Source organism: Hyposmocoma kahamanoa, unplaced genomic scaffold (genome assembly GCF_003589595.1).
Source record: "Hyposmocoma kahamanoa isolate Upper Pololo Valley unplaced genomic scaffold, ASM358959v1 129, whole genome shotgun sequence".
NCBI classification, from domain to species: domain Eukaryota; kingdom Metazoa; phylum Arthropoda; class Insecta; order Lepidoptera; family Cosmopterigidae; genus Hyposmocoma; species Hyposmocoma kahamanoa.
Window position 1 is genome coordinate 308,396 of NW_020653460.1, and position 72,089 is coordinate 380,484.

General features: G+C 37.2%; 2 protein-coding genes across 4 annotated transcripts; one reads left to right on the forward strand and one right to left on the reverse strand.

The window, feature by feature from the left end:
- The first annotated feature begins 3,318 nt into the window (after positions 1-3,318).
- On the forward strand, positions 3,319-5,292 carry LOC113240299. The gene is made up of 2 exons (XM_026477567.1): positions 3,319-3,677; positions 3,822-5,292. Exon 2 carries the CDS (start codon positions 3,822-3,824, stop codon positions 5,259-5,261), a length of 1,440 nt encoding a protein of 479 aa, XP_026333352.1. The 5' UTR covers positions 3,319-3,677; the 3' UTR covers positions 5,262-5,292.
- A 17,645-nt stretch (positions 5,293-22,937) lies between these two features.
- LOC113240298 lies at positions 22,938-43,662 on the reverse strand. Of its 3 annotated transcripts, XR_003311247.1 has the most exons (6): positions 43,552-43,662; positions 33,130-33,309; positions 31,337-31,508; positions 28,832-28,946; positions 25,187-25,301; positions 23,047-23,116 (listed from the first exon to the last, which is right to left on the reverse strand). XR_003311247.1 is itself a non-coding variant. In XM_026477565.1 (5 exons), exons 1-4 carry the CDS (start codon positions 43,639-43,641, stop codon positions 28,843-28,845), a joined length of 546 nt encoding a protein of 181 aa, XP_026333350.1. In that variant the 5' UTR covers positions 43,642-43,656; the 3' UTR covers positions 22,938-23,116; positions 28,832-28,842. The 3 variants fall into 3 exon arrangements, 2 of the variants coding, with proteins under 2 accessions (XP_026333350.1, XP_026333351.1); XM_026477565.1 differs by lacking the exon at positions 25,187-25,301 and having other exon boundaries at positions 22,938-23,116; positions 43,552-43,656; XM_026477566.1 differs by lacking the exons at positions 23,047-23,116; positions 25,187-25,301 and adding an exon at positions 27,990-28,091 and having other exon boundaries at positions 43,552-43,656.
- Between the last annotated feature and the right edge of the window lie 28,427 nt (positions 43,663-72,089).

Below are 72,089 nucleotides of genomic sequence, written 5' to 3' on the forward strand. Positions count from 1 at the left end.
ATAAATTATTATATAATAATAATAATTTCATAAAGCATAAAATCCAGTCATGTCCACCGGTGGCGCATCCCGCCGCCTAACAAATGTTTTGGTTGATGGGGCGATGATGTACCACCGGTGGCCATGTGAAAATCTTTCTCGCCGGTATAAATTTGGTCATTTTGATACCGGTCTGAACGTGTTAAGTTTATTGAATAACATGATATTTTACTACCATGATATTATGGTAGTTTATGTAACTGTTACATAATAAAAGACAGTAAAATACGAGCGAATATAAAAACATCTCACGAGTGTTTTAATGCCTAATTATGTACAGTTATATACACTGCTTTATCTACACACATATTATAAGCTCTCTGTGATGTGTTCAAGAATAGCATGTTACGACTGGCGAAATGGTGATAAATAAAAACTTTTCTCACGCATGTCACACAACCGTAGTTTTTATTTTTCATTCATAGACAAACTAGAATCGGGCCCCAACTATCATATCGTTCGATATCAAGTAACGTATGAAGTTGTCAGAAATTGTTTTCTATAGACATTTCATTTCGAATAAAACTTCATCTCGACTGATATTAGAATTGAGGTCCAATCAAATTGTTTTGTTTTTCAGAGATGTTCGAAATTTGAATTGTAATAATAAAATCGAATTCGATGTTAAATTCCTTTGATCCGGCTGGACTAGAACCAGCAACCTCTGGCTGGTGGCTGACGCTCTCCCTACTGAGCTACGGAACGAAACAACACCCTTACAAATTTTTCTATGTTTTTGGTTTTAACGATTTTTTGCCGTAACGTCATCTGTGAGAAACCCTAAGCAGGATTTCTCAATCGTCACCATCCGCTGTGGTCTTTTGACTTGGACCATCGAAAAATAACCCGATAATATAATTCTCAAACCGGTTGAATAATTCACTAATGAGTCTCAGCTTAATGATAATTAACCGTTTCCTGTAATTCGTGCGCCATCTTTCGTAGCCATTTCTTTGTTACAAATAATTAGTGATCGCTAAGGGGTGAGAGATACCATTTCGAAATTGTAATTCGCTTTGAAATTTAATTAAAATTCGTTAACGTATTGGGTACTCTATTTAATTTCGTAGAATTTGTAAGACGTTGTAAAGTATGTAAGTTTCCAGTCGTTATTCTCAGGGGAATCTTAAATAAGTAATTTTGGTAATGTGACTTATAATCCACTTGCAGGAAAAAAAAAACTTTGAATGAAATTTTAAATTATTTATACAAAGATCGAACACTCAGAAAAAAAAACTTCGATCCGGATGGATTCGAACCGACGTCTTCTAGCATACCGTGGCAGATGCTATATCAACTAAGCCACGGAACGAACCAGCGGACCTCACGAATTTTTCTATGTGCTTGTTGTAGTGTCTTTGTATTTGGTTTTTCAACCACCTTTTAGTCGTAGCGCCATCTATGACAAATCTATGAAAGTTTTATCATCCAGTTAGATACCGCTATTTCTTGTATTTTAAATTTTCGTTGAATTGATATTTAATTATTTTTGTGAAATTACTCCACTAGTTTGTTATAATTATAAATACAAAGACCGAACACTCACAAAAAATTCCTTCGATCCGGCCGGATTCGAACCGACGCCGACGTCTTCTAGAATATCGTGCCAGACCCGATCTGCCGGTCGGTTCGATCCGTCGAAGGAATTTTTTCTTAATAATTATAACAAACTAGTGGAGTAATTTCACAAAAATAATTGAATATCAATGCAACAAAAATTTGAAATTTTAAATGTCAATCTTTGTTTTTGTTTTTTAACGACTTTCTTGCCAGCGCCAGCTGTGAGAAATTGATGAAAGGTTTTCTTCACTCAGCCTGGTACTTTCACGGCTACTAGCGGCTGACTGAAGATGTCACTTTTATAATGATAATATTAATTTTATTGAATATAATGTTTTACAACCAGGCTTACTGCACTAGTTTGTTATAAATTAAGGCGTTTCCCTGAACAAATTACCTTGAGCATTCGGGCCCGACTTACTGCACTAAAATTTTACTCTCGCCATCTAGCAAATGACGCAAGCAGCACCAAGCAACCGATCATACGGGGGACATGGGCGGAGCTTATTTTATAGGAGTCCGATTTCTAATAACATCGAAAATAGTTTTTTAACCCGTTAGATGGATCACAAATTCAAGATTTTTAAAGTCGAAATTATTGTTCTGTGAGAATTTTAGATTCTGCAGGGATGTCAAAAATAAGAGATTCAGGGTCGTATTCTAGAACTCTACTCAATGCTCAAGTCAGGATTTGAGTATGGTTTAAAGCACTTGATATCATACTCAAGTCCCTGCCATTAGGGTCGTATTTCCAGTGCTTGTGTTGCCAGTGCAATCCTGACTTGAGCATTGAATGGAGTTCTAGAATACGACACTCAGATTTCAAGATAATGAATCAATCGAACACAAAGAATGGTGCAGCTGCAAAAAAAAATCGGTAAAAACCAGAAACAAAGATTTTGCTACACTGTTCTCAGGTTTTCGCGATAAGTGCATTTATTTATATTTAATTAATATTAGTCAGCCGTGGCCATGCAAATTGTGAAGTGCCTAAAATATCGATTTACTTGGAAAAACTACCACCTGACCTATTTCTGCCGCCAAGCAGTAATGTCAGCATCACTGTATTCCGGTCTTGAAGGGTAAGGGTGCTGGTGAAATTACAGACACATGGGACTTGTCAACTTACGTCTCAATGTGACGGGCATAGTGACAGTCTCTCAGACCTTAGTGATTTAGCGTGCACGAGCTGTTCGTCCCTTTGAGACTCCAATATTTTTTCGAAGCTAGCGTGTTCTCCTGTTTATCTCTTTCTCCATACAGTAACTAAAAGTCACCAAACGTCATAGGCAAATGTACTCACTCACATGCTCTATTTTAGCATCGTGTACTAAGATGTTATATTGCTCTCAGTTAGTGAGTACCTTTGTCAAAGTCAAACTCAAACAATGATTAATTGTAAAATTTTTGCACTTGAAAACGTAATTTTTTAAGCTACTGCTAGATCACTACGCTGACCTCCCTGAGAAGAACGAGCACGAAACTCTAGGGATTGATCTTTTCAAATAAACTTAAATGCTATAGAATACATTTTTAATCATATTTGTGTGGAATCTAGACTCACGTTGTTAATTATGACTTTTCAATTAAAATACTTTTAAAGTAAGTTTTAAATTTAGGAAATGGTAAACTCAATATATGCTCCGGAATCTTATTGTAAAAACGTATACAGCTCCCCATAAAATAATCGTTTATTTTACTTAACACGTTGATGGACAGAACGCCCTCTGGCGATCACCCGGTCAAAAATGATATGACAGAACGCCTGTGGACGTTCGATTTTTCCTATGCATATAGCCAGAACGCCCAACGGCGATCAATTTTGCATTCAAGTTTATGAAAGTCCATGTTTTAGTGTCACGGTATATGCAATTCAAACCGTCCTACTGTCACCGCGTAGTTTCAAAATTATCTTCCGAAGAAAGGTCCGTCACCCACACAATGACATTTTTAAAACTATTCCTTTCACGCACACTACGCCCGTGGGCGTCGTGTTTGTATACAAATTGACGAGTAGTGTGCAGCGTGCAGGCGCCGCGAAACGTCACGGATTTTGTTTCGCGCCCGGATTCTAAAAGGTAAATTAGTGTTTGTTTTTCGAAATTTTAATTGTTTTTTATTCGTAAATCACTAGACAATGTATAGTGGCATACGTAATTATACTGTAACTTTCTATTTTATATATTTATACACATTTTATTTGCTTTGAATTATTGTTGTAGATGGCGAAAAGAAATACCTACGAAGAACAACAAAAACGACTTCAAGACTTGTTCGATGAAGCTTCTACACCTGAGTCCAGTCAAGATCCATATGCTGATGATGGGGAGTATGGTTCTGATCTTGACTATCAACCCAGTGACTTGGAATCATCAAGTTCCGAGGATGCAACGAGCCGCCCAAAATCAAGGCGTGTACAGAGAACTGCATCTATACGCTCTGGTGAGTCAGCTTCATCGTCGTCATCTTCGACTTGTGATCAAGTTGATGACCTTACTTCCTGTTGTTCTGATACCGAGGAAGGTAGAAATGTTTCAAATTCTATATATCAAATAAAAACACCCGCTGTCTCACCATCTAATATCAGTAGGGTTGAGTCTTTAGGTGTCGAACAACACTCACATGTGGCTCAGGACCAAAATGATAATATTGAAGCAAGCCTAAACTACATTTCATTCGAGAGACCGGCGTCTGTGTCTCTGAAATGTGATGAGCATATAAATGAGGAACAATGCTCAAATATATTCCAAAATAGTTCTAGTGCTAATGAAAATAATATTGAAGGTATTTCCAATCCCGATGCCTCGGAAATTCAAATGCATGTTTCTCAGTTAGTCAATGACTCTAGAAATGTCGAAGTACAACCAAATGTGACGCAAAATACTACAACTAACCGACACTCAGCCAGTTGCATTCCTAGAAGAGAAGAAGTACCTCTCCCAGAAGCACCATGGTCAACTACAGTTACTACTGTACCTGATTTCAATTTTGACAGATCAAAATGCGGGATAACAGTGAATATTGATAACAAGGATAATGTTTTGGATTTTTTCCATCTTGTTTTTCCTCAAAATTTCGTCGAATATCTTGTAAACTGCACTAACGCTTATGGGAATGCTTTATGTAATACTGACAGACCCCATACGAGACACAGTCGCAAAGCAGTGTATCGTGAAACCAATTCTGAAGAAATTATAAAATTCCTTGGTCTCAGTCTTCTCAAAGGTAACATAAAGACACCGAATCAAAGAAGTCTATTTTCACTTTCCGATGTCCTTTATTATCATCCCATTTTCAACTATGTAATGTCTGGAAGAAGGTATGAGCAAATTTTACGATGTCTATGTGCATCCGAATTGAATGCTCAAGGCGAAAATAAGATATTGAAGTTTATTGATATGCTGACACTGAACTTTAGAGAAGTCTATAACCCCAGTGAAGAATTATCATTGGATGAATCTCTTCTTTTGTTTCGGGGCCGTTTACACTTTCGTCAGTACATAAAATCCAAAAAAGCACGCTATGGCATAAAATTTTACGAACTTACAACACACGATGGTTATGTGTGTAACATTAAAATGTATTCAGGAAAAGAAGCGACAGAACAGAATGAATCTGAGTCCAAGACTCCAGTACTGATGATAGAAACCATAAGGAATTGAGGGAAAGTCTTAAAAAATACAGCAAATATGTAGCGCTTTTAATATTTTTAGAAATAAGTAAATCATTTGCATTCAACTGTATTATTTAGTAAAGTGAAACTGATGAAGGTTTTTTTTGTTAAAGTTATTCAGACTGATTATTTAGGAGTTTTTGTAATCATTTTCCACACTAAGTATGAGACTGATTAGAACAATGTGTTACGTTGATTTTTTTAGAATTGCTATGTTGTAAGTTATGGGTACTTGAAATACTTGTTTTGATAAATGTGCCATTTACAAGATAAATATGATCTCTGGACAGATGTGATGCTGGTAGTAATTAAATAACATTGTTTTCTTAATAAATCTGTTTGTAAGAATTCATTTGTTTTTATTAATATCATTGGTACATAAAATACTTAACTACTATAGGTTTGTATGAGTTATACATAGATTTTTACGAAACAAATGTGACAGTGAAGATGTATATACGTTGACGTCGACAGCCGTTCTGCCGTATAATATACATGAAAATACAAGCCAAGCGACACTACGCCCTACGACGTATACGCCTAAATCCGTTCTGTCACTTTACTTATTCTACAATACATACTAGATGACAGTACGCCCTACGACGTATACGCCTATATCCGTTCTGTCATAACATCATTATTTTCAATCAAATGTAGTGACACTACGCCTGTAGGCAATGTATGAAAATTCGTAGTGATATATATAACACAGTCGATCAGTAATGTGGTAGTGTCCATCAACGTGTTAAACGAAAACGTGGTACCATGAGTTTGGACTTAGTTCTAAGGTTAATATTATGTATATTTTCTTTCTTAACGAAATTGTGTATATTTTTTAATTTTTATATTTTTATTTGTTATATTTGTGTTAGGTGAATTCACTTGCAGTCCCAACCTTTGACTCTCTCGTGATAATTCGCTCACCATGGCTTCCAAGTATTTATGCATTATCGGCGAACACTACTATATCGTCCGCGAAACGAAGGTGGCTCTGGTACTCTCCATTTAGCTTAACTCCTGTTTTCCCACTGTAAACATTTGAAAATCGACTCTAGCACAGCTGAAAAGATTTTTGGTGAAATGGGGCCTGGAAATTCTCGCTCTAGCTAGACGTATTTTGGCTCCGCATTTGGAGTATATATCGCGAATTATAGCTATGTAGGTCTGGTTAATGCCTTGTTGTTCTAGAGTTTCCCATATTGCTTCATGAAATTAAGAGTCAAACGCTTTTTTATAGTCTATAAAGCGCATATACAATGGTTTTCCGAATTCATTACACTTCTCTGGTAATTTTTTTTTCTGCCAATTCATGTGCTCAGAACCAGAAGGCCGACAAAGTCAGATTGAGGGACAGATGTCTTGTGTCAATGCGTGTACACATTTTTCCCGTCCTCTAAGGTACAAAATCATTTAATTTTCTAACATTTCTTGACATATAAAACGTTTTTTTCACTACCATCGAGTATATAACCAGAAATAGAGACGAAATGTAATTTAATTTGTATGAAAACTATACTGCCATATCATTACTGTGACAACTGCGCTCCGATTGGCCAGCCCGTAATATTTAATTACCGATGAAATTTGATTGTTACATGTTTTGCTGTTTTTCTCCACACCACCGAATGGAACAGCACGTCATTGTTAGATATATTATCTTTATTACAATAAATACAGAATATTTTTGGAATATACGGAGACGTACACACAGGTCAGTTGTTGGCGTTGCCTATTTTTTAGAGTTGATATTTATAAGTGATGTATCACTGATGAGTTAATAATAATAACGCACACACTCGACATAGCCCCGCACTAGGGAAACCCTGTGTCGCGGGTGCCATGGACACACAAATAGACAATTACAAATTACACCCAAACTCACGAGACAAATAAATGTAGGCCATACAAATATTTCTCCCGGCCCGGGAATCGAACCTGGGACCTCTGCATGGCAGTCCGGCATGGTAACCGTTCGGCCACGGAGGCAGTTAAGTACCAGGAATGTATGGCCCTTATTTCGTCTCTATTTCTGGTTATATTCTCGATGTTCGCTACACTATGAAGTCTGTCTGGTGCAAACAGCAATATTGTATTGAAACAGAATGCGACGTAAGTAATTGTACACAGCCAATACCCAGTGGTACCCTGAGGGTTGCAAGCAGTAAGTCTCCAGGGTTGTCAAAACTGGAGTTTAAATACCTTGGCCGTTTCATGGCTGATAACCTTGTGAACCATTTGGATATTGAAAGAGTAAGAAAAACACTGGTAATAAGATGTAACACATTGGTCTAGCGATTTGTAGATTAGATGCGTACATTTCCTTGCTTCCTGGCTGCGCGGAGTATATAGTTATTTTTAACGTAATCCATTACGCTTGTCTTCCATTGGGGTAGACGGAAATAACACATTTTTATTTGATTTACTTCTTGATAAACCAGAAAAAGTATGGCCTACAAACAATCCCACGTTCAATTAAAGCAACCCCTTCATAAAGTTAGCAAAAAACAAAGAAACAAAAGGGGCGTTTTCTATTCTGTTTACGACCTGCTATAAAACTGATACCCTTTAAAATCGCCTTTTGTCGTGCTCTTAGAAAAAGGGCAAAAAATATTTGAAGAAAAATCTTAAGTAAAAGTGCGTTGGGACAATTTTCTACAAGAATGGTCCTTGATGTGTCCTCTTTTAGCGCAAAACAACGACTATTTACAGCATCCAACTACGTAAAGGAAGAAGACCGCAAAATGTAAATACATTAAAAAAAAAAAAATAAATTACACATAAACTTAACTCAGGGGCTGAAGTTTCCTTTTAGACTTGACAGGGTTTGTGTTAGGAAACACCGCTCTGTCTGTTGTACCCCGAAGGTATGAGAGTGTGCAGGAATTACAAACTGAACTTAGACATATTATCGAGTTCTTAGGTTTTCGCGATTGTTATACATAGGATATGAAACTATTTTTCCGGATTTAAATCGCGTATATTTGTTTTTTCAAACAAACCGACGTTTCGGGTCCTTTACAGGTTCCATCCCATTTACAGTCAACCGTGACCATGGGACCTTTGAGGAGATTTGGTAGTGGAACTCTGAGTTGATGGCATAGCGGTGACAACCGCTATTTGTGCAAAGCGCAACGGGAAGCGAGCGTGCCTACAGCTCCGGTACCTATCTAGAAAATAGGAAGGCCACTGTTTGTGCACCCGGTGCGGCTCACCCGAGGCACTAGCCTCTCGAAGAACCGGATGAAGTCAAGTGACAGAGGTCTGTGACAACCCTGTACACTGGCTAATCTGGGGTCAGAACCTGAACTTAGAAGGTTCATGTACGCACACAGGTTATAGTGTCCTTCTCGTATAGGTACCCTCAGGGTCGGTAGGGAGGGTCACTATAATCAAAATTAACGCAGAAAAATATGGGGTTGGTCTGGGCTGGTAAGAGTTTCCGCTGATCGACTTTCTAGATACAGATACGACTTGATTAGATATACAGTAGCGAATAGTCAACCTCCTACCACAACTGCGATTACTACCACGACAACTGCTCGGAGACGATATGAGAGCATTAAATCCATGTTTAGGTTCGATATTTTCTGAGCTGATAGAGGAGCTAGAACGTGACAGAGAAGAGTCACTATCACTTTCTGTCTCCTGTTCTCAATGTTCAAGGTCAGATTCACCTAACTCCGATTTGTCAACGCTTCCGATGATTTGTGCAACCAAATCGCATGTTAACGTCCCTAAAAACAAAAAAAAAATAAGTAAAAAAAAACTAATCTAGTCATTTCCATCCTGACAAGCACGATCGTGTTTTATGACTTTATGACTGAATAAAAACCAAAATTTCTAACAATTCACTGTTTGATTATTTTTTTATGTAAAATATAACATATACTTAATAAGAAAATACAGCATTAGGTCAGAAAACACGAAATGATGAAATTTAAAAAATCTTGTTTTTCGACCTGCCGTCCGACACGGCGTGTACCACACTTGTCGCTCTCGGCACAGGTGTGTAACCCTAGAACACGGCCGCGCTGCTTTAACAGCGAATATTGATCGAATGCACAAACGATCGGTGTAGATCCGACGTGGTGGAACTTACGTCTTTAAATTCTTTACCGGTTCTCGAACCAGAATCCCTGACCCCGACAGACTGTGTCATTGCCGGGGAATATCGCTTCCTGTTAAAAAATTCAATGTGTCTTTTATGATATGAGAGAGGCGAGATCTCTAAATTAGATAACCAGATAATCACAACGTCTCAACCAAGGGTATTGCTTGTTTTTTTTTCTTATAATAACAAGTGACGGGGCGAACAAGTCGTGCGCCTGATGGTAAGCTACACGCCTGTTCATAACAGTTGCAGTGCCACTCAGAGCTTCACTGCGCCCATCACCCTGAGACGTAAGTTGACTTTCATACTAATATTTTTTCCAAGTTGAACGCACGATCGTATCATTCTGTGCTGTATTATGATTGAGGCTTTCGACTAGTATAGTAAAATTACAGGTTTTTTTTCTTCACATTTGGCGAGTTCGATTCCCGGTTCAGACAGGCGATTATTTAAAAATCTTTGAATGCAGTTGGAATTGTTTTTAAAATGAAGTCTTGTTTTTTCTATATATGGTATTTAAGGTACTGTGCATAAGTGTGGCATAGCCGTGAGACGCACTGTATAGATAGGTACCATTTGCTCCTAACTTGAATATTGATTTCTAATAGACTTAGGGTCGTATTCTAGAACTCTACTCAATGCTCAAGTCAGGATTGCACTGGAAACACAAGCACTGGAAATACGACCCTAATGGCAAGTACTTGAGTATGATTTTCAGTGTTCACTGCAATACTCAAGTCCCGACTTGAGCATTGAGTAGAGTTCTGGAATACGACCCTTACAGTGCCGAGACGCTGTGATGGCCGTTTTGACAGATTACAATAGTGAGGTCAAATCTCTATTCATTACCGAAAAAATATAGTGAAATGTGAGTCACATCTATAAGTTTTTAGATTTATAACTAAATACAAATAATACTAACAATAGTTACAAAGCAAAGGGTGGCTGATTAAAAAGTTTTAATAAAACGAAAATAAAAATGTTTACTTAATATAACGTTAATTCGAAACTGCTTTGTTTAGCATTGGTGACGATCGTATTAAATTTCATTTTTTTAAATTTTGAATTTCGAAAAACAAATGCCGAGTTGTGTCGTATAAAATTATACATTCCATAAATTATACTGCACGTCAGTATTTACAACAATGTGCAGCAATTAGCTCCTTCAACGTAGTTATGAATTAATACGAAACTTGATGCGCGGACAAACGTCAAAACGGCCACGGTACTTAGTGTTAAAACTACCATAACTTTACTTTTCTACAAATAGATTGAACTATGTGTTATATGTAGTGTATTACATTACAAATATTACATTATGCCATGCATAGCAACACGTATATCATAATTATATTAGTCTATTTAATTTTAAAACCCAACCTTGTTGCGTTGTTAGATTTATATAAGTACCTCTATATTTAGGTCAACCCTACGTGTTAAAGCTTGGTTTCATAAGACGTCAGTTTTATAAGACGACTAGCTTGCTATTATACAATTGTCATTGCATATCTCGTATTCAAGGAAAAATAAAAATAACAATTGTGTTATAATATTTATATACACACATACAACTGTTTATTTATTTAATTCCTGTAACAATTGTTCAATTTCGTCATATTTAACGGCAGTTATTGGTGACGTCGCTAAGTTCTGGGCTACAATAGTACAGTGTATACCATCGTCAATACGACAAGAAGAAGGTGATAGAAATTACGTTGATTTATAGAGACATGCTCATTGTTCGGTATTACGGTAGTGCTCTTGTTAGGAAGCTGGAACATTACGGAGTAAGTGGCAAGGCGTTGGAACTTGTCTCGTCATACCTAACGGTAGAATTCCGAAAGTAGACATAAATGGAGTGACTTCTTTGGGTTCTCCGGTAAAAATGGGTGTTCCGCAGGGCTCAATACTTGGACCTTTCTTATTCCTCATTTATATTAATGATCTACCATTCTCTGTTAAGGACCTTTGCCAAATAGTATTGTTTGCTGACGACACATCCTTGATTTTGAAAACAGATAGACATGACGTTAACTAGGTAAATATTAGCGATACCCTTTCAAAGGTAGTTTATTGGTTTAATGTTAACAATTTATTGCTCAATGCCAAGAAGACAAAGTGTGTAAAATTTGAATTACGTAACGTAAAATCGACAAGCCCAACCATAGAAATAAATGAAGAAAAGTTAGGCCTTGTTAATAAAGCTGTCTTTTTGGAAGTGACCTTAAATTGTAAACTTCAATGGTTTCCACATATACCTTCCTTGGCCAGCAGATTAAGCTCTGCTGCATACGCAGTCCGTAGAATACATGAGCTTACCGATGTTGCTGCTGCTAGCCTAGTTTACTTTAGTTACTGCTACAGTATAATGTCCCACGGGATTCTCATGTGGGGTAAAGCGGCAGATATACAAACGATATCTGTGTTACAAAAACGAGCGATTCGTTCTGTGTACCGTTTAGGTTCTCGGGTTTCTCGCAGAGAAAAGTTTATGGAGACAGATATTATGACTGTGGCATCTCAGTACATTCACTCAAATATTTTATATCCTCGTAAAAATATACATAATTTCATTAAAAACTAAGGCCAAACTCATGGTACCACGATTACGGTTAACTAAGGTAAACTATTCTTTTATGGGAAACTGCATACGTTTTTACAATAAGATTCCGGAGCATATATTGAGATTACCATTTCCTAAGCTTAAAACTTACATTAAAAGTATTTTATTTGTAAACTAATTGTAAATTGTAGACTAAGTGATAAGGATGTATGGAAAGACAACATGAGTCTAGATTCCACACAATATGATTCAAAATATATTCTATAGCATATAAGTATAGTAAGAAGCTATCCATTATATCAACCTTAGAACTAAGTCCAAACTCATGGTACCACGATTTCGTTTAACTAAGGTAAACTATTCTAAGGGAAACTGTATACGTTTTTACAATAAAATGGAATAAATGTATATTTGTTCTTGACTTTGACTGTGTATCCAGAATATAAGTAGGTAATAAAATAAATAAATACCTATTCCTTTGTGTTGAGATAATAAATAGTTATTGTTAATGTCTGAGATGTATCTACATAAAATTCAGCTTTAAACTTAAGTACATTAAGCTAGTAAGCAAAGTTTCTATAACCGTGATCCTTAATTAATGATGATGCTGGGTTCACAATGGCACCTGCAAGTTGTACAACTTTGGTGACTCAACTTCGGTCCCTTCAGAGGGCCCTGTACCACGATCCTGCGCATTTCTAATTTTGTAAGGCTTTTTGACCTTTCTAAGCTAATGAATAATTTTAAAATAATTTAAATATCGTAGGTATTGAAACTGCTCCACTATTGGGAACAAGATTAACTTACCAGTGGGCTTTAGGTACTCAAAGGGATATATTCCACAAATCCTCAATAGAGGGTCTGTTACATATTTTTTCCCACAAATCCGTACTGTGTATCTAATATTATACCTATGTTTTTGAGGGCTTGTAGCAATACAAAGTTTTATTTTCTGGGACAGGTCTGCTTTCTCAGCATATGAGGTGTAGGCGTACTAAGAACGGATTTTTCGAAATTCAACCCCTAAGAGGGTTAAAAAGAATTGTATGAAAAATCGTACTCCTTGAATTTACAAAGATGAAACTTAGTATAAACATTATATAATGCAAATGGTGAAATACTAATATGACACTTTTTCAAAACTACCTAAATATATATACTATAACCTAAATATATATAATATATATACTGTACTAAATAGCGGTGAAATGGAGTATTAAAACTTGTGTGGGAAATTTTTAACTCGTGGTGCTATTTGTTTCAAACTTGGTTTGGATAATTTAAATATAAAATAAATATATATGTAAAAATTTGACGCGAGCAAGTTACCAGCTAGTTGCTGCATAAAAAAATATGAACTACCCAAGTAAATTGCGCTATCCGCCCACTTTACGATGTGGAATGAAATTGTACCACAATAACCTATACATATAATGACTAAACGTTTTAAAAGCAAATCTTTCTCCGAGCAATTTTAGTAACAGCAGAGCTCCTTGTGAAAGAGTACGATGGGCGTCCGTTTGTGCTACATTCTACGTTTTATTTTTTGTTAAAAGAAGTGCGTATTCGTGTGTAACTCTGGTACTTTTGCCTCGAAATGGAGATGACATTTAGTTTATAATCTCAGTACAGAGTACTAAAAAAACCGACCTGAAAAGTACGTGGAATTACGTCTATTTGCTAAGTTTTATTGAAATATCCACTAGTTCGCTACTATTCAGGACTTGACACTGGAGATAATAAAAATCGGTTCTCACTACTCAAAGTATATCGAGAGAAAAACGCATTGAATTGGAAAAATAGCAAAATCAACCATTAAAGTAATTGCTCCTAAATTAAAGTTAGGCGCTATTTACAAAAATGAATCTTCATGCGTGAACAGCCACCCTTCGAGGTGGATGATTTTCTTCAAATGAAATGGGACCACTATGGAAGTACCCCCTTTCCAACAAAAAAAGAATCATGAAAATCGGTTCACAAATACCGGAGTTATCGCGTAACATACATACAAAAAAAGAACATAGTCGAATTGAGAACCTCCTCCTTTTTTGAAATCGGTTAAAAATGAGCATCTCAGGCAGCACAGCAATAGTCGTAACGCCTAGGTTTGAATCATAATTTAGCGACTTTCTTACCTGTCACAACAGAGTGTGATTTCTTCCCATATATACGTCTTCTAACTTTGTTCTACTTTAGTAGCTGTAGAGCTTCTTTGAGAAAGAGTTCGTCCAGGGAAGTACTGCCGCCTTACCTATTTCTGCCGCCAAGTAGTAGGTAATGTGAGCATTGCTGTAAGGGTGCTAGTGAAATTACAGGCACATGGGACTTGTCAACTTATGTCTCAGGGTGGCGGACGCAGTCAGCACATCAGATCAAAGCTCTGAGTGGCACTGCATCTGTCATGTGCTCGAGTTGTTCATCCCATCACTTGATATCATAAAAAAACAAAATGATAAATATTCCAAACGGTACTACTTACTATCAATTAGTTTATTAATAACTAGATATAGCGTTGGTGGTGAATACCAAGGCCTTACCCCGAATACAAGCCCTGAGTTTGTCAGGGCTACCCAAACTAGTTTAAATTGGCAGCCGCCCGCGGCGTGCTTATTGAATTTAACAACACACGCAACTTGGCCGGGTTATTAATTAACCTATTAATTATTAGCTTATAATTTACGTTATGTACTGCTAGGGTACCATAGATCTTGCCTTCAATGTTGAGCGTGTGCGTGAGTTATTATTCTACGGCAAACCGTAGAAGGGAAAATATCTAACCCTGGAGATTTGTGGAATATAACAAAAATGGTATACATATAGTTTACCAGCCACTGGAACATCGACGATCTCAAAGTTATTTACCATGCACAGTTAATTATCACAAAAAATGTCAAATTTTTGTGCCGCTACTGCGATGCCCTTGGAGTAGGGAGACCACATTTAAGTATCACAATTAAAGGATCATATTTAGTAATCGTAAACGTGTTGTATATCATATACAGAATGTTATTTAACCTAAGCATACCAACCAACCAGTTAATGTGGATTCTAATATTGTAGTAGCAGTAGAGCTAAAAAGTGACAAGCAGTAATGTCAGCATTACTGTGTTCCGGTTTTATAAGAGTAAGGGGGCTGGTGAAATTACAGGCACTTGGCAACTTACGTCTCAGGGTGACGGGCGTAGTGGGGCGGTGCCCCTCAGCTCTTTTCGATTTAAAGCTCTGAGTGGCACTGCAACTGTTATGGACGGGCATGTAGCTTGCCATCACTTGTCCGTCCCGTCACTTGATATTTATTATTAAAAAAAATATATATATAAAGACTAAACCTCGGTCGGTTAATTCCGCCTATTAACATCGCATGACAACCCAGAGCTGTCACGTGGCAGCGCTGGACATTGTAAGGTGGGAACATTTCAAACTTAATTTAATTTTGTTATGGTTGAAAACTAAAAATAAAATGAACGAACTTGAAATGACTTAGTCAAGTTAATATTGTATAAAATATTGAATACGCTGCCAAGTACGTCGCGGCCGTTAGTGATCGTTTTCAGCGCCGGCAATGGACGTACTGTTTTAGGCAAGATGATAATGTCGTTGACGGTAATTCATTAGTTTGTTATTGAGGAATTTTGAAAACATGACTTGTTAGATATGTAGTGATGGATTGGTTCCTTTCGGCGGTCTAGGACCACAATTAGAAGTGACAACATCTTCAAATAACCACTTCTACAAAAGACCACTTCCTGAAATTACCATTTCTTTAAATGCTACTTCTACAAAAGATCACTTCTTAAAATAACTACTTCTTGCATTGACCACTTTTACAATTCAATATGCTTCGGCTTCGGATTAGGAACTTTAACACAAGTTTGACGATGAACCTTTAAGTATATAAATTAGATATTATACATCGCCCTGGAGGGTAACGTCCCTTCGTCCATCGCAAATGGATTTCGCAACCATTTTACAAAATCAGGCAAATAAAACATTTCAAATAAGTTTTTACTTAATACAACTATTTATAGGTGGAAGAAGAAAAATGATTTAGTACACGTTCGTCATATTCCAGTCTCGTCAGAAATAGTTTTTTTCGTAATTTCAGTTCAAGTTCGTCAGGAATGACGAATGTTGACAACCAATAACGACACTTTCGTCAAATTCCGCTTTTATCATTATGGATTTAGTACTGTAGTCTAGGCTCTACTCTATGAGTAGAACTACTGGCTGAGTGAATATAGTTTTGTATTTAGAATGTGTTTGAAAAATTGAAATAGAATAGAACATCTTGAGAGTTCAAGATGTAACCTAAAAGTGGAAATATGTAAAAAGTACAGTAAATATCGAGTTACGAAGTTAATCCCCGTTTATATTTATTAAAGTACCTCTCGCTACGCAACACGAGCTACGTCCAAGCTTACAGTACACATCCGTCAGATTCCTCTTTCGTCGGATCTTTCTTTTTTCCGTATAGGTCAGAAATTTATCTCCTTAATATATAATATTTCTTTTATAATAAGTTACTGGCCACTTAAAATTATTAATTTTTATTTATAATTAAAGTGAAGTGGTCCTTACAATGCCATTTCCTGATTTTCTTTCACTGTTATCACATCTCAAAAGCTTCTAATCTTTCCCTATCTCTTGTTGTCAGTGCCCATGTTTCACATAGGACATAGTTGGATGGAAAAGAAAACAAATGAGGAAATATTGAGAATGGTAAACGAAAAGAGAACGATCTTGGATACTAGAGAGAATAGACGCGGGAAAATGATTGGACATTTGATACGACACGACAGCTTCTTTAAGACCATTTTGGAAGGAAAAATCGAAGGAAAAAGGGGAAGAGGTCCATCTAAGCGCAGCTATATAGACCAATTAAAGGAAAAGGCCAGTGTCGGGTCATATAAGGAGGTCAACGAGCTAGCTTATAGGAGAGATCATTGGAAGAAGCTTCACCGACAAGAGTATAACTCTTAAGTTAGATGATGATGAAATAGAAACTGGTAATTTGAGATACACCCGCCATTCTGGCTGGATGTGTACTAAATCGTCAATATGGCGGGTGTACCTTTAATATTGATATAACTTTGTTCTGATTAGGTACAATTTTTTTAAACATAGCTACTAAATAGAACAAAAATAGTACTAAATTTTGATACCAATTTTGTCAGGATTCGTTAGGATACCTTTCTGGCTCTCACAAAAAAGAACTGACAAATTATGACAAAAGCGGAATTTGACGAAAGTGTTCATAAAAAAACTATTTCTGACGAAAGCGGCATCTGACGGACTGACGGAATGTGTACTAAATCAGAAAAATGGCTACTTGTTAAAGTGAAAGTCTGACATTTTGGTGACAGCATAATTTAAAAAACAATAAAATGACAATGACGACGATTAATGGCTTTACTCATTGACTTACATTTATATGGACGTCGGGTCCGCGCTAAAAAGTGTCCGAACTTATAGGGCGTTAAAATCGTATACAGAGTGTCATTCACGCTTTAGTCTTCGTTTGTTCGACTGACAGCGAAGCAAGCAAAATTAGACTGTATTGCGATTACATTACAATTTAAATTCAACGTTTTAGCTATTTCATATTCCTTTACATGTCACTACGTTTAAATAGGTTGACTTGGGACATTTTTTTCGTGGTTTTTGCATTAGACCCGTCGTCCATTTATTTGTAAGTCAATGGCTTTACTTGTATAATATAATATTATCTTTTTAAGGAATTAAACTGTATTGTGGAAATGTTTCCTGCATCAACGTCATACACGAGTTGCGTAATTTTATTATTCCACGAAATCAGACGATTACGCCTGTTTTTCTTTGGTACTTAGATCAAAATAACTTTTCATTATCTTATAATCTTGATGACGCGCTTTCCTTTTTCCTTTAAAAACAAATTGAAAAAAAAAGGAGTTTTTTCTCGAATCTTGCGTTTATACGATGATGCCATCGCGCGACGGGATTTGTTGTGCGATGGCGTTCCGAAGCGCAACTTAGAATGTTACTTATCGGAATACATTGTTTGATGATATATTTTATGAATGTTCCATTACGAATGTTCTTGTGTAATTTCAGTTTCATAAATTATGACATTCCATGCCTCTTGAATGAATTTTGAGGGTAATAATGGCAAATAAGATACCATCCGCACCATTTTTCTATCATTTTTGACACTTTAATGGTGCAATTGTTTGCTTTATGCCAAATTGCTGTATTACAATGGTAGAAGCATCCAGTTGTCTCACAACTTGACAAAACCATTTTGACAACGTTCATAACTGCAGTTACAAAATCACTCTTCTAAAATATTTACTGATAACTTATTTTTATTAGTTCGAAAAATCGTATATGCGTTTTACTTTTGTTAGGAAGAAGGCCAAATATAACAGGAACAACATTTGAAATGAAAACATTTCAATTGGATCCAACGTCAACGTGCAGTGAATAAAATTGCTTGAACTGTTCAGGTACGCAGAAAAAGGTGCCATCTCCAAGATACTGTACGATACTCTCTTCATGATTCGTCAAAAATATTTGGGCTGTTGTGGAACTAAATAAAATTATTTTCTCCGTAGTTCCATCTTCGCACACAACAAAATCCTTCCCCAATTTTGCAGGTACATGCACGTTTTCGAGTTTTTTGAAGCTTAAGCTTTTGGTTTCCAAATACTTTTTTCTGGCCATGTACAAACTGTCTTTCTTTGAAGAAAATTTGGGTATATCACCAATGTCGTTGGTGTTGCACTCCTTAAAAAATCTCTTTTCAAAAATTTTTTCAACCGATCCAAAACTACGGTACACTTTTTTTTTTACAATCATCATCATTTACAATCAATGGCCATAAAAACGTCTTTTACAATTGGTTTTTGTGAACATGCGTGGAGAGATGATCGAAGTTATGTTTCGATCACAATTAAGAGTTATGGTGGAGTTGTAAAAATCTCGGTTCACAGATCGCCAACGTGATGACCGTTATTGTTTTGTAAACTAAAGTTATATCGGTTCTTACCTCGTATTTTAGTCTCTCTTCCTTTCTAATTTAATGCTATTACCAATTCTTTGTTTGCCATCGCAACAAAATTTTTTTGCCCATCCTCTAAGCAACTAACGCAGGCCAGGAAAAACTAGGAATGGTAATGTCAATTAAATGACAACGAAATACTCAGATCTTCTTACTAATTATAAATTTCTAAGTGATTTTTCCAAGAGATTCCGATTTTTTAAAAAGTATGATAGGTAACAGATAAAAAGATTTTAATTAATATGTCTGGGTATGGTGTAAAATGGGCGAAAGGGTCTAAAACTAGTAAAAAACCAATTTATAATTAAAACATAAAATGGTAATTAAAGAAATGGTCATTTCAAGAAGTTGTCAATTCAAGTCAATGTCAATTTAATAAATGTCAATTTGAGAAGTGGTCCTTTTTCATTGTGGTCATTTCTAATTGTGGCCCTGAACCGCCGAAAGGGATTGGTTTACAATTAGAGTGCACATAATATACTATATACATGGATAGGACAGAAGATATTTACAGTTGGAGCGGAGTAAAATGTATAATGATGTTTAAATCGAGATTATTTACTAAATTATCCAGATTTAGCTTGATACGGTTACTAAGTACGTACTAAGTTTGCGAAACAAGCGCAATTACAAATGTGTTTGCAGAGATCGTGGGCAGGCTGAAAACCAATGCTGAGCTTATGCCGCTTACTTAGGGTCGTATTCTAGAACTCTAGGTACTCAATGCTCAAGTCAGGATTTGAGTATGGTTTAAAGCACTCGAAATCATACTCAAGTCCCTGCCATTAGGGTCGTCTTTCCAGTGCTTGTGTTGCCAGTGCAATCCTGACTTGAGCATTGAATAGAGTTCTAGAATACGACCTTAAATGCTGAAACTGTTCCCTATACACAAATCATTTAACGTATATATTAATCTAATTTATTTTCACATTTATAAGTAACCTTTTAACATTGACTTACAAATAAATGGACGACGGGTCTAATACAAAAACCACGAAAAAAATGTCCCAAGTCAACCTATTCGAAATTTAAATTGTAATGTCATCGCAGTATCGCGCTGTCAGTAGAACAAATGAAGACAAAAGCGGAGTTTGGCGCTCTGTATACGATTTTAGCGCCTTACAAGTGCGGACACTTTTTAGCGCGGACCCGACGTCCATATAATTGTAAGTCAATGCCTTTTAAGCTTAGTTTTGTTATGTAACGTAGTGTAAGTAGCAGTAGAGCTCCCTAAAGAGTTCGTCCAGGGAAGTACTGCCACCTTATCTATTTCTGCCACCAAGCAGTAATGTTAGCATTAGCATTAGCGGTATAGAAGGGTAAGGGTGTTGGTGAAATTACAAGCACATGGGACTTGTCAACTTATGTCTCAGGGTGAAGGCCGCAGTGACAGTGCCCCTCAGATATTTGCGATTTAAAGCTCTGAGTGGCGCTGCAACTATTATGGATAGGCGTTTCTTATCATTTGGCGCACGACTTGCTCGTTCGGTCAAAAAAGTAAAAAAAAGTAATTAGTGCGCAAATAAATGGTTTAAATCCATTGACTTATAATTATATGGACGTCGGGTCCGCGCTAAAAAGTGTCTGAACTTATAGGGCGTTAAAATCGTATACAGAGCGTCATTCACGCTCTAGTCTTCGTTTGTTCGACTGACAGCGCAGCAAGCAAAATTAGACAGTACTGCGATGACATTACAATTTAAATTCAACGTTTTAGCTTTTTCATATTCCTTTAAATGTCACTACGTTTAAATAGGTTGACTTGGGACATTTTTTTCGTGATTTTTGTGTTAGACCCGTCGTCCATTTATTTGTAAGTCAATGTTTAAATCATATAAAAAGTTAATGGTTTAAATGGCTTAGAGAAAAACTGTGTTATACAATATTGTAACACGATTAATTATGTGTCTTTTATTCCAGTGATCAAAAACTTACCATCATTCGGCATACGACTGTTTTCACCATAATCTTCGAACCAATTCATTCGCGATTTTGTAATGCGAGGCTTATTTTAATTGTAGTTGCTTATGATCCTTAAATCCGATATTTTGATAGTGTTTTTCAAAATACCGATAACCGCCTAAACAGTAAAACGGCATAGCTTTAAACAATTTTTTCACTAAGCGGCTAGTCGTCGGCGGCGGATGGCTTCAAGCGATTCATATTTATTCAAATAAGTCATCATCGAGTATATAACCAGAAATAGAGACGATATAAGTGCCATTTATCCCTGGCAAGTCATCAGGCCAATGGCTTATATCACTTTTAAATAGAAAATCTCGTTGGCGCTGAAATAACAAATTAGAAAGCTGAAATAGTACAGCGCCAACAACTGACCTGTGTGTACGACTCTGTATATTCCAAAAATATTCTGTATTTATGGTAATAAGGATAATGTCTCTAACAATGGAGTGCTGTTCTATTCGGTGGTATGGGAAAAACAGCAAAACATCTAATTACAAAACAAACGGAATCACATTTCATTGGTAATTAATGTAATTTTTCAACTTTCGTCCATTATAGCAAAGCTCAAGTTAAACTGGTGGATTTGAAGTGAAACAGACGACGCCCGTCAATTGTTTCGAATTGGGGCTGGCTGGGGCTAGCCAATCGGAGCGCAGTTGCCACCGTAATTATTTGGCAGATTAGTTTTGATACAAACTAAATGAAATTTCGTCTCCATTTCTGGCTATATTCGATGTAAGTCATAAATACTATACAAATTGACGCGTTAGTTGGAAGCGATTGCACAACTGCGTTTTTAATACATCGTAATCCTCGGGGAACTACGTGCTTCATATTCAGGCAGAGCCATCCGCTAGCGGTACGCCTTCACGGCCGTCACTGGCGGACCCGGACATAGGTATGGACTCGCCGGGGCTACAGTCGTGCGTGATAGTCGCTTAGTGGAAAATAGCTATCTAACTCGCCGAAGGATTAGCCATGCTGGTCTGCCACGCAGAGGTCTCGGGTTCGAATCTTGGACCGGGAGAATATTTATACATTTATTACTCTCGAGAATTTAGGTGTAGTTTTTGTATGTGTTTCCATGGCACCCGCGATACAGGGTTTCCCTAGTGCGGGGTAATGAGTGTGTGCGTTATTATTATTAGATATTATTATACCTACTAACACAATGGACTACTTTTGTGAAATAAATGATACCAAACAAGAATAAATTTGTCGAGATATCAACTTAACAAGGCAATAATTCACGTCATCAATAACGCAAATCCCGTGCCTCTATAAACAACTTCTATCATTAATATTCTGCCTGCACGACTTGTTTGGATCTTTTCTAATGAACTATCGTGGTGCGCTGTGGTTTTCCTTCGTTATATATTTTTGTTTATTGAAAAATTAGATAAGAAATATGGGCTCTTTATGTACCTACTAAGAGAGACCACCACCATCAGCTTATACGCATTGCTGGACGTAAGCCTGTCCATGAATACGCCAGCTCTCCCGATCCCGCATCCAGCCGCTGCCGGCCACTTTTGTCAGGTCGCCCGTCCATCTTGCCACAGGGCGCCCTATACTACGTTTGCCTTGACGTTACTAACTACTAGTATGCTCCATCGGCCATTATCTCTATCTACCGACCCAAGAGATAGGGTTTTCCGGAGAGACTACGGGCTCTATGTACTTGGCAGAAGTGGAAACGAAAGAATTCACAAATCCTAATAGTTCCACCAATGGTATGTGGTGGGGACACGTGTAATATCTATATCCTACTGGATCCACTGGTGGTGGAACCAAGACTGGAACAGTCCGAAAGGGACGAAGCGCAGTGCTGATCTTTAGTTTGTAATTTTATTATTTCACATGTAATTTGTGAAAACCTAGAAATTTAGGTTTTAAATTGCGAGTTTAAATAATAAATTAAAGCCAACAAGTGTCGTCGTAATAATTAATATTTAAGTTGTAATAAAAATAGCACTATAATAATAAATTTATTAATAAAAAATAAATTATAATATTTTGGATACGTCACACTAAGTACATTCAAGTGTTGACTGCATTGATCACACGTAACGTTTTTGAGCTTCCTTAGAGGTATTTTGAACCAATGTGCATCGAAACAGTGGTCCTGGGTCTCCTACATTAGGATGTTCACGTCATTACATAACTTCGCTAAAAACAAGAAAAACTTCTTAAAATGTAAAGTAATTGCCTACTACTAAATAATAAGAAATAAAATATTACGACAACATCGCATACGTTACTCCGATTCAAAAAAAGTAACTAAAGCACTTGCTGTTATGGAAATCAGAAACAACGGCGATACCACGAACACCCAAACTCGAGACACTATAGAAAAGTTAATCTTTCTACACTTAGAGCGTTAGCGTACTAATACGTCCGATTCTTATCAGTTCCGAATTCAAGAAATGATGATCCGAAACGTCGCAGGTTATCATTTTATCTGTAGGTATATAAGCGATCGAACCACTAAGTGCAACCGTTATTTTAGCGACCTCCGTGGTCGAGTGGCTTGCACACCGGTTTTCATGGTGTCGACATTTTTGAGTTCGAACTACCTTCTCTATATTGCCCTTTAAGTTGGAAGCTATATCCGTACGTTGTCGCAGGATACTGCGACCTGGCATCTCCGGCGCTGGCCCGGAGAGCTAGAAGAGAATAAGCTAGATATCCTCCGATCCCGTTTGGGTGTGGCCGGGGCGTGTGTCTGAAGCCTAAAGCGAGGAGACGTGCGGGGTTGCCCGTGAGTTGCCCTTTAAGTTGGAAGCCATGTCTGGACATTGTCGCAGGACTGGCATTTCCGGCACAAGTAAGCCCGGAGAGCTGGATATCGATAGAGGATACGCTAGATATTCACCGGTCCCTCCAGCCGCTTAGATTATTGGGAACTGAAAAGACGTCGTTTTTCGGCCTCGGGACACGAGCGTGCCTTACAGCTCCACCACCTATGAGATTTGGTAGTGGAATTTAGCGTCGACGGCTTAGCGGTGGCAACCGCTAGTTAGCTAGTCAACGGGAAGTGAGCGTGCCTACCGCTTTGGTACATTTGTGGAAAATCCTGGAGCGGCTCACCCGAGGCACTAGCCTCTCGAGAACCGGATAAAGTCAAGTGACGGAGTTCTGTGACAATCATGTACACTGGCTGATCTAACGTCAGAACCTGACCTTGTAAGGTTCCTGTGCGCGCACAGGTTATAGTGCCCTTCTCGTATACCCTAAGGGTCGGTAGAGGGTCACTATAATTAAAACTAATGTAGAAAGATATGGGGCTGTCTCGGGTCTGGGTATAAGCTAGATATCCTCCGGTCCCACTAGCCGCGTAGGTTTCTGGGAACTGAAGAGACGCTTCGGCGTCGAGAGGTGAGGGTACCCTAAAGCTCCGCCACCAAAGAGGAGATTTGGTAGTAGACTTTAGAGGCACAGCTTGGCGGTTAACGCAACGGGAAGTCAGCCCGCCTATAGCTCTGGTAATATAAAATATAAAATCACTGTAATTAACATTTTTACGTGTGTGGATTGAGTGAGCACCCCTGTAAAAAGTTTAAAATATGAATGACTTTTTATTATCTATGTTACGGTTTGAGTTCTCAAGTATTCGTTACCGCCGTTACAGCCAATGCTCAATAAATATCTAGGTACTTATATTACGTGTTCATTTTAGCATTTTCATAACGTGTCGTCACTTTGCATTATAGATTGTTATACATCGTATAATAAAAAAGAATATCTTTTTAATTTAAATTTTAATTTTTTTTTTAATTTAAAAAACTGAGTTACATTATTTTTCTTTTTTTGTTTTGTATTTTACTAATCGAAAGATAGGTTTCTACAATTGTTTTAGAAGTTTTATTAAATGACTAATATATTTTAAACTTTTTACAGAGGGTGCTCAATACACACACACACGTGCCGTTTTTTACTCGTTTTACTAGCAAAAAATACTTTAGACGCCAATATCTCCAAAGTTACCGAAATGCAAGGAGGGTTAGAAGGAAACCTTGAACTAAGTGGAGTGGTACCACTAATAACCTCTTATACGAGATACCTAATTTTATAAATTAAAATCGTTTCTTGCCCGTGACGTCACGGTCCATATTTCACCTACGTTGACCTAGGGATTAATTGTCTATACTCGTGAGTCACCTAAAGTCCCTGACATTTTGATTTCAAAAAGACTACTTCATTGTCTATTAATTAACAATTTGATTTCAATATACTTACTTCACTATAAATTAACAAGTAGTAATCTTTTTCTTTGAACATTTATGCAAAGCATAAGTAGGTGGGCGGGCTCCAGGTTTATATGAATTAGTACAACAACCAGCGTGTAAAAAGACTGAAAAAAAATTAAAAAGAAAGTTAAAGTAAATTTAAATACAATGAATAGCGACATCTCTAGCCGTGGCTGGTAGCTGTAACGGTATCTAACTGGGTGACGAATTCGTGAAGTCCGCTGGATAGTTCCGTGGGTTAGTTGGTATAGCGTCTGACACGGTATGCTAGAAAACGTCGGTTTGAATCCGGGTGGATCGAAGAATTTTTTTTCTGAGTGTTCGATCATGGTGTTAATAATTATAACAAAGTTAAAACAGTCATGATTTTTAATGCCAGTTCCTTGCGCTTGCCGCAGTGGCAGTAGAGACGATGCGACCTCATTCGCCGTCATCCCACCCTTTTATCACTCTTTTCTCTGATTTCTGGCCACCTACTTTGAAATTTTGAATCGTTCTAAAATCCCTTGTCTTCTTCGTCAATTTTACTAAATTTCCGAAGCGAGCACACGTGCTCGACTTCACATGAAGTTCTGACCAGCTAAATCATGTAACCTAACTGTTCGTAAAGCATAATATTTATAGAAAATCACAGGCCCTTTTGGGGTAAGTTACTTTTTACCATAACCCGTATTTAAATCTAAGTTGGGAGTGTTTTTAACCGACTTCAAAAAGGGAAGAGGTTCTCATTCGACTGTATGTTTTTTTTTGTATGTATGTTACGCGATAACTTCGGTTCTTGTGAACCGATTTTCATGATTCTTTTTTGTTGGAAAGAGGGTACCTTCGTAGTGGTCCCATTTAATTTTGAAGAAAATCATCCACCTTTAAGGGTGGCTGTTCACGCATGAAGATTCATTCTTATAAATAGCGCCTAAACTTTATTTTAAGGAGCAGTTATATTAATGGTTGTTTTTGCTATTCTCCAATTCAAAGCGCATCGAACTACTAAGTGCTACCATTATTTTAGTCACCTCTGTGGTCCTTGCACACCGGTTTTCATGGTGTCGACATCTTCGAGGTCACGAGTTCGAACTACCTTTTCTATATTGTCGTGGGTCGGGTCTAGTTGAGGGCCTGAAGCGAGGAGACGCGCGAAACACGTGAGTTGCCCTTTAAATTGGAAGTTATGACCTGCGACTGGCATCTCCGGCACTGGCCCGGAGAGCTTGTCCTCTGATAAGCTAGATATCCTCCGGTCCCTCCAGCCGCTTAGGTTATTGGGAACTGAAGAGACGTCGTTTTTCGCCGTCGGGATGCGAGCGTACCCTTACAGCTCCACCACATATGAGATTTGGTAGTGGAATTTAGAGTCGATGGCTTAGCGGTGGCAACCGCTAGTTAGCTAGTCAACGGGAAGTGTATGTGGAAAATCCCGGAGCGGCTCACCCGAGGCACTAGCCTCTCGAGAACCGGATGAAGTCAATTGACAGAGTTTTGTGACAACTCTGTACATTGGCTGATCTGTAGTCCGAGAACCTGAGAACCTGAACTTGTAAGGTTCCTGTGCGCGCATAGGTTATAGTGCCCTTCTCGTATACCCTAAGGGTCGGTAAGGAGGGTCACTATAATCAAAACTAATGTAGAAAGATATGGGGCTGTCTCGGGTCTGGGTATAAGCTAGATATCCTCCGGTCCCACTAGCCGCGTAGGTTTCTGGGAACTGAAGAGACGCTTCGGCTTCGAGAGGTGAGGGTACCCTACAGCTCCGCCACCAAAGAGGAGATTTGGTAGTAGACTTTAGAGGCAACGGTTTAGCGGTGGCAACGGTTAACGCAACGGGAAGTCAGCGCGCCTATAGCTCTGGTACCTATCTGTAAAATAGAGGAGGGTGCTGTACGTGCACCCGGGCAGCTCGCTCAAGGCACTAGTTTCTTGAAAACCGGGCGAAGTTTGTGCAAACAGGCTGATCGGGGGTCAGGACCTGACGGAGACGGTCCCTGTTCTTGCACAGGCTATAGTGCCCTTCTCGTATACCCTAAGCTAAACACACACTGGCGCAGAGTCAAAGCATCGCGACGCGTTATGTTTTTTGCCTATAGCATATTCATTCATAACTGCCTCCGTGGCCGAACGGTTACCATGCCGGACTGCCACGCAGAGGCCCCAAGTTCGATTCCCGGGCCGGGAGAAATGTATGTGTGGCCTACATTTATTTCTCTCGTGAGTTTGGGTGTAATTTGTCGTTGTCTATGTGTGTGTCCATGGCACCCGCGACACAGGGTTTCCTTAGTGCGGGGCTATGTTGAGTGTGTGCGTTATTATTATTATTATCTCCATTTTCCCATTATTAAGGTACAAATTTATGTTATGCAAACATGACATCGCGCGTCGCCGCGCGTCACCGTGCGTTACTTGCACGCAATGACGCGTCAGACGGAATGGCGACCACACTGTGATCAGGGCGCGCTAATGCGAGGGTTGTTGCGTCGCCATGCGTTGCAGTTGAAAAACAAGACGCGACGCGACGTTTCGACTTTACGCCAGTGCGAGTTGAGCCCTAAGGATCGGTAAGGAGGGTCACCATTATAATCAAAACTTATGCAGTAAGGAACGGGCTGTTGCCGTTTTGTTGGTTCCGATTTCCATAACAGAAGTGCTTTTGCTACTTGAAACCAGAGTAACGTTTATGTGATGTTGTTTAATATTGGTCAATTCTGCCCTTCTTATTGCAACTAACGTAATCGACATTTTTAGCGAAATGTAGTTATTAACTTAACTGGGAACAGCAAAACGACGACGTCTACAACCCCTCTAATCGGTTTTTTTCTATATCTTATCTAGTTTCAGTTTTATTGTTAAACAAAATCACTGTAATTGACATTTTTACGTGTGTATGGATTGAGTGAGCACCGCTGTAAAAAGTTTAAAATATAGACTTTTTATTATTTATGTTACGATTTGAGTTCTCAAGTATTCGTTACCGCCGTTACAGTCAATGCTCAATAAATATCTAGGTACTTATATTACGTGTTCATTTTGGCATTTTCATAACGTGTCGTCACTTTGCATTATAGATTTTCATACATCGTATAATAAAAAAGAATATCTTTTTAATTAAACTGAGTTACATTATTTTTCTTTTTTTGTTTTGTATTTTACTAATAGAAAGATAGGTTTCTACAATTGTTTTAGAAGTTTTATTAAATGACTTATATATTTTAAACTTTTTACAGAGGGTGCTCACTCAATCCACACACACGTGCCCTTTTTTAGTCGTTTTACTAGCAAAAAATACTTTAGACGCCAATATCTCCAAAGTTACCGAAATGCAAGGAGGGTTAGAAGGAAACCTTGAACTAAGTGGAGTGGTACCAATAATAACCTCTTATACGAGATACCAAATTTTAGATAAATTATAATCTCTTCTTGCCCGTGACGTCACGGTCCATATTTCACCTACGTTGACCTAGGAACTAATTGTCTATAGTCTCCCTGGGCTCAGGGGTATCCATAAAGATTTCCTCCCCGTCAAAAAAAAAAAAAAGGGACTAATTGTCTATACTCGTTGAGTCACCTAAAGTCCCTGACATTTTGATTTCAAAAAGACTACTTCATTGTCTATTAATTAACAATTTGATTTCAATATACTTACTTCACTATAAATTAACAAGTAGTAATCTTTTTCTTTGAACATTTATGCAAAGCATAAGTAGGTGGGCGGGCTCCAGGTTTATATGAATTAATACAACAACCAGCGTGTAAAAAGACTGAAAAAAAAATTCAAAACAAAGTTAAAGCAAATTTTAATACAATGAATAGCGACATCTCTAGCCGGGGCTCGTAGCTGGAAAGGTTTTTAACTGGGTGACGAAATATCATAGATGGCGTTACGGATAAAAAGTCGTTGAAAAACCAAATACAAAGATACGACGTAAGCACATAGAAGAATTCGTAGGTTCGTGTCGCTGGTTAGTTGGTATAGCGTCTGGCACGGTATGCTAGAAGACGTCGTCGGTATGAATCCGGACGGATCGAAGGAATCTGAGTATTCGATCATGGTATTAATAATTATAACAAAGTTAAAACAGTCACGATTCGACGATCGATATTTTTGTTATGGACGTTTTGCAATAGGTCCCTGATGGCCTCGAATGCGACACTGGTGTACGTCATAATTGGATCTATGTCGTGTACAATCTCACCTTAACACGAAGGGAAGGTTTATTATGTTTGTTGAGAAGATGGTAGATGCAGCTCATAACAAAGTGGGCGCGATCGCACACGGTTTTCACGTGTGCTTTGAACGACAACTTCCTATCGAGCGTAATTCTTAGGTATTTGACCGTGTTCTCCCAAGGGATTGGGCGGTTCCCTTGCTTCTTGCCATCGAGGACGTAACTAGACTTAACGAGAAAAGCTCGGCGATGGCCTTTGTAGTACAATTTTTATAGAATTCTCATCATTGCATTTTTAAATAGTTACGTTATTCATATAACTAATATTAAGGATGCAAAGGAAAAGGCCTTTGTTGAGACGTCAATATTTAAAACGGGGAGTCACAAATGCAAAAAAGATCAACAATATCAACCCTTGGAGGCTCTGCATGACTCAATTACATAAATTTTGAAAATACCAGGAAGTAGTTGTAATAGTAGTTCCACATTTGAAACTGAAGAAAGGATGCATTCCTAAACTAAAGAAGAAGAAAATCGGTGCGATATGCCCCTTTGCAAAGCGAAAAGCAGTTGCACTAAATACAAAAAATTGTTGTGTTATGAACACAAACTTGAAGTATGTCACAAATGTTTAAGTTTCCAGATTTGTACCAAAATGTTTTGATGTTTAGTTCATTTTTTTTTCTTAATTTTAATAATTTAAGTTGTTTTCAAACATTGTCTTTATAAATTGAATGTGTAAGCAATTTAAAAATTTCATAAATGTAGAACTGTATCATACAGTTACAGAAAATGTAACAGACTGTTTCTAATGAATATGTTGCATAATAATATATTGGTACATAATTGTAACTAAAAATTATAAACGTAGTCAAAACGACGAAGGTTCGTAATAAGCGTTGAAAAATAAGGTTAGTAATCTAGGGTTAAGATCCTTTATGAGCGATTCTACTTCCTTTGGGGTGACCGTTGGGAGAGGAGGGTCGGAGGGCAGGAGGGTTGCTCTGAGTCCAACCTCGGAGTCCACCTGGAATAGGCGGGTTCTACCGGTTCTAAGATTGGGAGCACTGGACTTCGAGGCTGTCGGCCGGGCATTCGGCTTTTTCCTCGTCGTCAAATGCTGAGGTGCGGTTAGATCGGTTGAGGAGACATTTGGGCAACCGTGCCGGACTTGAGACGGGTTAGTTACCAGAAGACTTGGTGGGTGGGCTAGAGTCCTTCGAGAAGCTTTTCCATCGACTTTGACGTCTTTACGTCCCTCTGTAAAGCCCGCAGGAAACAGCGGTTTTCGTCGGTGGGGTAAGAATCGTAAGCCACAGTAGCTGCGTTCTTTTCCGTTAGAAGGGCACGCATATCTTCCAGTAGGTTCAAACGACGGTCAATAACACAGTTGGCGTCTACGACTGAAGAAATGTCGTCTGAAATCTGAACTAGGTGTTTAGCCTCGAGGATATTGAGTCCTTGACTCAACTTCCCCCAGTCCAACACAGTTTAATGGGAGCACAAGGGTCAGGGGTGGGAGGGCTATGTCCGAACGAGAGGAGAGGTGAAGGAGGACGGGGCGGTGATCTAAAACTAACTCGTGGATTTGGATCGAGTCTAAATTAAGGTTAATATTTTTGAATAATGCTACGTCCAGGATGTCGGGGCGGTAATTTACGTCATGCGGATAGTGTGTGGGCTCTAAGGGTGCAAAATGCATGGATTCGGATAGTGTCATGAGGGTGTTACCCACAAGTTAATTGAAAAAAGCGCTCACCAAATTACCCAATTGTTGTTTGACAATTGTAATGAATGGAAAAGCCATTTGGAACTTGTTTCAATTTAATCAACATACCTAGTTGAAATTAGTAAATAGACTTAGTTCAGCGGTAGGCCTTTAGTGAAAATCATTTGGTGAATAACCACGAAATCTTAAAGTTTAAATTAAAAGAAGTGTAATTGTAATCTATGTTCGTTATAATTAAAGTATAGGTACTTACATATGGCAGCAAGGATCATTAATACTAGATGGACACCGTAAATAGGTGTTATATAGGGGCATTCAAGTTTACCAGCGAGAATTATACACAACATCCCTACGTAATAGAGGGTTATTATAAAAGGTGCCGTTATTAGCGCCACCACAAAGAATGGAGCACATTCAATGGACCCCTGAAAAAAAAGAAATACAAAAATATACGAGATTCGGTTTAGTTTCAGGTTATTCCCATCCCCTAAAAGCGATCCCCTGGTGATTCAGTTTTATTTTGTAGTATTTTATATTGCAAATACAGGGGGGATCAAGAAAAAATATTAATATTTTATTCCCACCTGATATCTTGGTGTTTACAAGCATATTTTTGGTAGGTACAGTCAACAAAAAGCTTTTAAAAGCTCAAAAGATGACGCAAGTTAGGAAATTGTCCTATACATTAATAAATATAACGAGAGAGGTAAATACAGTAATTTTGATTTTAATTACTGTATTTACCTCACAAACACAGTGAGATCTGTTGGGAGTTGCAAAATATGGAGTGGATCAGTTGGAATAAAAATTGGATCAGTTGTAGGGTATCAAATGGGAATAATCCCAATTTCGTTCAAATATCACAACTTTTCTTGACGTATATATTTTGGATTCAATATATAAAATATTCAATGTATGTAAATGATTGAATTTTGTCAGTACGTTGTTGATACTTGTCTATGTAAAAGCAGTAGGCGGCAAATACACAGAACGCACTTGAAAATCGCACTATTAAGCCAAGCCAAGCTGGCATTTTAGATCCATACAGAGAAATAGGATACCCCGTAAAATTATATTCTGACATTTACGTTTACGGTAAAACGCAGATACTGTCCATGAACGTTAAGTGTCGATACTACCTCTGACCTGATTAAACTTATTTCAGGTGATCTATTCCTCTATCGCGGCCATGAAGACTACATATGGAGGGGTTGGATTTCTTGTAGCGAAAAATATTGCTCCGTCAATTATTAACATCAAGAGTATTTCTACTGGCGTTTGCTTTGTTATACTCAAGCTGAACAAACAATACTCGCTCAAGATAATACAAGTTTACGCCCCAACCTCATACCATCCCGACGAAGATGTGGAAGAGTTCTATGAAGATATTACGAAGGCCTTGTAGTAAGTGGTGTCGATTGGCACAAATCGTTCTAAAATCGTTCTAATTGGCACGGGATCGTGGGGAGTGGCACAGAAACTTGGAGGCCTATATCCAGCAGTGGGTGAAGTCAGGCTGTATATGATGATGATGATGATATTAAATACAGCAGTTTTCTTGAAAAACTTCGAGGTAATTCACACCGTATAGTATTTATTATACATTCTGATTTTTACTATATATTTTTTCCAAAGTGAATGATAAATTGATTTAACACTTTCATTGTCATGCGGAATCAAACAAAACCATTTGAGGTAGTATAGGCTCTTGAAAAGTTAGCTCTGCGATTTTGCATTTATCTTAAACTTCATATTAAACTATTATGGATCTAAATTACGTATATTTGTGTTGTCTTCAAATATAATTGCAGGTCTGAAACCTGATGTCATATTGTTTATATTTGAGATGAAATAAAAAATAAACTACGCTCATCAAAAGTGTCTAGGGATCAAGCACCTTTTTTCTAATACATTTTTTTAACACAAGTGGCTGTTTTGGTCAATTTCATCTTCAATTTCAAATTATGATATTGAACAAAAAATCCACTATCATTACATACATACCTAGACTGAACTCATATTTTAGTTAATTACAAAAATAATTACCACACAGAGCCCACATGCAAATCCTAAGCCAGTTATCAAAAGGATTAAGGCGTGAACTTCCAAAAATATCAAAAATATATAAGGCAATACAACATTTTCATTGCTGCCTTCGGCCCATAGGGTGAAAAAGTTTCCACAATAGTGATAGCTGTATTCCATTCCAGCTTCAATAACATATAACTGTAACAAACATTATATTGAATGCATTGAATTGACAAACCTAAATCAATTAGTAGTTAGTTTAGGAGCAGTAAAGTTCCTGGTGAAAGAGTTAGTCCAGGGAAGTACTGCCACTTTACCTACTTCTGCGTTCCGGTTTTCAAGATTAAGGGTCATGGTGAATTACAGGCACAAGGGACTTGACAATTTATGTCTCTCAAGGTGGCGGGCGCAGTGGCAGTGCCCCTCAGATCTTTGCGACTTCCCGTCACTTGCTATAATAAAAAAGCAAGAAACATGGCTACATGTCCGAAGCGCTCCTCGGTTTTGTTACTACAATAATTGTAGCCGACTCTAGAATTAACAAGACACACAGTACACGTCCCTCTTGGAAGAATGGCATAAGTGGAGTTACACCAAAAATGTTTATTGCTCCATTAGGTTACAGAAAAATATAACAAATATCCTCTCCAATTCTTGTAACTATATATATTACAAGAATTGGAGATTATATAGTCGATAGGGTTACAAGAATTGGAGAGGATGTGGATTATATTATTTTGTATCTAATGGAGCAATAAACGTTTTTGATGTAACTCCACTTATGCCATGGGGTGCAACATGTAATAATACTCATGCCGTTATTTGGTTAACATTATTTCTATAGATGTTATATCAAATGTCATCCATTCTCACTTTGCTCACAACATCGATATCTGTAGGTTTTTCATTCATTATCGCGTTGTGCAAACGGTTATCAAACGTAGACACCTACGAGCCTATGCACACGGCGTATTTTATACGTGCCGGTGACGCACGTTTACGTGCCGCAGACGCGCTGTTGTCGCGCGTGTGTATCGCGCATTTTGGTAAAAGATAGTTTTGTTTGTTAATTTCAGTTAGTTTTTCAAATGAAGCAACTACATGAAATTTGAAGTGTAAAGTCCAGTAGAGTGCATACGATTCTTGATTTCAACGCGATGTTTGCGCATGTTTGAATGGATTGAGTACAGCGGGTGCGGGTATATGCGCGTCGTCGGCGCATTTAAAATACGCCGTATGCTTAGATACCGCTCACAGTAGCGTCTTTTGGGGCGTCGGCGTCTCGTCACAGCGTCGCTGGTCACAACGTCCGCACGGAGCCGACGCAACACCAACGCGGCGTATATACGACTTTAGGCACTATACCGCAATCATAGTGCTGGCGTTGCGTCGCCACCACGCGGATGCTGTGTCGACGCTGTGCATGCGTTGGCAAAACGCTGACCCTCGAAAGACGGTAGATTCTCTTGTTTTTACCGACACAACACCATTACCGTGATTGCTGTGTTCAATAACGGCAACCGGACATAGTCGTCGGGTGTTGCTTCTGAACACAGTTTGGTGCTTGAATTCCCGAATTTCCCTGTGAATTTTATGTGTCACAATGGATGTCGGTGAAGAAACATTTATTTTACTTGTTGTCCTGATCATACATAATGTGCCCACAAGTTCCACTTTGAGCGGGACAGTCCAGCTTTTAAACTTCGTGTCCCGCTGTCCCCTAAATACTTAATGTCCCGCTTTGACGAAACAGGACACAAGTGACAATAAATATAAAAAATGTATAAAGCTAGCCCGCCAGACTACACAAGATTAGACTTTTTAAATTTTGGTCAGGAAACATTTTTGTTCTTTTTAACCGACTGCAAAAAACGAGGAGGTTCGCAATTCGACTGTGTGTTTTTTCTATGTATGTTACGCGATAACTCCTAGGCATTTGTGAACCGAATTTGATGTATCTCTGATATTTTTTGTACTATCTGACACTTTTTAGGTCTGTATTTGGCAAGGCAAGTTCAAACGTGCAAGTGTCCTCCGCCCGCGACGACTACCACCCCCGTCTTGCACAGAGTTATTACCGTTTAGAGCGATCCATTTAAATATATTTATTTTTGTATGAAAGTAAAATGTGATAAATTATTAAAATTCATAGAAAAGAAGTTATTTATGATGTTAATATAAATATTACCACATGTACGAATAAAGTATTTGAAATTTGAATTTGAAATATTTATTTGTGTATTCTAGAACCAAACAGTCGGCATAAAACTATTATTACATTAACGAAGATATATAAAGTAGACCCAGAGATTCCTTAATTTATAATGCAGTTGAAATCTTAAAGACAATCAGTATAAAACAATTATAGTAAGGCTTTAATTTTTGTTTTAAATTTTGATAATGAATTACAGAAAATATTCAATATCTGCTATTATATGTCTGACATGATCGCCTAATAATAAAGCTATTGCCAACGAAACATTTCCGCGATTTCTTAATTGAGAAAAGTATAATTCATACGACCAAATCTTTCAATTTGACGGGGTACTCTGAAATGTATAAGATTCAGTAGAGGTGTTGAGTCAAATTTATTGTTTACTATTTTATGTAAACTGACAGTATCTATGTATAGCAAAAGAAACTATTCTTCCAGATTTAAATTGCGTATATTTGTTTTTTCGAACAAACCAACGTTTCGGGCCCTTTCACGTCACGGTTAGTCACGGTTGACTGAGGTGGTACAGTCATCAACCAGTTATTTATTATTATTTATTATTATTATTATTATTTATTTATTAATAGACAAAATGTGTAACATAACAGTTTGCACCATGGCGTTACGACAATTTAGTTAATAACAATTTAAAAAGAAAAAGAAAACAAATACACAAAACAACAAGAAATAGAACAATAAAATAAACTTAAAATTATCTACTTACTAATTCATTCATACATCTCTCCAAAACTCTCTTCCATTCCGTCATCAGTCTCTCTATCCCAGTCACAAACACATCACACTGCGGTGATGCTGCGAGCATGGAGTTGAGGAGTGCAGTCGTACGTGGAATAGGCGAGTGTCGGTGCAGTTCAGTGCGAGAGGGCTCGATTGCCAGGAGGGGCACACCACGTCGCCTGTTGCAGTAATCATCAGGGACCCTGAACCTAAGGATCTTTTCCACTAGGCTCACACTGTCAATATTATTTCTTAATACATTTATAATGAATCTAAGTGATGCGACATTTCTACGCAATTCCAAGGACTCATAGCCCAAGTGACCTTGTAGAAAGCGTGTTGGGTACAGGAATGGGTAGTAGTAAAATATTTTTTTATATAAATATCTCAAAAACTTCTTTTGGACTTGCTCCAACATGAGAATATATTTATTTTCATGTGGAGCCCAAACCACTGCATTCGATTCGAGTATACTTCGAACCAGAGCCGTGTAGAGCGCTTTCGTTGCTGAAGGTGTTAGTGGAGCAGCGTTACGTAACACGAACCCCAGTCTTTGATATGCACACTTTGTGACATTCCGAGCATGAGTCCGGAATGCGAGAGACGGGTCAAAGGTAACGCCGAGATCGCAGACTTCACTCACACGAACAATCACTTGACCAGCTAATCGATAGTCATAGCGGAGAGGCAACGGGGAGCGCGAAAAGGTCATAATTTCACATTTACCATTGTTGAATAGTAGCTTGTTGTCTACACTCCATTTGCTCACTGCGACGATGTCCTGTTGCAAAGCATAACAGTCCTGAGTCGACTTAATGGGCATGACAAGTTTCACATCGTCGGCGAATAATAAAACCGTGGCCTTGTTAACAGCTGTTGGAAGGTCATTTATAAAAATAAGAAAAAGGAATGGTCCCAAATTTGATCCCTGACTTATGCCAGAACGTGTATGGTATGGTTTTGACTGGTATGGTCCATATCTTACGAACTGTTTCCGGTCTTTCAGATAATCGGCAAACAGTTTTAATAGCCGGGGGGCGAATCCCATTCTACTTAGCTTCTGCAGTAATATATCGTTGTCAACCCGGTCAAAAGCCTTTTGGAAATCAAGATACACAGTATCTACCTGATGTCGAGCATCCATCGCCCTCGAAATGACATCGACCAGCTCGACCAAATTAGTAGCTACGGATCTTTTGGGCAAAAAAGCGTGTTGGGAGCTAGTGATGTATGGCCGGCATTGAGGGAGGAGATACTCATGCATTACCATCTCGAATACCTTAGCCAGTGCAGATAATATTGCTATAGGCCGATAGTTCTCGATTCTAAGCTTAGATCCTTTTTTAGGTATTGGAGTTACGCGTGATATTTTCCATATAGTTGGGTATTCTCCAGTAGTCAATATAAGGTTATAAATAAATATTATCGGGGCAATCAAACTATCGATGCAACCTTTGATGACAAATGCCGGTATGCCATCCGGACCCACCGATGTGTTACCTTTGAGACGCTTAACCGCGCGGCGCACCGCATCTCCACTGATTGACCGGATGTCGACCAGCCGTTCACCATCCAAAGAGGAGACCATTGAAGCGGCCTGTTGTGGATCGAGAGTGGGCAAGTCAGGCAGAAAAACCGATTCGAAGTGTTTCGCGAATGCAGCAGCGGCCTCGGCTCCTCGATACTCAGAATCGCCATAAGTGATCGCGGGTTCGATTCCTCCTCGGCAGCGTAAGGTACTAACGAATTGCCAAAATAGTGAGGGCTTGGTTGCGAGGTTACTAGAAACATTATGAACATAATTGTTATAGGCTGCCTTAATGTTTTCCTTGATTGATGAGCGTAAAACTTTAAACTGTTTGTGAACATTGTCATTTTTAGTTTGTTTCCACACCCTATGCAAACGAGCTTTACAGGAAATGTCACGGATTATTGCTTTCGTGTAGTAGACAGGATATGAACGACTACACGTCGGCTTCCGTATTTTTTTGGGAATACAGTGATCGAAAATATTATACAATGCGTCATTAAATTTAGAAACGACGTCGTCTACTGTGCGACATTCATAAATGCCGCTCCAGTCGCAATCAATGATAAGAAAATATAATGAATAAAAGTCGGCCCTAGGGAAATTCCAGTCCCTTGACGATTCTACGTTAGAAGGGTCAGCTCGGGTTGCCCTAGTGGTAAAGTCATACTGAGCACGGACAACAAGCGGCGGGTGGTGCAAGTCTATATACACGAGTTCTTCTTCTGGCTTCGCGCAGCGTACACTTAGCGCACTCCTCATCTCGGAGCTAGCCAGCACCACATCCAGCATTCTACCATTCACGTTATTCACACAGTTGTAATCTAACAAATTGCACAAAGGTAAAAAACAGCTGTAAAGGTTAGAAATGTACACACTTGCACTATATAAATTCAGATCACCTAAAATTAGCAGTTTAGAGTTAGGATGATTTTCGCAAAATAATTCAACACTATTAAACCATTCTATAAATATATCATCATTTGATCTAGGTGGTATATAAACAACACAAACATAAAAACTGTGTCCATCGACTTTAAAACGTGCCCAGAGATCTTCACCACACGACGTCTCATACTGCGGAAAGTGCTCTAGGTAAACAGGAGATTGGGCTGCCAGTAAAACGCCGCCGCCCACGCGGCTTCCGCCGCGGTCACGCCGAAGTACCGACCAATTACCGCAGCATAATTCGGCATCAGACACGGAACCATCAAGATTCGTTTCCGTGGCGGCTACTAGAAAAAGGTCTTCGGAAAGCAGAAGGTTGGTCCTCCAATCGACTAATTTTGATTTGAGCCACCTTACGTTTTGATAGTACAAATTGAGTACAAACTTTTTTGTTTTATTTCCGAGTTTGCTAGTTTTGCGTTGCGCTTTCGGGGTTTTTGGAACGAAATAACTGTCGCCAAGGTTTCAGTGCGATGTCCTTTGCCCAATTACTAGGGTCCATTACCTTTTCAGCATACCGCGACGGGACGGTTAGTTTAAAAGAAGCGTAGTTGCCTCTAGCTTTTAAGGTTTCTACCGTACAGACGTCCTCCCCACAGACTACCTCGAGATGGGCACGAACCCTGTCGTCCGTAGTGCCGATCTTGAGGTAATACGCATGGATGTATAGTGATCTCTCTGATGCTTCAAGTTGTGTTGTACCTGGCGTGGCAGTGCCACGCTTAATATTCAATAACTTACGCGGACGTTTGACTTCTGTCCAGCCCTCATCGTCAGGATTGGAACTGGCTGTTGCATTAGTAGCTCGTAAAAGCGGCCTAGGTAAGTCAGGCTCGGAGTGAGATGTTATTTCCGCTTTGGAAGACCTACGCACAGAAGGCACTGGCTCCAACTGTACTGGCTTAGAAGGCCCAGGCATAGTCACCACTGGTTTAGACGATCCTTTCATAGATGAAGCAGCTTTGCTTTTCTTTGTCTTATGGGGGTTGCCAGGAGGAGGGGCCATACTGTTTTGTATCATACATGTTGCATTCGCCACCAATTCTAACTTAGCCTCAAAGGTCGTTAGCCTTTTCTCAAGTTGAGTAAATTTGTTTGATATTGAAGCAAAGTGGTTTTCGACAGCTTTGCTAATTAAGTTAGACAGGCGCTCGCTCAGCGCTTGTTGCAGCTCGTCTCGAATTGTATTTCTTATACTAGTCATGCAGATGTTATCATCCTCAATGTTGCATGATAAGGCAATTGAGTTGCTCCTACTGGTTTGATGCCGACGGAGTGTAACATTGTCACAGGCTGTTAATCCACACTGGTTCGAGCAGGCATCAAAGTTAGAATTATTAATTGAGTCATTTGCCGTCATATTATTATCGTTGCTCTCAGCCACCGTTCCACGCACGGGTGTGTTAGTGTTATCACCTTTCGGTTGCCTGCATACACATCTCTGGCATTTCCATGCACTTTTATGGTCCGATGTCATAGAATTATAAAACCTTTTTTCAGAGACGTTTGCGCACTGTAGATCATATGTATCTGTGCATACAAGACAACGTAAATACTGTCGGCTTTCAATAGAACTTAAACAGCCAGCACAAATAATCGAAGGCATTGCAAAGAACAGAGCAGATATTATAACTCACTCAGGTAACAATGACGGTAATGACGCCGCGCTGTCTCGTTGATCGCTGTGTTCGCTCGAGGTCGATGCACTCTGGTGACAAATGAGTCACGACAAGGCCGCAGCGATAGAACTGGTTGTTGAATAAGGCGAATCCAACGGTCGAGATTTGATTTTAGAAAAAATAAATGGTTGTAGCTTTACTAATTTTGCACTTTTTGAAGATATTATTTTACAAAAACTTCAGACAGATTCCAAACTTTCGGATGATGTAAATATTATACGGGGCCGAAAATAAATTTCACGATTCAGAATTAAAAACAAGAGGAACAAATTGACAGAGGTTTTGCCTTAACGACTAATGATGACGAAGTCATGTCATGACGAAGTTATGTCTAATATTAATGCAAACCACCCTATTTATTCACTATAGTCATAATAGTTTTTAATTAAATACCTTATTTTTAATTTTACAAAGAGCTTCACTGTAAGTACGGTCTCTCATAAATTGGACAAACGAAACGAAGTATTTGTACCCGCATCAAAGAACATACATCATTTTGCAGTTTATCACAGTCACTGTTATTACGCATGATCTTAAAATTCTGAGTGTCATTTGCATACATTAATAGATCAGAAAAGGTATTAATATAAGGTATATTATTGATGTTATTGATGTATAGGGTGAACAACAAGGGACCAAGATGTGAACCTTGAGGAATTCCGGAGGTGATACATTTGTAAACAGGCAAAACCGCTATGCACCACTGCCTAGTACCTACTTTCGATATAAGAATTAATCTAGCGCAAAATATTACCGTGTATACCGAATCGCCAAAAGCTTCGCGAGTAAAGTGTTGTGACAAATTTTATCAAACACCTTAGCAAAGTCGGAATACAAAGCGTCATGTTAAATATGAACTCTAAAAAAGTTAATAAATTTGTATCAACACTACGCCCTCTACAAAATCGTGTTATTGAGGAGCAACTAAACGATAGACTGTTAGATAGAGTTGTGTAGATAGATCGTTATTAATAAATCCTTTCCGAACAGGAGTGATCCATGCTTGCTTTCAGATATTAGGAAATATCCTCTCCGCAAAAGACTTTTTATAAATTAACGTTAAGGGCAAAGCGATAGTAGTCGCGCAATTGCGAATAATAATAGGATGGATCTCGTCTGGGCCAGCACCTTTACTGGTGTCAATATAATCTCAAATTTTAGTAGCAGAAGAGTGTAAAAGTTCATCCAGGGTAGTACCGCCACCTCATCTATTTCTGCCGCCATCAGTAATGTCAGCATTACTGTGTTCCGGTTTTGAAGGCTAAGGGTGCTGGTGAAATTACAGGCACATGGGCTTGTCAACTTATGTCTCAGGGTGACGGGCGCAGTGGCAGTGCCCCGCAGGTTTAAAGCTTTGAACGGCACTGCAACTGTTATGGACAGGCGTGTAGCTTACCATCAGGCGCACGACTTGTTCGTCCCGTCACTTTATATTATAAAATAAATATAGATTTCAAAATGTTGAAAAGAGTCTCTTTAGTTATTTCTATAGGATGTAAATTAAAAACGCAATTAATATTTGTATTGGGGTGGGATAGGAGCAAAATATCTCGAAAACAGATTGGAAATGGTCAGTAAACCGATCACAAATTTCTAAGAGTAATAAAATAACCTTTATAAGTCATGATTTGTGGAAGTTGACTGTTTGAGTACAAAGACATTATATAAGTCCAAAAGTAATTTGGATGCTTTTTAATGTTTTGCTCAGAATATTGAATATAATTTCTGTAACATTCCTTCTAAGTAATTTGAATGTAGTCCTGCAAGGTTGTTACTATCTTAGAAATAATCCTGTGTATTTATTGTTTTAAGCGTGTAACGGTCTCTTGCCACTTAAGGCTTCCCGCTGCAACAAACGATGTCAGATGAAGTTTGTCAGCAAAGCAGCCAGAAAACTTGCTGGCTTTGTTTAACTGCAATCTTTCTATAACGTTGAAAATGAAATTATTAATTAAACTTTCATATTATATTAGCAACCGCAGTATTTTTATTATTATTATTATTATTAATGAACGAGAAACATACAATTACACTTTTATCTTTCTCTTTAATATAGTACCTATTGTTTTACTAGACGTAGAGGTGGAGCGCTCCACGATGCGCTCCTATGAACCGAGGTAGTTTACAAATTTCAGTAATAAATTCAATGAGTGCGAAAGGGACATTTCTTTACGGCGCGACACGTGAAACAAAAGATTAGTATGAGAAAATTAGCAAGATTTTAGATGCAATGCCGTGCAAGCCCGATGCGACGACTGCACTCGGCCTCCACTCGCTGTTGCCAGTTTCATTTGTCAAATAAACAAACCGTATTTTTTTCGCGCGCTTTAGTTATGTTGTAATAATTATTGTTATTGTTCAATCGTTGTTAGCGTAGTGTTGGTGGCATTGTTTAAAATGGAACAATATAATGTGTTTCATTCTTTATTTAAATTAGGTAAGCGAAATCCCGCTAGAATCTTCCGCGAGCCGCCTCTGCCAATTAGGCAAAGGACGCTAATATGGACCTAGATAATGTAACGCAACCTGTAATCATAATATTATAATAAGATATAGTGACTGCCTACGTGGCCGAATGGTTACCATACTGGAATGCTACGCAGATGCCCCGGGTTCGATTTCCCGTCCGGCAGAAATGAATGTACAGCCTACTATTGTTTCTCTCGTAAGTTTAAGTGTAATTTGTGGTTATCTTTAGGTGTTAGGATTATTAAAAAAAAAAGAGCAAGTGGGGAAACTCTGGTCGGCGTTCAAATGTCTAACTTCGCTCGGAGCGTAGTGTTGTTACATTGTTATTTTAGTTATACTTTCAGATTGTAAATACAATTTAAAAAAGGGGTTCAACACAGTATTCTCGTGTTTTATTGAAATAACCTAACTGCAAGAGTTACTTAAGTATTGACATTATACCAGCATCGCGGATAGGTAACTTGATATTGGGGTATGATTATGAAATAGAATTGAAATGCTGAACTTGATGCAATCTTGTTCAAACTACCACAAATATAATAATAAACACATTTACTATTTCTTATTTCTTTTAACACCGAGCAACCGTTTCAATTCTGCAATGAACACCGCGTGTGACGACCTTCGCTGAGTACCGCGAGATTGTGCGAATGTATCGGTCTGTACACGTCGCGTGTCCGGGCGCGCACACATACAAGACACGCTGCTACGTTTGTATCGAGTTACCAAACTAGTCTTTACTGGAATTATGATTGGAGAGTTTAAATTTACAACTGCATTTCACATGATATTAAAGATTATTGATTGGTGAGTTTGAATTTGAGTTATAACTACTGCTATATAGTAAAATTTACAATTCTTACCACAGCTGTAACAATGATTGCTCCGGCTCCAAAGTCAAGGCTGTAATGTCCGAAGAACTTACGTTTCATAGGTAAATAGTCCAGCGGCATCTTGCTAGGTATATCTATAGACCTCTAGGAAATATTCTATATAACGTGTCTTCTATCAAATAATCAAACTTAAAAATTCTCGCATAAATGCTTCATAAATATTTAACAAAAGAACATCAATTATGTCAAAGGAAATATGAAAAACGTCAAAGAGAATATAAATACATGAATACTCTTTAAACATCTAAGAAAAAAACTTAAAATAGTATTATTAGTACTAATAGTATAACCTTCTTGTTGAAGGACTTTGCCTTAATGCATTTTTATCAGTAATTCGCGTATAGCACGGTTCAAACAATGACTTTGAAAAATATATATAGCAAAATTGAGAAATAATACTGATTACTATACGGTGTGAAAACACGATCCCTAAAAACTTTACGATAGAAAAAAAAATACAAAATTACCTCGAATTTTTACACGAAAACCGCCGAGCCGTGGTAGTTTCGACTCTTAACACTATAAGCATTGCCTTACAAATAAATGGACGACGGGTCTAATACAAAAACCACGAAAAAAATGTCCCAAGTCAACCTATTCGAAATTTAAATTGTAATGTCATCGCAGTATCGCGCTGTCAGTAGAACAAATGAAGACTAAAGCGTGAATGACGCTCTGTGTACGATTTTAACGCCTTATAAGTTCGGACACTTTTTAGCGCGGACCCGACGTCCATATAATTGTAAGTCAATGACTATAAGTAACAAATTTTCAATAAGGCTCTGTTTCTGATTTGACAGTAATAATTTTTTGTTTATAATATCTAGTGACGGGACGAACAAGTAGTGCGCCTGATGGTAAGCTACACGCCTGTCCATAACAGTTACAGTGCCACCAGAGCTTTAAATCGCAAAAATCTAAGGGGCACTGCCACTGCGTCCGTCACTATAAGACATACGTTGACAAGTCCCATGTGCCTGTAATTTAATAATTTGTGTTTAATGGAGCACAGTACCTCAGAAATTTAACTTTTGTGGCTGCCACAGTGGTATTTACATAGCTGCCTATTTACATAGTATTTAGGTGGGCACATAATCCCATAAATATACATACTTCCAGGTAGCCATCATAGTATAAAAGATTTTTGGTTAAAATATGCTATTATATGATTTGAAGCTTAGAATAATAACGCATAGAAACCTAGTCCGCACACGCTAAGTGAGGCAACTGAAGCGCGCCCAATGGGCCTACATGAGCGGGCGGGGCTTCAGTGCTCAACGTCAACTTGCACCGCGAACAGATCAAAAATTTTAGCTAAAAATGACGAAATATGCGGTAAATGAGTGTAAAAATACGTCAGAAAAACATAAAATAGATACTAACATCACATTCCACAAGGAAGTAATGCGTTTTAACTTGTATTTTTATATAAATATTCACTAAAACCGAAATTTAACCTACTACTAAAACTAGCCTACATGAATTTGATTTTTGCCTCACTTGTGACAGTTCGTTTGATATGAAACTATCATTCTATGCGTTATTATTCTAAGATTTGAAGATGATTTGAAGTATAATATTCTCTTTATGTCTTTAAATACAAAGAAACCTTTTTTCTTTTTGTATGTTTCCTGTATGGTCCACAAAATCAAAGTTTTTTCAGGGAAATAAAGTTTCTTCGTGGTATTACAAAATGGTATTCATAATCCAGAAACAAAAGTCGTGTTACATGTAAACAAAAACTAAACGAAAATATGAATTAAAACGCCTACGAATATTTTGCGAGCAAATATGTCGCAAGGCGGCGATGCTCGCTACTACTGTATGACGGAGTTTTGGTAAAAATATTTTTTTTAACAATTTTAGGGTCGTAACATTTAATAGAAGAGGAGAAGAAGAAGAACAATTCTCATCTAAACGAAAATTGCTGACCTATAATGTTGCATAAATAAACAGAATACTCTTTGGATACCAAGTGCTTACAAATAGTTTGAAAGTAAAACAAAAACTGAGAACGCTTCACTGAAGCGGCGTCTTAGTGGGAAGATAGCTCGTGTAAACATCGCGGGAACGTCCGACTTATGACTGAGGGCCTCGAGGGAAATAAGAGGTGCGACATCCTCTTATTTGTAGACTTTGACCTCGCACGTGGAGTAGTGTGAAAATACACCTACGTACATGTTATGACTTAAGATAAAAGCGACGGGCGGAGAAAATATATGGAATTAAGCCGAGATGAATATAATTTTTTTAATTTTTTATTTATTTATTTATTTATATCAGGTAACAAAGACCCATGTATACATACCTTATAGACTAACATACATAACAATATAAAAACAAAATACACCTATGTTATATATACCTTAAAACAAACATACATACAATATAATAATAAAAACTAATCTACACGATTTCCCTTATCGGCAACGTGTGGCGCAATCTGGTGTCAGGTAACCGGCCGCGGAATCGCCGATATATGACACCCTTGCCAAAATTCCTCTTTCATGAAGGTCGAAAGTGTTAATGCAGAGGCGACAGTGTATTGGATTTTCTTGGAGTAATATTGCACAGTTAATAATATAATAGTGTCAATTAAATTTTTATTGAATTGATATTCAATTATTTTTTGTGAAATTACTCTTTTTAAATTTTAAATTTAATTTTTTTTTCTGAGTGTTCCATCTTTGTATTGATAATTATAACAAATTAGTGGAGTAATTTCACAAAAAATAATTGAATATCAATTCAATAAAAAAATTATTAATACAGTGAATAGCGTCATCTCTCGCCAGGACTGGTAGCTGTAAAGGTACTAACTGGGTGATAAATCTGTCATAGATTTCTCATAGATGGCGCTACGACTAAAAAGTCGTTGAAAAACCAAATACAAAGACACGACGCAAGCACATACAAAAATTCGTGAGGTCCGTTGGTTCGTTCCGTGGCTTAGTTGGTATAGCATCTGGCACGGTATGCAAGAAGACGTCGGTTCGAATCCGACCGGATCGAAGGAATTTTTTCTGAGAGTTCGATCTTTGTATTGATAATAATATAATAGTGTATTAACTCAAAAAATGTATTTACTCCGAATCGATGAAAAATGAATTACTCACTTCCCGTGAAAGATTATTAAAATGAATGTATAGGTTTATAGTTTATTAGGTACAATTTCGTACTTGCCAATATTTAAAAATAAAGGGGGAAAAAACAATTTCGTATTTTTAAATAAGGACTATTTTGGCCAGAACTAGCTCACATAAAGTGTGTCTCGTTTTGAGTTAAGTTGACATCTTTTAGTTGTTTCTCACAATACTAACGACGGTTTTATTGACGTGTAGAGAATAACATTTTACGTTAAACAATGGTATAATCTTGAATTTCACGTATTTTCAGTTACAACACCATTGTAGCGAACTTTATCAATGAGTTAAAGGGTGGGTGCTAACAACGAGTAAGCAAGGCCAAGTTTATGTACTTACAGCTTTTAATAATTTATTAGAAAACATCAACAAAGACAAGCACATTTAAATTTAGAATTTGTGTTAGTTAGTGTTTGTTAGTTGTGCTTGTATTTGAACCTGAGCAAGCGAAGGATTCTAAGATTGATCCACGAGCGTAGTGAGAGGTTCAAAAACAGAATCATGAGCGTACGCAAAAAAACGCAAAACAACTTTGCTGCCGTGGGAAACAGACAACTTTTCACCTCACTATAGCGAGGAAAAGAGCAGATGAAAGAAAAACAGTTGAACTATATCAAATCAGTTTTAATAAACAGAATTAGTTATCGTTGCCAATTTAATGTCAACAATAATAAGAATAGCACATACCAACGGATTTATATTACATAAATAATGTACAACAAATCGCGTAGTTGAACGTGTCATTATGTTTTTTTTACCGAGGGAAAAGTTTGGTGCACCACAATCCTGAAGTTCAAATTTCAGAAACATTTTGTGCGCCGATTTCTAATGATAAAGACAGCCTTTCCGAGCTAGTGAGGTGAAAAAAAAATTAGGTAATCGTTTTTGTTATAAAAATAAAATATTCTTTGACTTGATTTGTTGCCAAAAACTGTGTTACTAATAAAATAAAATATTAAATTTTTTTTAATACATTTGGTCTTTGCAAAAAAAAATCTAGTTTCTATAATTATATAATGGTAAAATATAACGTTAAAAATTCAATTATGTGTTATAAAGTTGGTCAATATGGATACTTATATCAGACATAATAATAGTTAAGAATAATAGAAATAAGCTACAGTACCGGCACGCTATGGTGGCCCTTTTGGCAGACAATAGTGAGGCAAAATCTTAATTCATTAACGAAAACAATATAATACAATGCGAGTCGCATCTATAACTTTTTAGATTTACAATTAGTATTGCAAGGGGTAGCTGATGAAAAAGTTCTAATAAAATGAAATTAGAAATGTTTACTTAATGTATCGTCAATTCGAAACTGCTTTGTTTTGCATTGAGCTTTGACGCCAGTTTGCCGGATGTAGAACGTGTGTTGGACAGCGATCAGATTTTATTTTTTTAAATTTCGAAAAACGAATCGGTTTTAGTATAGGTGTAATTTTTTTAATTTTGTTTCAGTTTAATACTGTTACTTGAAAGTTTTATTGTATGTTTATATTTTTTTATACAGTTGTATTGTAACTTCATTTGAATTAAAATTTTTTTTGTATCTATTTTATAGTATTTTAATGTTTTTGTAACCTCTGTTTTATTTAAATTATTAATAAAAAATAATAAGAAACATATACTTTATATTTCATCTTGTTTTGTATATTCTTATTATTTGGAAATACTACGTTCTTAACTTAGACACTAAAAGGAGAAACAGTTACTATTAGTGTGTAACATAAGAATGTATATAAATAAACAAGATATTTTAACAATTAAATAGGTAGTTGTAATTACTTAATCCCTTGTTTTTAGATTCATTACAAAATTAAACAATATTTGTCTAAGTGTGGGTGTACTATAAACCTCTGCCTACTCTTCGGGAATATAGGGGTGATGCTATTTTATGTAAAAAGTTTGTGTTCCTCAATTCAAAGACTAAATAATTTCGTTTCACGTGTAAAATTAAATAAAAATATTTTGATGATTTTTTAGAAAAAAACGGCATTTATGATATATATCTGGAGTATGCCAAAAAATCATAAATAATTAGTACTATAACCACCTGTAAGGATATTACGATTTTCCTTGCCGTTTAAAAGATAATTCGATTTTTCATACAAGTTTCATACAAATTTTTCGAAAAAGAATTATAACTCCTTCGTTTTTGAACATAATCAACTCGGGTGTCATATTTGTACATAGTAATAACTAAAAGAAGCAATATTCGGCAAAAAAAAACTGACACTTGCAAATTGAAATTCCCAAGTCTATGAAAGCCGATTTTCAGCCCACCGTGCAACGTAGCGAAAATTCTGACGTGAAACTGTTATCTATAATTCTATTATAGAATCCTAATAATTACACAAGTTCATTACGTATTTATATCGATATAATATAATATTTTTTAATAATTCACTAGCTAGAATAATATTGAAGATTTATTTTAAAAATATATTAAAAGCACTTTGGACAGGTACCTTTAAAAAACGTAACCAAAGATTTGAAATTGCGTGTCCAACCTTATCATTGCCTAGTTAATAATTAGATATATTCACTACGTAATATTTATCGGCAATACAAATTGAAAATTCGAGAACCCTTGTCTAGCTCACGAAGTTATGGCGTCTTATTATATTGATACAATAAATCTGTATTATATATTACTCTGCACTAAAGAAAACAATAACTGAATGAGTCTCAGACATTACTTTTTTTACTTACTTCGTTTCATCTTTCAAAAAACGAAAGAACCTCCTCTCTTTATCCCGTTTAGATGATTATAAACAGCCGCACAATTCACGACCATTATAAATAGTCCCAGTATTATAAATAGTAATAAAATGATGTTATATATTAATGTACAAATATCGTAATGAATAAATGAAAAATATATTCAAACATCAATTACCCACTAATGTATCCAACCCTGTTTATTTTAGGAATGGTTGGCTATAACGAACTAAGAGTCAGGCGGGATCTTGCACTAGTATCTTATATCTTAAAACTTTTTAGAGGTAAGATACACAATGCTGAGCTTTTGGGGCAAATAAGCATGTGTGTTCCGGACGGATATGTGTGGCGGCGGCGGTGGCCGCAACTTCTAGCCGTACCGCGCGGGAGGACTAACATGCTAAAAAGCTCCGATGACGCGCGCACTACGCACTCTCAACGTAATGGCTGACAATGTGGACATATTCTTTTGTACTTTGAGTGAACTCACAAGGGTAGCATTATTTGTACTGTGTAATGAAAATGTTTAGGTTAAGATAGAAATAGGTAAATAGGATATTATAATGTAAAATTGCTTTACTATCGCATTAGGTAAGAACCTGTAATGATAGTTAATAAGTTGTGGTAAATAAATAATCAAAAAAATAAAAAAATCAAAGCCGTCTTAGCGCGAAAACGGCTCGCCGACAGCCTTGTATTCGTTCAGTCAATGTGACCGTCAATGTGCGAGGCATGGTGCGGTATCTAAAGCTAGGGAGGAGAGAGAGAGTGTGTCCATTCCCATTACTTATTAATTCTCTGACGAAACTTGATGAGCGGACAAACGTCAAAACGGCCATAAAAGCGCGCCGGTACTTTAAGAATAATTTGTGTCATTCTTACGTTCCCTGTACTCGTTTATCATCGTCGTTTACTTACATACTTCGTATGCTATAAAGCACAGCATAGAGGGACACTAAAATTTTATTTATCACCGTGTATTTGAATGTATCTACTTTAACCTATGTTGACGAATATTTCAATTGAATTAAAATTAACGTGGTCTACACGCTTTCGTTTGTCACTTAAAACTCCGCTGTAGCACTATGAATAAATGCACGATAAAATTCCCTTTTTACAAAGGTAAACCGCATATAATATACTCGTTGATTACTCAACCTATCTGTAAAGCGGTGAAAGGCTTTTTTAAACCTTTTGCTTTTAAATGGCATACAGGAAACCATTTTGAACTTTATTTTCACTCCTAATGCACCTTCAGAATGAAATTGATCTCATTCTAAAAGTCAACAAAATGAGTTTATACCGTAAAAACAATTCAAGCGAGGGTCGCGTTTTTGCCGATTGACGCGTAGTGACAAATGTTTTTCTCATATATTAATGCAAACGTTTCTTTTACATGCTACTCATTGACTTACAAATAAATGGACGGGTCTAACACAAAAATCACGAAAAAAATGTCCCAAGTCAACCTATTCGAAATTTAAATTGTAATGTCGTCGCAGTATCGCGCTGTCAGTAGAACAAATGAAGACTAAAGCGGAGTGTCGCGCTCTGTATACGATTTTAGCGCCTTACAAGTGCGGACACTTTTTAGCGCGGACCCGACGTCCATATAATTGTAAGTCAATGATGCTACTAAATGAATGTAACAAATAATGACACTAACGTCAATAAATATTGACCTGTCGATGTTACGCATGTAACAAGCGATCATTGGTATGTGTGAGTAGAGCTTACTTATCCTGTGAAATTTCGATAGTGTGTGCCGCTATATATTCAATATTTTAATATGTTATTTTCTAGCAATGACGTCATTATTAAGATGGTTACGGTTTTCGATGAAATAAGATATATATAATAGAGACGAAATAAGGGTCATCCATCCCTGGCAATTCATCAGGCAAATGGGCCTTATATCACTTTTAAACATCAATTCTCTTATGCGCTAAAATCACAAATTAGAAAGCTCAAAGAATAGCGCCAACAACTGACCTGTGTGTACGTTTCCGTATATTCCAATTGTTTCGAATTCGGGCTGGCCAATCAGAGCGCAGTAAAGATTTGGCAGAATACTTTTCAAACAAATTAAATGAAATTTCGTCTCTATTTCTGGTTATACTCGATGTTATATCAGATTCTTCATTAATATAGGCTTTAATGCAGCTTTTCTTCAGAAAAGAAGAAACGACAATGTTGCCCCCGTATACTATACATATAATTAAGACACCTTTTGCATCTCGACAATACAAAAAACAAACCAGATTAATAAACTGCTGCATGTGTATCCGTTAAACGCGTATGAGTGCACTTACACGCACGCACGCGCACACACTTACACACGCATCCAAGCACATAATTAGTCAACATAAAATAAGATCAGCACTTAATCTAAGTAATAATTGTACCGGATTGGAAGAGCGGTGACTTCTGACATAAGTATTTTCATACTTAAAATTAGTTCACCAGCAAATGATATATCGTCTGGTATAGTGCAAATTAGCGTATGTAGTATTGGTAAAAAGTGCGTAGGGTAAAACCGCGGTAGATGCCGCCGTAGGATAGGTGCCTCGTTTTCAAAACACCTAACTTCCCCAAATCGCAACAAGGAATAATTAGTTTAAATAAATAGTATAGACACCAATCATCAAAGATCCTGCAGGGCTACGTGTGGAATAGACGCGTTTGCCTTGTGCATGCGTTTATCTCCGCGACGAACACGATAAACGGTTCAAAATTTCAGACGCAAGTCTGTACTGTCGCATAACTTTGTTAGTTATAATAAATTCCGTTTTATTTTTATTATAACTATACACTGGTTCATTAACTGCGCACCTAGGTGACAATAATCGCTCTATTGTATATAGCTTAGTTACATAATAAAAGGGCATCTATCTGTATCGAACAGGATAGTCCCCTTGATTTTTCGCGGTATTAGGGGCAAAGGACAAGACAAGAAAGTTGGGAAAAGAAAATAAAAAAATACATTGTTTTAGTGAAAAAGACATGTAAATGATAATAGTTTAAAAGTAAGTAAAAGTACCAAAAAAACAAATTATTCACATTTCAAACAGCGAACAGTTTTGTATATAGAATGTTTTGATAGCTACAAAAATACGAAGTAAAGTAGATGGTAACTTTAAATATGTATATATATATATATATATATATATTATTAAAGATGTAATATGTATATACAGTATATTATAGATTACAAATAAAACATTTTATTATGAATTTTACTATTTTATTCTAAATGGCATCTATCCTTCTTAGTATTTTCATTGTCTCATCTATCCTCAAAAAAATGGTTTGCAAAAAGTAAATTTTTTCAAAATCAGTAAATGTTAGATCAATAAAATCAAGTATTAATGTGATGTAAAAGATTAAACTAGTTATATCCATAGGAATTATTCAAGGTAAACTAATACTTTTAAATTAGGAGGCCCTTTCAAAAAGTGGGGCATCTATCCCGGATTTACCCTATCTGAACCAAATCAAATTTCACAGGAGCGGGATTTAACTTTATTACTTTGTTATTGCAATGGCTACGACTTCCATTTTTGTCCAGTATAAGCATTAATTTATGTTGTCCACGGACTAATAACCATAGATTCCCGTAAATCACGCTAATTTGGTTGCCACGACATTTACGCGGATTTGATTACCACTAAATTACCGAAATTGTGACTCATAATCAAATGCGCGTAACTAGCATTCGATTATGAGTCTCCGTTTCGATAATAGTAATTGCACTATCTCCGACGTTATGTAACCTAGATTACGACCCCTCCCACGTAAATTATCGTATGTGGAAATTGCCAAGTTTACAGGGGAGCGTTTTAAAGTTTTGAATTCACTGAAATGAGTATAATTATAAAATAAATTGTGGTAGTTCATCTAACCATGTCTAAGATTTTATAATACTCTATGTGAGTAACGAGCTTTGCCGAATAAAACTGCAAAATTATAGTTACGTGTTGTGCTCATTGCAGTGAATTCAAAACTTTAAAACGCTTCCCTGCAAAACTTGGCAATTTCGACATACGATACTTTACGTAGGAGGGGTCGATTAGGTCAATAAATTTTATTTTATTTATTTACATTTTTTGCGTAATACCACTGATTACTTACTACGTAATAGTACGTAGTTCTACATTACTTACAAATATAATATATTATGTTTATAATAAATATCAAGAGCTCATGAACGGGATGTACACTGCTGGACATATAGCAATAGTTCGGTTGCAGTACGTGCACACGGAGATGCTCACTCTTTTGATTACCGTATGAAGTCTGTGTCAACGGGCTGATCTGGGGTCAGGACCTAACTGATAAGGTCACTGTGCGGGCGCGTAGATAATTGTGCCCTTCCCGTATAACCAAAATGTTGGGAAGGAAGGGCATCACAATCAAAACTTAGCAGAACATATATACTTTTGCAAATTTTGCAGTAGAGCAATTTGAAAGTTTGAGAAATATTTGTATGGCCTGCATTTATTTCTCTCGTAAGTTTAGGTGTAATTTGTGGTTGTCTATGTGTGTGTCCATGGAACCCGCGACACAGAGTTTACATAGTGCGGGGCTGTATTGAATGTGTGCGTTATTATTATTAATTATTGGAGTCCTGTTTTTATTTCAGTTACTTTATTCGGGGTGACATTTCTAACCGACTTCAAAAAAAGGAGTAGTTCGACTGTATTTTTTGTATGTTACGTGATAACTCCGAACGAAAATTTGCGAATCGATGTTGATGATTATTTTTTTGTTGGAAAAAGGGGTACAGTAGTGGTCCCATTTAATTCTGAAGAAAATATTCCACCTCTAAGAGTGGCTGTTCACACATGAAGACTTATAATTATAAATAGCGCCTAAATTTTGTAAGGAGCAATTATTTCAGTGGTTAATTTTGCTACGCTCCAATTGAAGGCGTTTTTCTCTCAATACACTTTAAGCAGTAAGCACCGATTTTGTTATCGCCTGTGCTAAGTCCCATATAGAGGCGAACTAAGGGATGAATCCGGTTTTGCGTACTTTCCGGTAACCGATTTCATAAAACTTGGCAAATAGATGTAATTCCACGAACTTTAAGGTCGGTTTTGTTAGTACTCTGTACTGAGATTATTGCAAGAAAGATATCTCTTTTATGTTGTCACATATTAGAGTTCTGATGAATGGGAACCATGCAGAATGACATTTAGTACATTTGGCACCATAGATATTATATCTGTCGCATCATCGTTGCAGCAACGCCACCTGGTGGATGATTGTGGAACTACGATTGCCTATTAATTAATTACAATGCCACCTATCGTCTAGTCTAGTGAAACATCAAGCAGTATGCTTGGATGTGGTCAATACTTAGAGGATGGAAAAAAATATTAGTTTCCATAGTCTAAGGGTCAATACAGAGCTGGCGCCGGGTGTGACGGTTGTCAGTTGTAATGTTGCTAGCGTCACCGGAAAGGACGGTTGTCAGTTGTGATGTTGGTAAAAGGAGTCGAACCGGTGGCGGTGGGGTTAATGAATCGAGTGTGGTAGGAACGGCAGTGAGAGCCGCCATTTTTCTTGTTGTTGAGACCGAACGAATCGGAGGTGCGCCAGCCGAGTATTGAACTCATCGTGTTTCACATTTTTAATCCATTTCTATCCGCGTGATCCTAAGAGTTATTGTGTATTGATAATTTAATTAAGTAAACCAGTACCTGTGCTAATGATCTGTCACAATATTTCGAATTGAAGAAGAATTGTTTGAATACACGCCTGTAATCATAGTGTGAAACTCTAATTCAAGATTTCCGCCATCCTGGACTCTATGACAGTGCGAATTCCAGACAACGTGTCGTCATATCTATGTTTGGCACCGATAAAACAAATAATGAGAAATTACGCACGTAGTGCAGGTGTGCGCTAAGACCATCGATATGGGGCTGGTGGGCACGTAGCTTTTCTAAGGAGCCGACCTTCAGACTCGCCTAACCAGGTTTATGGTTATAGCGATTACTGACTCATTTCCTCGTTTTAGGGAAATTACATCAAAGAAAGGAAATGAAATGTCATTAACAGATTTTTCTAATTCCGCAGCTCGACGTAATTAACTTATTATAAGCTGGAATCTCCCAGTGGATTAATTAATCCATTATTAATTTTACGTCTTGCTTTTTTCCCTCGAGTCTTTGAAACTTTCAATTCGAAAGAAAATTGTCTGGTGTATTCCTGTTCGTACCAAAAAATTTGCTACGCACAATTGGTTTGTTGTTAATGTTTAATTTTTTTTTACAATATTGCTTTAGATGATATTGAAGTAACGACATAATTATTATATATTTTGATGCTATTTTTATAGATAAAAATGTTTAATTATTATTGTTATATATATATAAAAAAAATATGATAATTATATCATCCAAATATAAAATAATTATGTACTTTAGAATAATTATAAAAAAAAATTATGTTACACCAATTTTGCGTTGATAGCCTCAATCTTATAGGTACTAAACTACTCGTAAGTATTTGTACTCATTTGTACTACATAAACGTTAGGTGTACTGTAAAATTGTTTCGTACACGAATCTCTTCTAAGTTGCCCGCTGTAGTTTGGCCTTATACCTTCCTCATCCAGCGACTGAAATAATGACGAATTGTACATAGGAAAAATTGTACCTAGCATTGAAAGATTGTTCCCACATTTTCGTGAAATTTGACTAGTACGAAATAAGCATCCACTGTACCTGCTCTCTGGGCTACACCTAAAGCTATCAAAATTGTATTGTTGAAAATTGTATCTGGCATCATTTAAATGGCGTACAAATTTTTAGCTAAACGTACAAAAGGACAAAATCAAAATCTGTTTAAACTACCATATAAGTAATTGGTTTGTTTTGTTTTTGTTTGGCTTTATATACGTTTCCATCTATGCATATACTTTAAAAATTGAAGTAATTTGGAAACATCGAGTATATAACCGGAAATAGAGACGAAATATCATTTAATTTGTTTGAAAACTGTTCTGCCAAATTATTACTGTGACAACTGCGCTCCGATTGGCCAGCACGAATTCGAAACAATTAACGGGTGTCGTCAATTGTTTCACTTCAAATCGACTAGTTTAACTTGGGCTTTGCTATAATGGACGAAAAATGAAAAATTACATAATTTAAGTTTAATTAACGATGAAATTTGTTTTATAGTTAGATGTTTTGCTGTTTTTCCCACATCACCGAATGAAACAACCCCCTATAGTTAGAGATATTATCTTTATTATAATAAATATAGAATATTTTTGGTATATACGGAGACGTACACACAAGTCAGTTGTTGGCGCTGTACTATTTCAGTTTTCTAATTTGTGCTTTCAGCGCAAACGAGAGTTGATATTTAAGTGATATATGGCCCATTTGCCTGATGAGTTGCCAGGGGTGGACGGCTCTTATTTCGTTTCTATTTCTGGTTATATAGTCGATATTTTGAAACACCCTATTTCTTTTTCTCATGAAACATTATTTCAGACCTGGATGACACGTTGGATTTTGGGCCATTTGTATTTTTGTCACAAGCGGCACAGAGTTCATTTTAAATCTTCAGTATCGAGCTTGATGTGCACTTGACCGTGTACGTCATTACGTTTACGTACCCCAAGAAGATTTTATGAAAAGAGAGAGTATTCTATGAAAATATTCAAAAACCTAGGTATAAGATGATTTTTGATTTCGACGTCGAAAACTTGTATAATTACTAGAGTCATTATGTGAACAACGTAACAATATAACCCAGATCGATATATCGCCTTTTGCATGTCAAATACCTGCAATAATTGGTGCTTTGTTTGAGTAATGTCGTCATACGGTAAAAAGTTTAGGCGAAACAGGAATAAACCGATCTGTAAAGAAATTAATGTTTCCCACATGAAGAAAAATTGCATAGGTCGTACTTCTAGCGGCTTTTGTAAATCTTTGGTTCTATTCTTTATAGAATTCTATTCTATTCTTAGAAAATGTAATAAGTAAGGCTTATTAGGACAATGAAAACAAATAAATAACGCACACACTCATAACCTCGTACTAGGCAAACCCTGTGTTGCGGGTGCCATGGACACAAACATAGAACACCACAAATTGCACCCAAACTCACGAGAGAGATAAATGTAGACCACACAAATATTTCTCCTGGCCCGGGAATCGAACCCGGGAGCTCTACGTGGCAGACCAGCATGGTAACCGTTCGGAAACGGAGGCAGTTTGAAATTCTTAATATGCTTTTAGTTTCACCAGCTTCGTTTCCCTTCAAAACCAGAACGCAGTAATCTTCACATTAATGCTTGGCGACAGAAATAGGTCGGTGGGTGTAGTGCCCTGGACGGACTCTTTCACAAGGAGTTTTACTTTTACTAGCATTCACGTTTTTCAGATGAATCAATTTTTAGTTCTTACGTTTTTAATTAATGAAAAAAAGACGTTTTTAATTAATGATAAAATACTAAAGTAGGAAATGAAACTATTTTTCCGGATTTAAATCGCGTATATTTGTTTTTTCAAACAAACCGACGTTTCAGGCCCTTTACAGGTTTCATGATCAAATAATAAACCGGAAAAATAGTTTCATTTCCTATGTGTAACAATCGCGAAAACCTAAGAACTCAATACTAAAGTAATTTAATTTTTCAAAGTAAAATTGCGAGCACGATCAATACATGATAATATTTTTCCATAAACCCTATATAATACGATTTATATTGTTGGCGATACAACAAAATGATATAATACATTAATACTGCAGCTTCGCAAAAGAAAACTAGGATCAGCAAATGGTTCGGATTCGATTTTCCGTCAAATTAGACACACAGATGAGCAGACTATTTGCTGATAAAAAAATATTCTTTAACAAAGATATCTACGTAATATTATTTAAGAAGATTTAGTAAGATAATAATATGCTGACGGTTGCTTGGGTTTCGTATAGTCGTCATGCGCAAAATGTCCACTTCGTTAGTCAAAGTCAAAGATTATTTATTCCATAGGTAAAATAAATTTACACTTGGAAACGTCACATTTAAGCTACTGCTCGTTCACTACGCTGACCTCCCTGAGAAGAACGAGCAAGAAACTCTAGGGACTGATCTTTTCAAATAAACTTAAGTGCTATGGAAAAACACTTTGCATCAAATTTATCTAACACGTAGTTTTCAATTTTGTAATATGATTTTTCGATCAAAATATTTTTAATGTAGTTTTTAAACTTAGGAAATGATAAACTTAATATATGCTCCTATTGTAAAAACGTATACAGTTCCCCATAAAAGAGTTGTTTACCTTTGTTAAACGAAATCGTGGTACCATGAGTTTGGACTTAGCTCTAAGGTTAATATTATGGATATCTTCTTTCTTATTGAATTTATGTATATTTTTTTAGAACGAAGAGTGAGCAGCGACGAGATCCTGAAGAAGATAGCGGACAGGATGGATGCAATTATATTCCGAAGGTTCACTGAGTTGCATGTTCTATGGGTGAGTCAATCCTCATGGATTCCCTCCGCCCGAGGTAGGCGAAGGGTTATGTCGGACTCCTACCGACTAAAACCTGACGGTGTTCCATCTCCTCACCATGTGCCGAAGTCACGGCGACACTTACGCATTCTTATTACATTACGCGACTCCGATGGTGATTGATGCGACTCAAGTAAAAGTCAAGTCTGCCGCTCATGGACCCATGTCACGAGGCTTTTGCCACCCGTTATCCACCTATGTCGGCAGTTAGAGCCATAGTTCTCCTTCAACGACCCACTCTCCGACGGTGAATCGGGTCAGGGGCTGTATCTTCCCTTTCCTTTTCCGCCGCCTCCTTCCGCACCATAAACTCCTCGCAGAATGCCAGGAGCTGTCCTGGCACATGACCACGACCACGTTCCACGACCTTTTGCTCTCAACCATTGAGCGAACTATGGTCGGGAGACAAAGATCGCTCCCCATGGCGGCGACAAGGACATCGCGCTGCATAGGTGAGTCACCACCTAACCGAATCTAGGTTCATCCTATTTAAGGCATTTGGTATTGAGGTATTTGAACGTGAGCCTAGATTTTAGGAGGTGAGGTGTGGGGGTTCTGCGTCCCGGAATCTGTGCGCTTGAAATTTGGTATTAAAATCAATTATTATATTATTAATACGAATAAAATAAGAATAGGCTTGCAAGACACGGATTAGACGTTGACAAGCCCGTTGATTGGGCAGCGGACGGCGCAGGCATCGGTGTGTCGTTAAACCGCTCTGGCCAAAAGTATTGGGACAAATGTGAATTTTATAAGCTTAGGGATTTAGTTGAAAATATATAAAAATTATGTGTAAAGTTACATGTTTCATACTTAAATAATTTGTTTTAGACTTGTATTTTATCCCGTTTTCGGGATTTCATATGAACGGATAAAGTACATCCTATCGTGTACTAAATTAGCACTTTCTTTAGACAATATCCTTGGGTGTATTGTATATTTTTTTATAAGATCGTTATTTAATAGTAAATAGCGAAATCATTTCATCAAGCAAAACCAATTTTCCGTTTCTCCTGCGGTAACTCGATTGTTATTTTTTTGTTTTATTTTAATTTATTAGCCTTACAATAGCAAGGTACCTAGTGTCATTCAATATAACTTGTTAATTGTCTAACGCATGTGTACGTATACAGTAATTCTTTCTTTTTGGTTCAATAGTTTTATTGGCTTGAATTGTAACTATTTTTTAATTGCTATTTTCTTTTATCATCACATCTCAGTTTTTGGTAGTAATTAGTAGTTAACGGTGTTGGTGACACGATCATTACATATTTACTGTAAAAAATTAAAAAGTAAGTTTTAATGATGTCTAATGTTTGTTGACACAAATAAATTAAAAAAGAAAAAGTACTTTCTCCGTATCGCATAACCGTGTGACACCCTGTATATTACCGTGGTGAAAACTGCATGTCTTAGAAGTTTCGCAACTCCTACAAAACTCAAGTGCCCATCAAAGAGACTTATAATTGGATTGGCTACAACAATAATGGGTGCATTTATCACAATGATATGAACAAAAACTTCACTACTGGGAAATCTTTGGTGTAATTACTGGTAGCTTTAAAAAAAAATGAAAAGTAGAGATGGCTTGCTTCGCTTTTTTATTTCATCAGTTTTAGTTTTCAGTTGCAAAGTTTAAGGGTGAGGCCAGACGAGCGTAATTTTGTGAGTTGTGAGTTGCATCATTTGAGTTGTGTGATTTACGCTGCATTCGGTTTCATATAAAAGCGTCGTCATGTGTTATAGCGCCTGATGACGCAATTTTTTTTATAATACCAGCTGACCGGATGAACAAGTCGTGCGCTTGGAGGTAAGGCGAGTCCACTGTAACACATGATGAGGTAAGCGACACGCCTATCCATAATAGTTGCAGTGCCACTCAGAGCTTTTCTCTCAGACATAAGTTGTCAAGTCCCATGTGCCTGTAACTTCACCGGCACCCTTACAAACTGGGACGCAGTAATTCTCACATTACCTCTCGGCGGCAGAATTAGGTACAGTGGCAGTACTTCCCTGGACGAACTCTTTCACAAAGAGCTCTACTGCTACTAAAATAGAGAGACAATGTACGCGCAAAGCTTGAACGCACTACCGTTGCTAATTAGTGGTCTAAGGATGAAGGCCTGAAGAGCGTTGTCGCGCCAAACGAACATATGTTGTTGCTTTTAAACGTTAGTACAGGTGTTTGTGTGACGTAGTGTAATGGATCCATATAAAAATAGTGTACATTTATGAAGCATTAGGTGATGTTAGAAATAAAAAAAGGAGCTCGGTATATCCATTCAATATGGAAAGATTAAATTGTGAGCAGTTTCATAAAGTATGTGAAAGTTTTTAAGAACATTCAGATCAATTTATAAAATAAATGCCAATTCATTTTGCCCTCATCTTCCTTTCTTCGCCCCTCTCTCCACCCGCTCGAGCACATCACACAATGCGAGGGAGGTTCGGTCGTGAATGCGCGCGTGAATTGACAGATAAATCATTTTACGTCGTCGTGTGGCAAAATTGGACTTTAATATGAATTAATTCCTAGTGAAAAGTGTAGTGTTGCACTACACTTTTCACTAAGAACTAATCATTTTTATTATTATTAATATTAGCAATGAATCTTAGAGTTACACCTTGGGGCGCCCTCTCGCCATATTTCACCGCCCCAAATATAGATAAAATCAGTTCTAAAATCCTAGACACAATATATATATATTACATTATTACATCGCCTAACTGCTTTGCAAAACGCTGTTTTCTAATACAGCTACCTCGTAGACAGCCGTATTATGATCACTATATGTTCTACGAAGCGGCGGCCAACATTTAGCGCTGTTGTTCACAGGGAAAAAGTCACCTTGATTATAAATTATGAATAACAGACACGTAAACAAACGTTATTGATTTTAAAAAAATCAGACATTTTATAAATATAACCATGAAAGAAGATGTGAAGATCTTAAACATATAATTAGATACATTACACAGTCTCCTAACAAGGCGGCGTATTTCTTAGCCACTTTATAAAACGACAAGTGCTGTAGCAATGCGGCGTACTTTTTTAAGCGAATTATAATCCTGCCGAACTGGCTAAGTAAGAACTGGCTGCTTTTGCAAACTGGCTAACCGTAATGTAATTCCGCGCTTTATACAATACGGCTGAGAATATTTACGTCAAATGTCAATAACATATTTTTCCAAACAACATTAATATCTTGAATGAGACTAACTGAGTATAATGCAGATTTTAACTGCAAGTTTCGCCTTAACAGGGTTTAAGATTTTTATATACGTTTTAATTAATAGTTAAATAACATAAACAAACATTAACTGAATTATAACTATAAATTTCTGTTTTAAAGTTACATAATACAATTAATCAGGGCACTAACATGAAGTTGGAAGATCAATAAAAATATAGTAAAGTATAAAGTGCTTAGTTAAAATTGGGATTGAGTTATTTTAGTTAACTTGTTGTTTTTACGACGTTTTTATTATTCTTACATTAAAGTTTATTGTCTGTAAACGTAAAAAATTATTCGATTGATAATAAAATTTAATATGGCACCTACAGCCCTATATCTATTTATTATCAATAGAGATTTAATGCTACGTCTGCCAAGCGAATATGAATGCAGTGTAAACTCAAAATGTTACGCTCGTCTGGCCTCACCCTTAAATAAAAACACAGGAATAAAATAGAACACGCAAATGATAAATCATTTAAGTTGCGGGAAATTAATGTGTACTACTTTAATGTAGGGAACCGCAGCTACCGCTAGTAAAGTTTCTGTATGTCGTTTATTTTTTGATTCTAAATTTAAAAGTATTGTTATCGAAACATTACACAACGTTTTTGTGAACTGCTACTAATAGCACAGCACTTGAAAAAATATCAGACTGTCCCGTCTTCACTATCGGATATTTTAACTTGCCCAGAAAATCACATCCCTATTTGTGATTTTATTAATTCCACTCTTGGCGAACTTGACTTGAATAGAGCAAATTCACTGTCTTCATGGCCGATCGGCTACCATCCTGGACTGCCACGCAGAGGTCCTGGGTTCGTCATGACTTGTATGGCCTACATTTATTTCTCTCGTAAGTTTGGGTGTATTTTGTGGTTGCACCCGTGATACGGGGTTGCCCTAGTGCGGGGCATGTGCGTTATTATTATTATATATTATTATTACAACTTAAAAACGACATTGTCACTCTACAACAAACAAAAATTTACTCAAGACCTGGTAAAAAGTAAGTAAAGGTACTATAGTTTTGTTTCCTGTGCTTGTTTTGGCTGGCACATGGTTAATAAACTTTGTAAGTACATTTTATCTGACCTTGCCCACCACTTTTCTTTAGCGCTAGATTCAAATGTACACAGTCTACAAGGGCAAGTATTTTTATCGATTTTGCTTTTTAACCAATTGTAAAAAGTAGGAGAAGGTAATTTTCAGGTTATTTTTTTAATTTAAATATAGTAAAATATTATCACGAAGTGTTATTTAACCTGAAATATTATTTAATATTTCATGATAATTTACTCGAATGAATAATAAAAATTGCCACACCACACTTAAACAATAAAAAGTTTGTGCATAAGTGTACAATACGCGAAGTCTAAAGGAAAACCACTCTGCGTTATTGCAGTTATAAATATTATAGGACAACGAAATGTAGGTATACTCTAGTTTTCAACTTCACTTTGGAAAATATATTTTACTGGTATAATTTTCTGGAAAAATCTAGAAGTGAAACAGCACTGAATAATATAAATCCTATAAAACTCGCTAGAAGTTATCTTATAAATTGTATTATGTTAAATAAATATAGCTATTCTGTTTTAAGCAGTAGAGCTTCTTGTGTTCCTATACTTTTTTTTAATAATAATAATAATAATAATAATAATAACGCACACACTCAACATAGCCCCACACTAGGGAAACCCTGTGTCGCGGGTACCATGGACATACACATAGACAACCACAAATTACACCCAAACTCACGAGAGAAATAAATGTAGGCCATACAAATATTTCTCCCGGCCCGGGAATCGAACCCGGGGACCTCTGCGTGGCAGTCCGGTATGGTAACCGTTCGGCCACGGAGGTAATACTAACTTTAATACCCAATTTTACCCCGGAATATTGAAATTGTGATATTTCAGCTGTGCATTGTTAGGGTAGGTTCCGATAAGTTCACGGCGTGACACACCCTGACGGAATGTGCGGCTTGGGGCCCTTAGCGGCACTCCCTGACTGCCATAGTGGGAGCAAATCTCTGCCAACAATCGTGGGCGCAATGCTCGGCAGCGAGAGGTGCTGGGAGGCTACGGTATCCTTTTGCGAGAGCGTAATCACGCCGAAGGAGGCCGGGGAGACTTCATCCCCCGTCGTAGATTGGGGTAGGGGGACCCCTTCCATCAAGGCTAAGGGTGCCCGGGGCACCCTCCAAAGGACTGGGCCAGCTCTATGCGGGCCATCCACCGAGACGTCCCAGTATGCGCAAGCGGATCCTGGGTCGTCTCTCTGTGGCGGTGGAGTTAACCGCTGGGTTTTAGTGGGTATGCGAGACTACCGCCCGGGAGTCCCACATAACCGCTAACTGTTTTTAAAAGATAATTTTGTGCTCTATTTTTTTCTTTTTCAAACAGATATTTGCTTAGCCGCGTTTTAGTTAGTGGACGGCAGCTTTTACCATTTCTTTTACCATTATAGAATATTCATATTACGTTTAATCTTTGTAATAACAAAAAATATGATTTTTCATACAACCATTTTTACCCTTTCGCACCTTCTTATAGGTTGAATTTCGGAAAATCCGTTCTTAGAGTGTCTATACTAAATAAAATTAACATGCCTTCAAGTTTTTATATTTCTAGGACTTACAGTATTTGCGCATATTTACCAGTATAAAATTCCAGACCTTTTATATTATATTATAGATTTGATTATACTGCATGATTTGAGACTAGGGGTATGTTAAAAAAAACTTTTTTTATCCCGGTTTCTGCCAATTTGAAAACCAGATACCAAAAGGTTACCGTTATAGGTGTTGATGAATTCAAGGTAGAATTTACAATGTACTATTACAGGTGTGGATACCGGAAACAAACCACAATATTTTGTGCAATCGCTGCATGAGGGTTTTTAAAGGCGAGTACCGTGTTTAATAGGTACGAGATTTTAATATCTAATGTAGTAATAATTGCATACAATACATTTTCTACGAGTAAATAAAATTAAAATAATAACACAACCAACATATTATGTATATTTTGTTAATAATCCATGACAACAAACTCAATCTGAACATACGCTACAAAATAAAAAATCAAAGTAATAGAATAGAAGTGGTCAAGTACCGCTTATATTTTAATTTTAACTTATATTTTTTTAATAAGGTTTATGACTCGGTTACAAGATTTTCAGGCCTCTTATCTAGAACGTTTCATATGTCATGTCGTATTTAATATTATAAATAGCAAGAACACGACGTTATTTTTTTTAAACTCATTATAGTTCCGTATATTCATTATATTTTATATTTATATATTATTATGTCAGCATTCGATTTGGATTTCTTACTGAGCGGACGTGTTGAGAGTGACTTTTTTACTGTTTTAACGTTTCTTGTGTTTTGTAGTGCTGTGAGCCGCTGTGGATTTTTGCTTGGCATCGGTGGCTCCTGCTCTTGCTTATTGACTGCGGCGGCCATATTTGCTGTTACTTGGACTTCTCGCTCGGTTGTTTCTCGGAAATCGGTGGGTCACGTCATTGACTTACAATTATAAGGACGTCGGGTCCGCGCTAAAAAGTGTCCGAACTTATAGGGCGCTAAAATCGTATACAGAGCGTCATTCACGCTTTAGTCTTCGTTTGTTCGACTGACAGCGAAGCAAGCAAAATTAGACAGTACTGCGATGACATTACAATTTAAATTCAACGTTTTAGCTTTTTCATATTCCTTTACATGTCACTACGTTTAAATAGGTTGACTTGGGACATTTTTTTCGTGGTTTTTGTATTAGACGCGTCGTCCATTTATTTGTAAGTCAATGGGTCACGTATTATTTTATTGTGGTGTCCATATGCGGCGGCGGCCATCTTGAAGGGAGTCGGACCTCTCTGCCATCGTGTCATCTGTGCGGGGCGGGGGTGAGCGGTTTTGAGCTGTAAGTTTGGGTTAATTGCGTATGACATTCGCTTGGGAAGCCGGAAAACAAGATTAAGTGGGACCTGTCATCCAATGAGATTCGATCCGGGGTCTCAGGCAGAGCGCTTAACCGCTCACGCGATACAGGCAGCCGTAGACGCATACCACACCTAGAGGTGCCGGTGATGATTTTATACCGATTTATCGGATATCGAAGTTATAACAGGTAAAATAAATAATATTAATTGCTGTTTCGGTAACTACTCTAGCAAACCATAAAGTTTTTAATGCCTGAGTCTGTCATTTAAAAAAATAAACAACTTCAAAAATACGTCACGACAATCGTGTGTGTTATTGTTTGGGCTGGTGATTTCGGTGTTTATTTATTGAAAACATACCGTAAGTAGCGTTTTTTAAGTTTACCTTGAATATACATGTTTATAAACTATACTTTAAGGAGTAATTTCATGGTAAACGTTAGAACCACTCAAACGGAATAGTATCATATTTATCCAAGTACACCAAAAATTTCATTAGTGCTTTTTAAGCGCAGGATTGGCGGTGTATTACTGCATTTAATTTTAGATGTTTTTGTTGGTAGTACGGAGGGTATTTATTTAGCAATGCAGAATAATAATTTTTATTTATAAAAACTTGTATTTAAACTGAATCCTTTTCTATTTTGCGAAACCAAATAGCTGCCATTTTGCGGTAGGAGGAGCGCATCGCGTGAGCGGTTAACCGCAGGGCTATCATCTGTGTCTGAGTGACGAAATAGCGCAAAGCATACAATACTAGCGAGCGTAGCAGGTCTACGAGTACAAGAGCTACGACTACATCATTGCTTGCTACAGGAGCTACGCTCACACTCTGATACGGATACGGCATTGATAGACATTGCAGAAGCGTCAACTTACCATTCGATATTGGAAGATCTCTAAAAGGATATTACTTCAAAATGTATTTAGCTGCGGTGGCTACTACCGTATTTAGCTGCGGTGGTTGTTGCAAGAAAATGAATACAGAGAAATACTTAAAATGCTCTGAATGCACAAATATATACGACCTCGAGTGCGCTAGCATACCGGTATCCAGCTTTCGGAAGATTATGACAAAGAAACACAAAAGTCATTGGGTCTGTTTTAAGTGCAAGTACAAACAAAAAACAATCAAATCCAATATACCTGAAATGCTGACGACTATATTACAACAGGAACTTTTACCGATAAAGAATGAGTTTCAAGATTTTTGCACAACTTTGGATTTTTTCAATGATAAGTACGAAGAGATGAAAAATGAACTGTGCGTCTTGAAAAATGAGAACTACTCTCTGAGAAAGGGTACATAAAGTTGGAGGCCTCTACAAGGGATCTTTCCAAACGCCTTAATAATACTGAACAATACTTGTGAGAGAATAATTTGGAAATCCACGGTGTCCCTGTAATATTATAACGAAAATTTGATAAATCTCATAAAACAGTGCTCTTCTGTGATCGGGTCCGGGATGAAGGAAGAGGACCTAATTATTTGCGCAAGAGTGGCAAAATTGAACAAGGACAGTACACATCCTCGTACTATTGTCGCCAAATTTCGGAACATTGCGTGTCGGGACAAATTTTATTCAGCTGTGTACAGATATAATAAAGCGAATACTAATGATAAACTTAATACATCAGTACTAGGACTTGGAGGCGACAAAAAACAGGTATATATTTCTGAACACATGTCTCCTACTTATAAGTATCTACATGCGGCGGCGAGGAGAAAAGCAAGAGAATCTTATTTATAAATTCATCTGGATTCGGAACGGCCGTATCTTTGTGAGGAAAACTGCTGATTCTCCACATATACATATTAAGAATGTCAAGAGTTTAGATCTGATTAAGTAAAAATTACAAAATGTATTCGTAACAGTTGTTGTGTTTGTACTGCTTATATTGTTAAAATGGCTAATATCAGTCTGTACTATCAAAACTTAAGAGGAATGAAAAGTAAGACTATTGACATATTTAAATCCATTGCATGTAATAAATACGATATTGTTTGTTTTTGTGAAACGTGCCTAGACGATTCTGTATTATCATCTGAGTTATTTGATAGTAGATATGTAGTCATACGTAGTAACCGAGACGGCAAGTTCATGAAATGGTTTAATAAGCATCATGGTGGCGGCGTGTTGATGGTAGTTTCGAAAAGACTTGGTATTAATGTTATGGGTAATTGGCAATCCGATCAAGTGGAGGACTTTTGGGTACAGATTATTATCGACAGGAATGAAGATTCTAAACTTTTGCAACGTGTATCTTCCTGACTATTTATTAGTTACAGACTTTTCGAGTTTTGTGAGTCGTTGCGCTTGTGTGATGTCTTCAAATCCTAAGCAGATCACGTGTATTGTGAGTGATTTTAATTTGGGCGATGTGATCTGGTCAAAGGATACAAATACGCCATTGAATGTAGTTACCAAAAATCTGAAATTCTCTATAACTTATTCCATTCAATTAATGTATCCCAGTTGAATCATATTACAAATCATAACAATAGATTGTTGGATTTGGTAATCCCAATAGTCCTGATATATTCACATTACGATGTGCTGTCCCTATAGGCCGCATTGACTCGCGCCATCCTCCCTTTGAGGTTGATTATCATAGCAGTGAATCTCTACTGCATCCTGACAATCTTTGTGATAGACTTTGCTTTCGCAAAACGGATTTCCAAAGTTGTACGTCTAAACTATTGTACGGACGTACTGTCTCATTATGCTGGCTTGCTCGATTGCACTACTTTACTCCAATTTTTTTATATTCAACTATATGATGTTATTATATAACTGTTATTATATGTATAATTTCGCGGAATTCTTTTCATTTCTACGAAAAGAGGACGACACTACCGTACAACCCTGATTATCCCGGCCATAATTACTCTCTAAGTAAATTAGAGACTCTGTGTTAGATTTGCTACAGAATGTTGACTTATCCAAAGATGCCGCGGACCGGATTGTATTCCACCAATATTCATCTGTATAACTGCTTTAGCTTTGGTTGAATCATTAACTTTAATTTATAACAAATATCTCAGTGAGGGAGCGTTTCCGTCCTTATGGAAGGTAGCTAAGATTACGACAACATATAAATTGGGTGATAAGAACAACGTCTGCAACTACCGTCCAACTAGCATTTTGAGCTGGTTTGCAAAGTTCTTTGAATCACTTCTTTATCAGCATCTGTACAACCATGTTAGCCCTATTCTTAGTCAGAAGCAGCACGGTTTTGTTGGAGGTAGATCTACCAATTCCAGTTTACTATTTTATTTCAATTTTTTGTGTAACTCTTTTAACAACAGGACGCAAGTTGACGCTATACACACTGACTTTGCCAAAGCATTCGATCGTGTGAATCACTCTATATTGCTGGCAAGGCAAGTCACGTGGGTATTCACGGAAATCTGCTACGTTGGCTTGCTTCATACCTCCTTAATCGTTCCCAACTTGTGGCGCTAAGTGGTTATGATTCTTTCTCGTTTATCTCGAGTTCAGGGGTTTCGCAAGGTTCAAATTTGGGACCGCTTCTGTTCCTGATTTTTATTAATGATCTCCTCAATACTATCCAGTGTGAATGTCTTGCATTCGCCGACGACATTATGATTTTTGACTGAGTTGCAAGAATTGAAGATTGCATAGCTCTACAAAAAAATTTGGATATTATTGCCAATTGGTGTATCGTCAATCATATGTTACTCAATGTTGGCAAGTGTCAGGTGGTATCATTTACGAAAATAGGAACCCCTTGCGCTTCAACTATAACATACATGGGTCTACTCTTACCCAAGTCCAGACTGTTCGTGACTTAGGAGTATATTTTGACTCTTTTCTAACATTTAGGCCACATTACGACCATGTTTGCAGTAAGGCAAATAAAATGCTGTTCTTTGTACTCCGACACGCCAAATGATTTCAAAATGTAAAATCGTGGGTCATCTTGTATGGAGCTGTAGTCAGAAGTGTCTTGGAGTATTGCTCATCGGTTTGATCTCCTGTATATAACAACCACATAGGTAGGATAGAGGCTATTCAGCGCAGATTCCTACGAGCTTTGTCTGTGAAATGTTGTATACGTAAAACAATACGGGAATATGATGATCGCTTGAGCTACTTTCATTATGGTTTCTTTGGAAAAACGTAGGTGGATGAGTGATTTAAGTACACTGCATAAAATTGTCAATGGACTGTCTGACGGTGGCTTACTGGAGATGTTGCTGTTCAGAATTCCGACGCGGTCTGTACGTAATCAACGATTATTCACTATACTAACTATACTAATGTATCACAAAATAACCCTCTGTATAGAATGTGTGGGTATTACAACGAAATATGTTCTGATTGTGATATTTTTAACTGCGGTGTCCCTACTTTTAAGAGGTCACTTCTTGTATTGTTGTAAGGTAAATAATTTATTCTTTTTGTTTTTTTTTTGTATAATAATAATAAATTTAGCGTCCGCTTAAATACTTTTGAATGTTGAGCATAGTTATAATTGGGCCCAGATATGCCTACTGTGTATCTGATGTCTGTTACTGTGCCATAAAAAAAAATTGTATCAAGTGTACTGCATAGTTATACAGAACATAAATATTAATGTCCAGTGAAGTACTACCATCTTACCTACTTCCGCCGCCAAGCAGTATTGTGAGCATTATTGTATTCGGTTTTGAAGAGTAAGAGTGCTGGTGAAAGTACAGGTACATGGGACTTGTCAACTTTTGTTTCAGGGTGACAGGCGCAGTGGCAGTGTCACGCAGATCTTTGCGATTTAAAGCTCTTAGAAGTCGACACTAACTCAGCTAGAATTAAAATTTTTCCCGTACTAATACGGTTCATTTTGCTTGGGCCCAGCGGCAGGAACACTGGCTTTATTTCACAATTTATTTTTATGCGACTGAAATTAAAGCTATTTGAAAAATATATGTCATAATGCGTGTTCTAATTAGTTAAGTTGTTGGTAAAAAATTGTTGGTATATGCAAAGTACTTTTGAATACAGCGGTTTTCTTGTAAAATTTCTAGGTAAGTTTGTGTTTTGTTTCTATAGTAAACATTTTTAGGGATTATGTTTTCACACCGTAATAATCAGTATACATCATTGACTTACAAATAAATGGACGACGGGTCTAATACAAAAACCACGAAAAAAATGTCCCAAGTCAACCTATTTAAACGTAGTGACATGTAAAGGAATATGGAAAAGCTAAAACGTTGAATTTAAATTGTAATGTTATCGCTGTACTGTCTAATTTTGCTTGCTTCGCTGTCAGTCGAACAAACGAAGACTAAAGCGTGAATGACGCTCTGTATACGATTTTGACGCCCTATAAGTTCGGACACTTTTTAGCGCGGACCCGACGTCCATATAATTGTAAGTCAATGGTATACATCCTCAATTTTACTATATATTTTTTTCCAAAGTGTAAGATTCAACGCTTTCACTGTTACGCAGAATCAACCAAAGCTGTTTGAGGTTGTATAGACTCTTAGGAACAGGCGCGACTTGTTCGTTCGTGTTACTTGGTATCCTAATAATCTCAGTACAGAGTACTAAAAAAACCGACCTCAAAAGTACGTGGAATTACGTCTATTTGCTAAGTTTTATTGAAATATTCCCTAGTTCGGCACTATACAGGACTTGAAACTGGAGACAATAAAAATCGGTTCTCACTACTCAAAGTATATTGAGAGAAAAACGCCTTAAATTGGAGAAATAGCAAAATGAACCATTAAAATAATTGCTCTTTAATTAAAGTTAGGCGCTATTGAGAAAAATGATTCTTCATGCGTGAACAGCTACCCTTAGAGGTGGATGATTTTCTTCAAAATAAAATTGGACCACTATGAAAGTACCCCCTTTCCAACAAAAAAAGAATCATGAAAATCGGTTCACAAATACCGAAGT

Bases quoted from the DNA above. Each gene is read 5' to 3' on its own strand.
- LOC113240299 (XM_026477567.1), top strand. From the start codon at position 3,822: ATGGCGAAAAGAAATACCTACGAAGAACAACAAAAACGACTTCAAGAC.
- LOC113240298 (XM_026477565.1), bottom strand. From the start codon at position 43,641: ATGCCGCTGGACTATTTACCTATGAAACGTAAGTTCTTCGGACATTAC. The intron at 33,310-43,551 runs GTAAGAATTGTA...TGTTTGTTACAG, and splicing joins CAATCATTGTTACAGCTGTG to TTATATGTTATTGAAGCTGG. The intron at 31,509-33,129 runs GTAATTATTTTT...CTTTTTTTTCAG, and splicing joins TTGCATGTGGGCTCTGTGTG to GGGTCCATTGAATGTGCTCC.